The 71,789-nt window shown below is 40.4% G+C and overlaps 3 protein-coding genes across 3 annotated transcripts; 1 reads left to right on the top strand and 2 right to left on the bottom strand.

Annotated features, from left to right (window-relative positions):
* Positions 1-4,745: 4,745 nt before the first annotated feature.
* On the bottom strand, positions 4,746-13,280 carry MRPL15 (mitochondrial ribosomal protein L15). Its single transcript, XM_058699575.1, has 5 exons — positions 13,092-13,280; positions 12,058-12,212; positions 11,300-11,465; positions 6,771-6,894; positions 4,746-6,026 (listed from the first exon to the last, which is right to left on the bottom strand). Exons 1-5 carry the CDS (start codon positions 13,197-13,199, stop codon positions 5,689-5,691), a joined length of 891 nt encoding a protein of 296 aa, XP_058555558.1. The 5' UTR covers positions 13,200-13,280; the 3' UTR covers positions 4,746-5,688.
* LOC131494860 (cytochrome b-c1 complex subunit 10-like) lies at positions 6,901-7,990 on the bottom strand. The gene has a single exon (XM_058699576.1). It carries the CDS (start codon positions 7,716-7,718, stop codon positions 7,548-7,550), a length of 171 nt encoding a protein of 56 aa, XP_058555559.1. The 5' UTR covers positions 7,719-7,990; the 3' UTR covers positions 6,901-7,547.
* A 16,507-nt stretch (positions 13,281-29,787) lies between the features above and the next one.
* LYPLA1 (lysophospholipase 1) lies at positions 29,788-60,194 on the top strand. The gene is made up of 9 exons (XM_058699573.1): positions 29,788-29,986; positions 30,893-30,924; positions 45,980-46,045; positions 48,070-48,117; positions 49,368-49,438; positions 52,410-52,483; positions 54,879-54,980; positions 56,115-56,291; positions 60,029-60,194. Exons 1-9 carry the CDS (start codon positions 29,918-29,920, stop codon positions 60,080-60,082), a joined length of 693 nt encoding a protein of 230 aa, XP_058555556.1. The 5' UTR covers positions 29,788-29,917; the 3' UTR covers positions 60,083-60,194.
* Positions 60,195-71,789: the final 11,595 nt, after the last annotated feature.

The following is a 71,789-nucleotide window of genomic DNA, read 5'->3' as shown; positions in this document are numbered from 1 at the left end:
TTTAGGAATTAGAGAAATCAGTGACTCATTAAAAAGGAACAACATCAGAATCATAGGGGTCCCAGAAGAGGAAGAGAGAGAAATAGGGGTAGAAGGGTTATGTGAGCAAATCATAGCAGAAAACTTTCCTAACCTGGGGAAAGACACAGACATCAAAATCCAGGAAGCACAGAGGACCCCCATTAGATTCAACAAAAACCGACCATCAACAAGGCATATCATAGTCAAATTCACAAAATACTCAGGCAAGGAGAGAATCATGAAAGCAGAAAGGGAGAGAAAGTCCCTAACCTACAAGGAAAGACAGATCAGCTTTGCAGCAGACCTATCCACAGCAACTTGGCAGGCCAGAAAGGAGTGGCGGGATATATTCAATGTGCTGAATCAGAAAAATATGCAGGCAAGAATTCTTTATCCAGCAAGGCTGTCATTCAAAATAGAAGGAGAGATAAAAAGTTTCCCAGACAAACAAAAATTAAAGTTTGTGACCACTAAACTAGCCCGGCAACAAATTTTAAGGGGTACTCTGAGGGGAGAAAAGATGAAAATACATATATATATATAAATAAATAAATACCAGAAGCAACAAAGATTAGAAAGGACCAGAGAACACCACCAGAAACTCCAACTCTACAAGCATCATAATGGCAATAAATTCCTATCTTTCAGTACTCACTCTAAACACCAATGGACTCAATGTGCCAATCAAAAGACATAGGGTAACAGAATGGATAAGAAAACAAGATCCATCTATATGCTGTTTACAAGAGACCCACTTTAGACCTAAAGACACCTTCAAATTCAAAGTAAGGGGGATGGAGAACCATCTATCATGCTAATGGTCAACAAAAGGAAGCCAGAGTAGCCATACTTGTATCAGACAATTTAGACTTTAAAATAAAGACTGTATCAAGAGATGAAGAAGGGCATTATATCATAATCAAGTGGTCTATCCACCAAGAAGACCTAACAATTGTGAACATTTATGCACCAAATGTGGGAAAACCCAAATATATAAATCAATTAATCACAAACATAAAGAAACTCATCGATAGTAATACCATAATAGTAGGAGACTTCAGCACCCCACTCACAGCAATGGACAGATCATCTAATCAAAAAATCAAGAAGGAAACAATGGTTTTGAGTGACACACTGGACCAGACGGCCTTAAGAGATATATTCAGAACATTTCATCCTCAAGCAGCAGAATATACATTCCTCTCCAGTGCACATGGAACGTTCTCCAGAATAGAACATATACTGGGACACAAATCAGCCCTAAGTACAAAAAGATCGAGATCATACCTGTGCATATTTTCAGACCACAACTCTATGAAACTCGAAACCACCCACAAGAAAAAATTTGGAAAGGTAACAAATACTTGGAGACTGAAGAACATCCTACTAAAGAATGAATGGGCTAACCAAGCAGCTAAAGAGGAAATTAAAAAGTATATGGAAGTCAATGAAAATGATAACACCACAACCCAAAACCTCTGGGACGCAGCAAAAGTGGTCATAAAAGTATATAGCAATCCAGGCCTTCCTAAAGAAGGAAGAAAGATCTCAGATACACAACCTAACCTTATGTCTCAAGGAGCTGGAAAAACAACAGCAAATAAAACCGAAAACCAGCAGAAGACAGGAAATAATAAAGATTAGAGCAGAAATTAATGCTATCGAAACCAAAAAAAAAAAAAAAAAAACCCAAAAAACAAACAAACAAACAAACAAAAAACCCAGAACAGATTAGTGAAACCAGAAGTTGGTTCTTTGAAAGAATTAACAAAGTTAATAAACCACTAGCCAGTTTGATCAAAAAGGACCCAAATAAATAAAATCAAGAATGAAAGAGGAGAGATCACAACCAACACAGCAGAACTAAAAACAATAAGAGAATATTATGAGCAATTATATGCCAATAAAATGGGCAAACTGGAAGAAATGTACAAATTCCTAGAAACATACATGACCAAAACTGAAACAGGAAGAAATAGAAAATTTGAACAGACCCATAACCAGTAAGGAAATCGAATTAGTAATCAAAAATCTGCCAAAAAACAAGAGTCCAGGACCAGATGGCTTTCCAGGGGAATTCTACCAAACATTTAAGGAAGACTTAACACCTATTCTCTTGAAACTGTTCCAGAAAATAGAAATGGAAGGAAAACTGCCAAACTCTTTCTAGGAAGCCAGCATTACCTTGATTCCAAAACCAGACAGAGGCCCCACTAAAAAGGAGAACTTTAGACCAATTTCCCTGATGAACATGGATGCAAAAATCCTCAACAAGATATTAGCCAACCGATCCAACAATACATTTTAAAAAAACTATTCACCACAACCAAGTGGGATTTATACCTGGGATGCAGGGCTGGTTCAATATCCACAAAACAATTTGTTAATTGATGTGTCATCACATCAATAAAAGAAAGGACAAGAACCATATGATCCTCTCAATAGATGCAGAGAAAGCATTTGACAATATACAGCATCCTTTCTTGATAAAAACCCTCAAGAAAGTAGGGATAGAAGGAGCATACCTCGAGATCATAAAAGCCATATATGAACGACCCAACTCTAATATCATCCTCAATGGGGAAAAATGGAGGGCTTTCCCCCTAAGGTCAAGAACAAGACAGGGATGTCCACTCTCACCACTGTTATTCAACATAGTATTGGAAGTCTTAGCATCTGAAATCAGACAACACAAAGAAATAAAAGGCATCCAAATTGGCCAGGAGGAGGTCAAACTTTCACTCTTCTCAGATGACATGATACTCTATATGGAAAACCCAAAAGATTCCACCAAAAAAACTGCTAGAAGTGATTCATGAATTCAGCAAAGTTGCAGGATATAAAATCAATGCACAGAAATCGGTTGCATTCCTATACACCAACAATGAAGCAACAGAAAGAGAAATCAAGAATCAATCCCATTTACAGTTACACAAAAAATCAGAAAATACCTAGGAATAAATCTAACCAAAGAGGTGAATAATCTATACACTGAAAACTACAGAAAGCTTATGAAAGAAATTGAAGAGAACACAAAAAACGGAAAAACATTCCATGCTCATGGACTGGAAGAACAAATATTGTTAAAATGTCAATACTACCCAAAAGAATCTACATATTCAATGCAATCCCTCTCAAAATAACACCAGCCTTCTTCACAGAGCTAGAACAAATAATCCTAAAATGTGTATGGAACCAGAAAAGACCCCGAATAGCCAAAGCAATCTTGAAAAAGAAAACCAAAGCTGGAGGCATCACAATCCCGGACTTCAAGATGTATTACAAAGCTGTAATCATCAAGACGGTATGATACTGGCACAAGAACAGACACTCAGATCAATGGAACAGAATAGAGAACCCAGAAATGGACCCACAAACGTATGGCCAACTCATCTTTGACAAAGCAGGAAAGAATATCCAATGGAATAAAGACAGTCTCTTCAGCAAGCGGTGCCGGGAAAACTGGACAGTGACATGCAAAAGAATGAACCTGGACTACTTTCTTACACCATACACAAAAATGAACTCAAAATGGATGAAAGGCCTCAATTTAAGACAGGAAGCCATCAAAATCCTCAAGAAGAAAGCAGGCAAAAACCTCTTTGATCTTGGCCGCAGCAACTTCTTACTCAACACATCTCCAGAGGCAAGGGAAACAAAAGCAAAAATGAACTACTGGGACCTCATCAAAATAAAAAGCTTCTGCACAGCGAAGGAAACAATCAGCAAAACTAAAGGCAACCGACAGAATGGGAGGAGACATTTGCAAACGATTTATCAGATAAAGGGTTAGTATCCAAAATCTACAAAGAAATTGTCAAACTCAACACCCAAAAAAACAAATAATCCAATGAAGAAATGGGCAAAAGACATGAATAGACACTTCTCCAAAGAAGACATCCAGATGGCCAACCGACACATGAAAAAAATGCTCAACATCACTCATCATCAGGGAAATACAAATCGAAACCGCAATGAGACACCACCTCACACCTGTCAGAATGGCTAACATTAACAACACGGGCAACAACAGACGTTGGCGAGGATGCGGAGAAAGAGGATCTCTTTTGCATTGTTGGTGGAATGCAAGCTGGTGCAGCCATTCTGGAAACCGGTATGGAGATTCCTCAAAAAACTAAAAATAGAACTACCCTACGATGCAGCAATTGCACTACTAGGCATTTATCCACGGGATACAGGTGTGCTGTTTCGAAGGGGCACATGCACCCCCATGTTTATAGCAGCGCTACTAACAATACCCAAAGTATGGAAAGAGCCCAAATGTCCATCGATGGATGAATGGAGAAGATGTGGTGTGTATACACACACACACACACACACACACACACACACAAATGGAGTATTACTCAGCAATCAAAAAGAATTTAAGAGACAAAACAGATGAACATAAGGGAAAGGAAACAAAAATAATATAAAAACAGGGAGGGGGACAAAACAGAAAAGACTCATGAAAATGGAGAACAAACGGAGGTTACCGGAGGGGTTGTGGGAGGGGAGATGGGCTAAATGGGTAAGGGGCACTAAGGAACGTACTCCTGAAATCATGTGGCACTATATGCTAACTAATTTGGATGCAAATTTAAAAAAATAAAAAATAAAACAAGTTTAAATAAATAAGTAAATAACATACTCTTGGTACATAAATTACCTTATAAACTGAATCTCAGGTCAGCAATACAGAAGGTAGACAAGTGAACAAAATATTGCATCATTTAGGTTTTTAATTTTTTTATTTTAAGAAAATGGGACAGCCAGGAATCACTTTATTCTCGCTGTGGAAAAATTATCATGAATTATTTAGATTTAATTGCAGCGGGACAAATTGCGTTTCTGTATGGTTTAGATACGACGTAACTTTGGAAAGCTAAATAAGCTTACAGATTGCTGAAACTTTTACATTAACTGAGTTTAATTTTCACAATACCAGCTGTTTTTATGGGTTACATAATTACTGAACAATTTTTCAAAAATCATTTAAAATGAATGAAAAACAAAGGTCTCCACTATCTATGAAATAAGTAAAATATCAGTTAGAACACTTAACCTTGTTCAAGAAAAAGGCTAAGGGCTTAATCATTATTGTCTACTCTTATCAGATGACTTGAGAAAATGAATTCGCTTGGAATTATTTCAATTTTGCTAGCAAATATTGTACTACTTATTCACTAGCCTTAAATCTTAAACTCCTATCCCAAATCTTAATAATCCAGAGTTGAAAGCTTTCCATCTTGACACTGGATAGAGCTTCCTGAGGCCCCTGATTAAGATGGGCAACCAGTAGCAACTGCTTAGCCTTGACAGGCCCACCCATCAATCCCGTCCCAGCTGCACCTTCATTTTGATTTGCAACAATAACACAGACCTGGACAAAAAGATCATGGAAAAAAGAACGCTCCCCTAAGAATTATAATCTTCCTTTGGCAGAAAGAAAACCAGGGGGTTTGTTTCTTTAACTGAGAAAGAACCCGCACAGATTCAGTTCCTCTATACAGCCTTGCTTACTGCATTTTTATTTTAATTTTAGATAAAAATGGACACGGGACTACATGGAAAATTTACAACTAGAGAAAAGATGATGAGAAATACACATGTTTCAGTCTCTTTTCTTCCAGAACTCTTTTACAACTCTGCTTTCTTGGAAGGAATTCATGAGCTGTAATACTTGAGGAGACTCTCATCTGTAGGTTTTAGGATTTTCTTATCTGCCACATTCACCACCCATCCAGGAGCAAGACCAAAGAAAATCTGCCTTGGATCCTTTCGAGTACTAAGCATTTGGAAGAGTTCATCTTTAGTGATATCAGGTAAAACATAGCCATACTTCCTGGCGAGTTCAAGTCTTGCTTCAGGAAATTTGGCAGGATCCGCCAGGTAGCCACGATTCTTTGCATCTGTATAATACGGTACCAGCGCTTCCGGTGGAAGCATTCGTTTGGGAATGGGTTGTCCACGCAGAAAGAATGGAACAGGTTTGCACAGAATGTCTGAAAAGGTTTTAAATAAAAAAGATACAAATAGCGACTATATGTATATGATTTTAATTATTAATGTGCTTAATGTTTATTTTTGATTTTAATTGTTAATGTGCTTAATGTTTATTTTTGAAAGACAGAGAAAGAGGGCAAGTGGGGGAGGGGCAGAGAGAGAGAGGGGAACAGAGGATCCGAAGCAGGCTCTTGTGCTGATAGCAGAGAACCCAATGAGGGGCTTGAACTCACAAACTGTGAGATCATGACCCAAGCAGAACCCAGACACTCAACTGACTGAGCCACCCAGGTGCCCTTCTTTTGATTATTAATTTTTAACTACTACCAAGATGGGAACTTCCAAGAACTTTTTATTATTATTATTATCATTATTATTATTATTATTATTATTATTATTATTATTATTATTAAAAAGACTTGTCTTAAGTAAGCAAATGGAAATACTTCACTTTCCAAAATTTGGATCTTGAAAACCAAAGTTACCTCTGGGTTACCAACAATGAGTGAATTTCTAAACATGGTATATAATATCACATGTAAGTCCCATGTTTAAAAACAAAAAACCTGCTCATGACATAGTGACTGCGGAATACTAGAAGCCACACCACGAACAGGAAACCCTAAAACAGAAGACTGAGGTGTCTGAACCACAAGTCAGAGGGCCATGAGGCCTTTTAAATCCTCACACGGCAGCCAGCAGGAGATGAAGAGGGAGAAAAAAGGGACTGCAGGACATCTTACCCAGGCTTCTTGGATCGTAGAAGGCCGTAGTGACGACACCACCATTTTTTTCTATTGCAGCGATGGCCAGTTCTGAAGCCAACTGTACTTCAATATTAACTTTCGCCTTAAAGGTGTCAGCACCCTGTGACACGGCAAAGCAAAGTCTGTTTGTAGGTAGCTCGGTTAACAGTGGAGTATAAAATTATGGCAAGTTTTTTTACACACTGTTTTCTCCTCCAAAATGCCTACAATGTTACAGTAATTCCAACTCTAAATACCTCTGCTTCCAGGTCCTACCAAACAACATTCATTTCTTTTACGTTTGTTTAGGCTATCTTGTTTTACCAACTTTCATTCTCCGTAAGCAAGGACGACTACGTTTTCATCCTACGTATTTAGTAGACAGCAACACAAGCGTCCATCCCCAGTATTTCATTAATAGTGGACTGTTTAATCCCGACAACCCCATGACAAAATTATTGCTACACCAACTTCACAGATGGGGACACAAAGCACACAGAGGTTAAGCAACTTGTCAAGATCACACAGCTAGGATTCTAACCCAGGGAGTCCAGTCACAGCGTGTGTTTTGTTTTGTTCTTTTTCAGAGCAAGGTTTAATGCTGTGTGTATTCAAACATGAAAGCCATTTTCACAAACATGGAGTCCTAAGTCATGCTGTAGACATCCTTGGGGCCTTTCCTGAGGGCGGGGGCTGTTCCAGGTACAGCAGGAGCTAACATGGAAGGAGACAATACCAGTAGACATCAGAGGGATCCAAGAAGGGTCAGTTTACCTAATCATCCTTCTTAAACTTGCCATTAGTATAGGGCACCCAGTCCAGAATCAGCTGGCAGCCCATGGCCCATGCCAGCCCTACCGTGCCCATAGTGCCCCACATGCCTGCTGTGGGAATCCAGGTTGTGGCCAGCTCGTGGTAGCACAGGCCCAGGAACGTGCCCAGCATCGCAGTGCGGGCCACAGCTCGGGGTGACGCCTGTGTCTGTTCTTACACACAACATTCTACCATACTGAGATGGATAGAAATTTCTCTTCTTTATCTCTAAGTTAGCAAGAGGCCAAGAAATTTTTAATGATGGGATGAGTGGGCTGGAACCAGTGGAAAAATAAAAATCTGACAACAGAGGTGCCTGGCTGGCTCAGTCAGTAGAGCATGCAACTCTTCTTCTTGGGGCTATATCTGAGCCCCTTGTTGTGTCTAGATTAAAAATAAAATCTTAAAAATAAATAAACATTAAAAAAAAAAAAAGTCATTTAACTGACTGAGCCACCCAGGTGCTCCAGATTTTTTTTATTTATTTTTGAGAGAGACAGAGACAGAATGCAAGTGGGTTAGGGGCAGAGAGAGAGAGGGAGACACAGAATCGGAAACAGGCTCCAGGCTCTGAGCTGTCAGCACAGAGCCCGATGTGGGGCTCGAACTCACGAGCCATGAGGTCATGACCTGAGCCGAGGTCAGACGCTCAACCAACTGAGCCACCCAGGAGCCCCTAAATGTCTGACTCTTGATTTTGGCTCAGGTCATGATCTCCCAGTTCATGGGTTCGAGCTCCACGTCGGGCTCTGTGCTAACAACGCAGAGCCTGCTTGGGATTCTCATGCTCTCTGCCCCTCTGCCCTTCTGCCCCCATCTCTCTCTCAATAAATAAATAAACCTAAAAAATTAATTAATTAGTTAATTAATTTTTAAAATTCTGACAATATCTGATCTTGGAGGGATCAGCTGCCTCTTAGACAAAAGATTCACTCTGCTTTTACTACTGATTTTATCACAGCCTCTAAAAGGACAAAAAAAGTTAAGAACTTTTCCCTAGAATAATCAACACTAAAAAAGGTAGACTTGAACTTCCTAAAGTTCTGGTTTTGGTCATTTTAATTAGGCTGTACTACATTTTACTCTAATTTCAAAACAGATTCTGTTAAAAGATGGTAGTATTGCTATTTTGTGGTAATAGAATTTTCTTTTGCTATTTTGGTGTGGTTGAATCAGGCTGGCTCCCAATCAAGTTCCTTTTGTTAATTATGAAGCTTTAATGTACTTCAAAAACACTCCTTTGGGGTGCCTGGGTGGTTCAGTCAGTTAAGTGTCTGACTCTTGGTTTTGGCTCAGGTCATGATCTCACATGGGATCATGGGATCCCAGGGCTCGTTCGTGGGATCGAGCCCTGCTCTGTCAGTGAAGAACCGGTTTGGGATTCTGTCTCGCCCTCTGTGTCCCTTCCCCACTCACACTTGCTCTGCCGCTCTCTCAAAATAAATAAACATTAAAAAAAATAGGTTCCACCCATTCCATCAAGTAAGACACAAATGTTCCACCAAATAAGATGCATATTCTCACATTTTTTTCCATCTATGATACCGGTCTGCATTTTATTAATCAATGGCACCTCTGACTCAGCAAAATAAGGTCTTGGGGCACCTGGGTGGCTCAGTCAGTTAAGTGTCCAACTTCAGCTCAGGTCATGATCTCACAGTTCACGAGTTTAAGTCCCATGTCAGGCTCTGTGCTTACAGCTCAGGGCCTGGAGCCTGCTTCAGATTCTGTCTCTCTCTCAAAAACAAATAAATTTAAATAAATAAATAAATAAATAAATAAATAAAGTCTTGCCATATTATTTGTGAATTTTAATTACTATTCCAAATTGCCCAACTATTTCCTTTTCTTGGGCATTAGAGTTAATTCTGGTGTTTTCAGTATTATAAATACTATTTTTAGGAATGTCTTTATATCAGTTAAGTTTCTTTTTTTGTTATTCCTTGAAAACATATATTCTGAAATTGGTAATTTTGTGCTATGGATTAATTATTACCATTATTTATTGCAAATCTAAAATGCAGAAAAGGTCAACCAATTTACAGCTACAAATGACTGTAACTGTACTTACTCAACTGTTGCCCTGGTGTAGTTTTCAGGATTATTTTCCTCGTTAATATAGATACATGCCTGAAAGCTGCTGGAATGTGCTGTCTATTGGCTAACAAGGTCACAGATTTTTCCATATTAATTTATATGTATATTCCCTTATATACCCAGAATAGAATACTGAGGCTTAACTGAGTATTTTGTATTTTATTTTCAAATCATTTTATTTGGAAAACTTTTATCCACAAGGTTCATTTTTTCAAAGGAACCTAAAAGATTTTTCCATAAGCACATGCCTCCCTCTAGTGGACACTAAGTTACTTACATAGCTGTATTACTGGCCTACAAGAAACAAAAGTATTAATGAAGAAATTTAACTGTTTACGAAACTCTTAGCCAATTCCTATAAATAGAAAAAGGTTTTGCTGCAGTTAGAATTAGATTTGATTCTGGGCGCCTGGGTGGCTCAGTCGACTGAGCATCTGACTTCGGCTCAGGTCATGATCTCACAGTTCGTGAGTTCAAACCCCACATCAGGCTCCCTGCTGTTAGCACCGAGCCTGCTTCAGATCCTCTGTCTCCCTCTCTCTGCCCCTCACCACCCCCCTCAAAAATGAATACATACTGAAAAAATGAGAAATTAAAAAAAAAAAAGAATTGGATTCGATTCATTCCTTGTCTCCATAAAACTAATTATTATGAGCCAGTATTTCCAATACTGAAAATATAGCAATGAACTAAAGTACTTGTCATTACATTTAGACATAGAATTTACATTATAGTGTGAAGAAGAGTATGAAAAAATAAATGCATTACTTGGTAATAAAGGTCAGGTGTTATTATACATTCAAAGAAAAATACTTTGCACAGGGTAAAGCAGACAAGAGTATGGGGGGGTGGGGGAGGGAGGAGTTGTGAGTATTCTTTTATAAAAGGATGTCAGAAAAGATCTCCCAGATATGACATTTTGAGCAGAGAATCAAAGGGAGAGAGCCAGCTGAATCAATACACAGCAGAGCACCCCAGAACCAAGGACAAAGGCCATGCCAACTTCCTCAAACTACAACTGAGTATAACACAGTGTAATGGTTATATGGTAACTCAAAAGAAATAAAAATTGGCCGGGGGGGGGGGGGGTGCCTGGGTGGCTCAGCCAGTTAAGTGTCCAACTCTTGATTTCAGCTCAGGTCGTGATCTCGAGGTTCATGGGTTCAAGAGCCCAGCATTGGGCTCTTCGTTGACAGTGGGGGGCCTGCTTGGGATTCCATCTCCCCCTCTCTCTGCCCCTCTCCTGCCCTCTCTCTCTCAAAATAAATAACCATTTAAAAAAAAAGAAAGAAAGAAAAATTGGGGCACCTGGGCTGACTTCAGCTCAGGTCATGATCTCACTGTTCCTGAGTCTGAGCCTGGCTTCAGGTGACCTCAAGCCCCACTCCAGGTAAGTTTGAGCCCTGCTCCAGGCTCTGCACACACTCACTCACTCACTCTCACTCTCTCTGTTTCTCTCTCTCTCCCTCTCCCTCTCTCTCTGCCCCTCGCTCACTTGGTCTCTCAAAAAAATTTAAATTAATTAAAGAAATAAAAATTAAAAAGGCAGAGTGTTGATTATATGGTAATCAGAAATAGCCTTCTATGTGACACCAACAAATCTCATCCAGACTTACCTCCTCCACCAGCTGGACACCATAATCCCTTTTAAGTGGCTGGATGGTCACACCTCTCCCATTGACAAGCTGAGTTAAGTCAATAGGTTGAGTAGGATCCACTCGACCCAAATCAATAAGATATTGCAATCTATTCAGACTCAAAGGCTGATACTGGCGTCTGAAGCTACAAAACAAAGTAACAATTGGAACACTCAAACGGCTCTTCCCCGTAAGTTCTTCTTCCCATCAACTCAAAGCTTTGTCCTCTATTTTCCTCCCTCGATTTACACGATTTAACAAAAATAAAACCATCCTGAGTGCAACAAAATCACATAATATCGCTTGCTTTTTGGCAATGAAACAGAACCAGAACTTCATTTCACTAAAAATAATTTGCCTCTCTAAGCATTTACTTCACTCATTTAAACAAATTTGTCAAATGTGACTTATGCATTAACGGAGCTCAAAGTAACAAGAGGAGTTGTCATTTATTGGGTGACTACCCAGGTTTTTATATACATTATTGCTAAGCCTCTAACCAACCACAAGAGCTGGTATTACCATCTCCTTTGCCAGGTCTGAGCATCAAGTCCGGGCTTTTTTTCCCTCCTAATCCAGGCCAAATTTCATTACCAAAAATGATTCAGAGAAACAGCAACAAAAGTTTACCTCAAAGTGAATTTAAATTTCTACCAAGCAATTGTTTTTTTTTTTGGGGGGGGGGGACTGTCAGTGAAAATTAGGGATTTTTACTTTAAAAAGCAAAGCAACCTTACCTATGACCTTCATTAAACCCATATTTTGGGATTCGAATGTAAAATGGAGTCTGGCCTCCCTCAAAACCCAGTCTGGGCCGGGTTCCTCTCTGCCGCTCTCCCTTATGGCCTCTGCCACATTTTCGACCTCTTCTCTGACCTCTTCGCCGTCTTTCCTACAAGAAAAAGAAACGCCATTCATTTCTCCAATCAACCAGTAGTAACAGCTAACGCTATGTGCCAAGCTCTGTTCTAACCTCCGCTTTTAAGTTAGCATCCTTGCCTCTGTAAATGTAGTGAATTCTTGTAACCAAAGTCCAAATTGTGTTTCAAAGGAAAAGTTCCAAGGACGGAATGGAGGTAAGGACTCTAGGATAGGCTGGAAATGAAAAAAATCCTAGAATCAAACATCCACAACAAACAAGGTTTACACGATATTTAAGAACACGTATTTTGTAATTAATTGTAAACACATAATCGTTACCCATGTGTATTATTTAAACCTTAATTTGTAAAGAAAGGATTTTTTTCCCCAAATTAACTTCCTGTCACTTCGTGAAAACGAACCGATTCTTTAAATAATAGTGTGTTGGCGCTCAGTCCCGGGTTGTGAGTTCCAACCCCACGCTGGGTGGAAACAAAATATTTTTAAAGTTAAATAAATGACAGTATGTCAACTGACAGCTTTTCTAGCTGTATTCAGTGATTTGCAGAAAAGACAACTACCGTAATCAATTCAAATCTTTCCCACGAAAATAAAGTTAACGGGAAAGTAGCTCATCTTAAATCCAACTCTGAACGAGGCCATCATTTTGTGGCTCCTGCGACTTCACGCCTGCGCCCTAATTACAGAATCACGCTTTACCATATGAACCTTATTACGAATTGGGACCGTGTTACGAATTGGGTTCTCCGTGCAGTTGAGAGCAAGGGCTCGGCAACCCTACGTTTATCCCAACACCCTCCGCAAAGAGTGCGGGAGAACGATGGCGAGGGACAGGCCGCTTCCATCGCCCCTTCCCCCGCGCGTCCTCGCACCGCCACCAGCCATTTACCGGTTTCCTGGAGCCTGGATTCGGCTTTAGGTTTGCCAAGCTCACACGTGGAAGGGCCCGGAGCAGGTCCAGAGCCCCTGTCCCACCGCCCTGCAGGGGACCGGCCATGACCCGCACAGCCAAGGCCCTCCAAGGGCGCCCGGGGTCGCCTCCGAGCCCACGTGGTCTCCGGTCGCTGCTTTACGGCCGCGGCCCCGCCCCTGTCGTACCGCAGGAACTGCTGCGCTCTCGGCCGCTGGGCTCGCCGGTGTCCGGGAGAGCCCTGGTAGCGTCCGAAGTTTTGCAGCTTAGTCTCTGCGGCTCTACGTCGTTTTCTGGGTTTTAGTTCGCTGGGGGTGCGAGCGTAGTTTGGGAGACCGTGCCTTGACCTGGCCCCTGAGCCTACGACGTTTTCCCCGGCTTTAGAAAAGCGCGCATTGAAAACGCCATGCGTTAGGGAATCTTGAGAGTCCGTGTTTGGCCTGGCACGTTTTGTCGTGTCTTGTCCTCTAGGAGACAGTGTGTTCCCCGTGCTCCGCGTGGAGCCCAGACCAAAGTAACGGGAGCGCTAAGCCTTTAGCTTTGAGCTTCGCCTGGCTACACGCGGTGAGAGACAAAAATAATACCCGGGGTCCAGCTATTAAAATGCCTGGCTCGTACCGACCTGTGAGTAAGACTCAAACTATGCGTTCTCATCCCGGTGTATCTACACTACATTGCTGTGCCTGAGCTGCTGAGATAACTAATTTCGCTCATTGTTTAATGATGTTAGCGCTTGGTTATGTGTCCGGCGCGTGTTAAGTCAGCCTTACTCGGTTTATCTAAACCAGTCGTAGAGATGTTTTTATTTGTTACAGACCAAGAAGGTAAGGCTTGGCAAGGTCGAGTAGCTGGACCAAGGTCTCACGATAAAAAGCAGAGCCAGGATTCAAACTTCTACCTCCTTACAAAGTAGTATTTTTTATCAGATAAAACTGAGTATCTGCAGCACGAAATACATAAGGTTATTTTCATTCAAAAAATAGCAACTTCCCTATTTTTGCCTTGAGGGGATGTAATGTGAAAGACCATGTTCCCTCCTTTTGTTTTATTCTTTTTACATTTCGCTGTCTTGCTGTGGAGTTGTTCTTCCTGGTTGCTATTAGTTATACAATAGTGAAGTTGAGAAATTTGGGGAGGCGAACTACTTCTATGTTTGACAAAACCTTTCTGAAGTTATTTTGAATGAAATATAAAAGAAGGAAGATGCATCCATTTCTTTAAGCATATTTATGAGCACGTCACTAACTTGTTACTGAGAAATATACAAAGATGAAATCAAATAGGATCTTGCTCCCAGGTTTTTTGAAATCTACAACAGGAAATTTGTCAAAACTGAGGGTTTTTTTTTTTTTAAGATTTTATTTCTTTTTTAAGATTTCCTTTTAAGATCATCTTTTTTTTCTTATGTTTATTTACTTCTTTTGAGAGAGAGAGAGCGAGCAAGCACACGAGCCGGTGAAGGAGAGGCTGAGAGAGGTGAGAGAGAATCCCAAGCAGGCTGCACACTGTCAACATAGAGCCTACTGCAGGGCTCCAACTCAACCCTGAGATGACCTGAGAGGAAATCGAGTTTGATGGTCAGCTGACTGAACCCCCCCCCAGGCACCCCTGAAGTCTTTAAGTAATCTCTACACCCAGTGGGGCTCAAATCCACGCCCTGGAGATCAAGAATCGCTTGTTCCACCAACTGAGCCAGTCAGGAGCCCCAAAATTGAGTGTTTTTTAAAAAGTCAAAAAAAAAAAAAAAAGTAGGTCTCTTGTAGACCTAACAGCACAAATAGAAGAAAAATACAAATATGAGCTCTCTAAAACAATATAAAATACTCTATTTGGAAGTACAAAAGAAAATACAGGAAACAATAGAAAGTAGTTCCTGACTTTAAGGGTTTCAATTCGATATATTTCATCATCTTTTTGTTAGAAATTTCATACGTCTGGGGGGGCGCCTGGGTGGCGCAGTCGGTTAAGCGTCCGACTTCAGCCAGGTCACGATCTCGCGGTCTGTGAGTTTGAGCCCCGCGTCAGGCTCTGGGCTGATGGCTCGGAGCCTGGAGCCTGTTTCCGATTCTGTGTCTCCCTCTCTCTCTGCCCCTCCCCCGTTCATGCTCTGTCTCTCTCTGTCCCAAAAATAAAAAAAATAAAAAAAAAAGAAATTTCATACGTCTGGGAAGAAAATTGCAAAATATACTGCAGAAAGATTCACAACTTTTTTTTTTCTCTACCTAGAAAATCATTGCTTGAATTAAGTGGTGAATTTCTGGGTGTTAATACTAATAACATTTTTAAACATATAATTTTTATTGAATAAATGAGATACAGGAAATATAAATACAGTACAGTGTGCTGTACTTCCTGGAAGTAGATGTTTTTATTTGTGTAGGTTATATAATGTTATTGGGGGACATTAGTTAATAACAGTGGAAGTAATTGTCGTAAATTGTAGGCTATATGTTTGTTTATCCCATATCCAACTTGTTGAGGAAGCATATAAAACTCTCAATTTGATGAGTATCATCGTGTTGTGAAAATGTAAATTAAGGTTGTGTAATAAATAGGTCATTAATCCTTATCTTAAGCCTGTGTAAGGTTTACATCATCATTATTGTATAATATTTATTCAGCACCCACATGATTGGGGTATTGCAGTAATATATATTAAACACCCACAAGATCGAGGTGTTGCACTATACCCTGTTTAAATCATTGAGAAGACTTTGTAATAAAATATTGCAGGGGGGTGTGGGTGGCTCAGTCAGTCAAGCCTCCGACTCTTGATTTTGGCTCAGGTCCTGATCTCATGGTTCATGAGTTCAAGCCCCATGTTAGCCCCTGTGCTGGCAGTGAGGAGCCTGCTTGGGATTCTCTCTCCCTTTGCTCCTCCCCTGCTTGCGCACTCTCTCTCAAAATAAATAAATAAACTTTAAAAAAAAAAAAAAAGTCTTCATAAAAAGAAAACATTTCAGTGACTGTTTAAGGTCCATCCTGATTCCAGTCCCAGTTAATAATGACTACTGCATCATTATATAAAAAGAATGAAATGAATCCTGTAAAGGTGGTATAATTTGAAATTCCTTGGGAAGTCCTCTTTCTCACACACTCCTAAATAATCTTTTGCCACTTATCCAAGGACCCTAATGGTCCATCAACATAGATTAATTCCTTTGAACTCATTTAAAATGAAAATTCTCAGGGTGCGGGGTAGCTCAGTCGGTTAAGCATCTGACTTCAGCTCAGGTCATGATCTCGCAGTTAGTGAGTTACAGCCCCGTGTCAGACTCTGTGCTGACAGCTCAGAGTGTGGAGCCTGCTTCAAATTCTGTGTCTCCCTCTCTCTGCTCCTCCCTTGCTCGTTCTCTGTCTCTCTCAAAAACAAACATTAAAAAAAAATTTTTTTTAATGAAAATTCTCGAAGTGGGTAGAGAATGAGAGTTGGGGATGTGAAAATAAAGGGATAATTTTATCATATAAGGCAGTTTACATGAACCATAATAAAATACACTAGGAAGAGGCTAATCAACTTACCCCTCTGTTTCTGAGATTAAAAAGCAACAAAACAAAAACATGCACATAAACTTTCCTCCTAAATGAGATCACACGTTAAAGAATATTTTGGCAGGGATGGGAACAAGAGGAAAAGAATTTCAGTTATTAGATTATTACTGACTTTTTCTATGACCCAAGAACAAGTCATTTTTAGAGTGCAACCAAGAACAGGCTTATTTTGTGTTTATCAAAGTTGAGAATTGGGGCGCCTGGGTGGCGCAGTCGGTTAAGCGTCTGACTTCAGCCAGGTCATGATCTCGCGGTCCGTGAGTTCGAGCCCCGCGTCGGGCTCTGGGCTGATGGCTCAGAGCCTGGAGCCTGCTTCCGATTCTGTGTCTCCCTCTCTCTCTGCCCCTCCCCCGTTCATGCTCTGTCTCTCTCTCTGTCCCAAAAATAAATAAAAAACGTTGAAAAAATTAAAAAAAAAAAAAAGTTGAGAATTGGAAAACAACTAGAGATGAGAGTTTCCTTAGTGAAAAGAGGAGGAACCCAGGTGCAGGAGAGCAGTAAATCCCTTTGATACTGGGAAAAAACAATACCAAGAGGGCATGGGAAGGGGATGGAAATAAATGTCACCCTGATAAAACCTACCTAGTTTTATCAAAGGTTGGCCCTGACTTACAGGTCTTCATGTATACTTGAATAGTTTTTGTTTTAATTTTATTAAAGTATAGTAATGCATTCATTTGTTTGGAGAAAAATCAAATAGTACAGAAGAGTCTCATGAGAAACAGGAGTTTTCTGTAGGCAATCAACTTTTAACTTTCGTTTTTATTTCATCAGGTGAGTACCTCTGTATTTATAAATTAAACTATCTCTACCACTAATTGTTTTATTAATTTTTGACATTGTATATTCACTTGTCTTAAGATAGATGAAGAATTAGATAATTTAAACTATTTCCTAGTATTTTAGTTTTCTCTATGGTAACTGTAATTCAAATAATGTGAATACTTTAAATATCTATCTCTTGAATTGTCAATTGTCAAAAGCATACAGAAGCTCCTCACTCTGTGTAAGATGAAGGCATTGACTCATCTAACCTCTCACACTTTTTGGCCCCTTCTACTTACAACATGTTTTAGCTACATATATATATATATATATATATTTTTTTTTTTTTTTAACATTGTCATGGATATAAATAAGAAGCTACAAAAATTATTGTATCTGCTCTCTCTCTCTAGAGCAATTTTCAGTGTTTCTCTTTCCTGCCCATAAAGAACTAGCTTTCAGGCTAACAAGCTTTCTTTAAATTCAAGATCACAGGGGCGCCTGGGAGGCTCAGTCGGTTGAGCATCTGACTTCGGCTCAGGTCATGATCTCATAGTCTGTGAGTTCGAGCCCCACATCAGGCTCCGTGCTGACAGCTCAGAGCCTGGAGCCTGTTTCCGATTCTGTGTCTCCCTCCCTCTCTCTCTGACCTTCCCCCGTTCATGCTCTGTCTCTCTCTGTCTCAAAAATAAATAAACATTAATAAAAAAACAAAAAAAAATTTAAATTCAAGATCACAGACCCCAAATTGGTCATCCTATTCTAGTGTCCCAGAATACTTACTTTTTCACTCTCCACAATGACTACTTTGTATCTTCTTTCTCAGCCAATGATTTTCCTTTCTACTTTACAAAAAGAACTCATGAGCTCAGGCATTTTCCCACATCCCACCATTAAATGTACAATCCTTCCCATCATTGCATGTGTTCTCTATATCCTGTTAAAGACAAGGAAGTGGCTTCCTCCTGCTAATGGTCAGTCTTTCCAGCTGTGATCTGGACTTCCATGCCTCCTACATGCTTAAGGATTTTGTTGTTTTGAATATCCCCTATCTTTCCCACATCAGCAGCATCAATCTCTCCTCATGCCAGGTGGTCTCATGAGCGTATAAAAATGCACTACTAGCATTGATTAAAAAAAAACTATACCACTTTTCTTTATCCCATCATCCCTCCACATGCCTTCAGCTGTATCCATCTCTCTGCTTGCTCTCATAGCAAAACTCCTCAAAAGAGTTCTATGTAGACTATCTCTATTTCCTCTTCTTTAATCCTATGTTTTCCTACGAATAACCTCCATATTGCCAATTCTGATAAGAAATGCAAATCAAGGGGCGCCTGGGTGGCTCAGTCGGTTAAGCGTCCGACTTCGGCTCAGGTCACGATCTTGCAGTCCGTGAGTTCGAGCCCCGCGTCGGGCTCTGGGCTGATGGCTGGGAGCCTGGAGCCTGCTTCCGGTTCTGTGTCTCCCTCTCTCTCTGCCCCTCCCCCATTCATGCTCTGTCTCTCTCTGTCTCAAAATAAATAAACGTTAAAAAAAAAAAATTAAAAAAAAAAAAAAGAAATGCAAATCAAAACCACAGTGAGGTATTGCCTCACAAATGTTAGAATTACTATTGCCAAAACAAAACAAAACAAAACAAAAGATGATAAGTATCGGTAGGGATGTGACGAAATTGGAACCCTGTATGCTGTTCCTGTTCGTGGGAGTGTAAAATGGCACAGGCACTTTGGAAGACAGTATATAGGTTCTTCAAAAAATTAAAAACAGAACTACCATATGATCCAGCAATTCCACTTTTGGGTATATACCCAAAAGAATTGGAATCAGGATCTCGAAGAGATATCTCCTATGTTTATTGCAACACTATTCACAATAGCCAAGATCTGGAAACTGCCCAAATATCCAATGTAAGACAAATGGATATAGAAAATGTGGGATATTAAAACTAATGTAACATTGTGTATCAATTATATTCAAAATTTTTAGAATGTGTGGGCTATACATATAATTAGATATTATTCAAACTTAAAAATTAAGGAAATGTTATCATTTTTGACAAGATGGATGGACTCGGAAGACATTATGTTAAGTGAAATAAATCAGTCACAGAAGGACAAATACTGCATGATTCCTCCTCTATAATGTATCTAAAATAGTCAAATAAGCAGAAAATAGATTGATGGTTGCCAGGAGATCGGAGTGAGTTTCATAGGAGTTGAGATGGGAGAGTTGTTTGATGGGTATAAAGTCTCAGTTTTCCAGGATGAGTATGTTCTGGAGATCTACAACATTCAACACTCTGTTGTTAACAGTGTGGTATTACGCACTTAAGAGGGTACATCTTATGTTAAATATTCTTACCACAAACAAAAAACCAGGGGACAAAGGAAATTTTTTGGATGTGATGGATATTCTTTTCTTTTTAAGTTTACTTATTTATTCAAGTAATCTCTACACCCAACATGGGGCTCAAATTCACAACCGCAAGATCAAGAGTCACAATGCTCCTCCAACCGAGCCAGCCAGGCACCCTGGTGATGGATTTTCTTATTACCATGATCGTGGTGGTAGTATCACAGGTCTAAGCTTATATCCGAACTCATTAAAATGTATACATTACATGTGTACAATTTTTGTATATTATACCTCAGTAAAGCTGAAAAAAATGGAAATTCTCTGTTCTTTTAAAGGAGTGCTTTGCATCATTCAAGGTAGTTGATCACTTTGTCCTTGAAATACTTTGTGTAGTTTCTGGACCACCCACATTTCTGGTTTTCTTCTTCCATCCTGGTTGATCTCGCTCACTTTTACCGAGTTGTCTTAAACTATCTGCTCTCTAAATGTTGAAATTTATTTTTTCTATTCAGATATTCTCTCAAGGTGATCTTAAATGGTTTATAGATTCTCAGATTTATGTCTGTATCCCAAATTGGAGTTCAACTTGTATGTATCCAGCTCCTTAATTGATATCTTGACAAAGATGTCTTAACATCATCAAAAGGGGATTCTAGATTTCCAATACTCTACCACAATCTTCCCCAAATTCCTTTTCCCTCATATTCTCCTTGTCAATAAATGGCACCTCTGTTTCCCTAGTTATTAAAGCCAAAACCTAAGAGTCATTCTTAATGCCCCTCTTTCCCTATTTCATCCATCAACAACACCTATCACTTTTACCCGTAAGCATAATGCTGGTTCAAACCACCACCATCTTGCCTAGAACAATGCTGCAGTCTACTGATGACTATTTTCACTTCCACTCCTGTGCCCTTCCAATCCATTTTCCAAAAAGTCAGAATGGTATTACCCTTCAGTGACTTCACATTGCTCCTGAGTAAAATGCAAACTTCTTACTATGGCCTATGAGAATCAGGCTGATCTGATTCAATTTCATTCAGTGAATGAAATAAGTCTTTTTTTTTTTTTAAGTTTATGTATTTAAGTGGGGGAGGGGCAGAGAGAGCCCCGAGCAAGCTCCACACTCTGTGAAGCCTGACGCAAGGCTTGATCTCATGACTGTGAGATCATGACCTGATGCAAAATCGAGAGTTGGGTGCTTAACCAACTGAACCACCCAAGCACTCTAGGCAAGTCTTCTTATGGAATTTTCTGGGTTATTTCTTTTGCGGGGGGGTGGGGGGGTGGAATACAATAAATAAGTACAAATAAAACTATTTCTCAGAATAAGGAGTACCATGGAGACAATTAGGGGATTTTGTTAGGGAATAACTGATATTTGTGTTGTCTTTTAGACTGAATGGTCAAATATTGCCTCTCTGAAGGGACATTTGAACCAAAGCACACAAAAGATTTTTTTAGCCTTTTCCAAGAAAAGGTTTATTTCTTGGTTACATTATAAGCCCACTGAAGATGAGCTGGGAACTCTATTCCTTATCTTTCTAATCCTAGGACCCAGGATGAGAAAGCAGCCATATCATGAAACCTGCAGGTTGCTATGACAGATGGAAAGAGGATTCTGGGGGGCTCTCACACCAGGAATGGAAATCTCTAGTCTGAAAGTGACACTTACATGTCTCTTCTACCTACAGTTTATTGACCGGACCTACTGACATGACCTCACTTAAAACAAAATCTGGGAAGTGCAATCCTACCATGTCCTGGAGGACAGAGAATCAGAAATATTTGGAAAAAAAAAAAAAAAACCCACCACCTACAGAGTCCTTCATGTTCACAAAGGAAAGTTTATAAAAGGGAAAGGTATAGACGCATAGTAGCAAGAGTTCTCCTACAACTATACAGTGCCATAGTGTTGCTAGGTGTGGTCCCTCTGGTAGGTGTAAAATAGAAACAAGATGGTTTGGTGAGCCTTTCCAAGTCTTGCTGGTATCCAATCCTAAGACTCAGGAAATGATTTCCTACTATTATACAGAGCTGGAAGAATGAGCCCACAGAATACTACCTAATTCTCCCTACTCAGGATTGCAATTTGCTCAGCTTCAGTCTCACTGCCTTAAACTATTCTAGAAGTCAAGAACAGTCTGGAAGTATGTATATTCTCCACATCAGCATTATAGAGCAAAAATCAAATAAATGGGCACAAGACTGGCTCGGTGTTTTTTTTTATGGCAGATTATTTAATTTCAAGACTATTTCTTATATATTACACATACATTTGCAGAAAGAGTAAAATGTTCAGTTAAGGTTATAAATGCCACTAAGACATATATGTTCTTTCTTCTAGCATTTTTATGGTTTCTTTGTCAAAAAAACAACAACAACAACGACAACAACCCACTTAACCCTTTGTCCTATTTGAAATCTTTCTATGGTGAGATATTTCAAGACCAATGTTAAATATAACTAACAATAAGCTGTACACCTATGTGCCCACCACCTACCTTGTGAAATAAAATAGTGTATTTATAGTTGTCTCTTTTTATACCTAACCATATTCCTATTTCTCCCAACTTCCCCAGAAGTAGTCACTATTCTGAACTTAGAATTTATCCTTCCTATGCATTTCTTTGTACTTTTCTATCTCTATATATCCATTATCAACATATAATATTTTGAGATTTTTGGCTTCTGGCAATGATGGGGCAAGAACTGAATAATAATATTTAAAAAGAACAAGATTTATCCTCCCACCACACACAACTAAGCAACCAGACAAAATATATAGCATAATGGCTGGTGGATATTAGACAACAGGCACTTCTCTGAGAGAAATGAAACAAAAATTTTGAGTTATATTATTGTTCCAACTGATGGCGTGGAGCGAATTTCCAGGCTACATCCAGGGAGGAAGTACCCAAACAGAGCCCTCTAGTCTCCCAGAGGTGAAGAGACAGTCTGTACCGGGAAAGCCTACTAGCATTTATGGGATCAAGTACAAGAGAAGAGAAAGCTGCACAGGAAAAGCTCCAAATGTGTGTATTAGTCAGCACATGTGTGTGAAGAAACCACTCAAGGCCAGTGAACGGCCATGAGAAAAATGCAAGCAGAAGCTTTACCAGAGTTCACACAGGGCTAGGAATACTTTATCTTACCACTAGCCAAAAAAAAAAAAAAAAAAAAAAATTCCTAACACAAGGACATTCTCAAAATGTTACTGCATAAGGGCTAGGACCAAATTAGCCCTTCAGTAAAGGCTGTAGTGGACCCGCCTCGCAAAGCAAAAATGCGAGCCTCAAATAGACCAACTTAACAAGTGACTTAACTGCATTCCCAAACAAAGGCTGAAAATATTTTAGGAAAAAAATTCAGAAACTCCAACAACTAACAAAATAACGAAAATAAAATCCATAATATTTAGCATATTGTAAAAGAAAAAATTACCTATATGCAAAGAGGCAAGGAAGAAATGAAATAAAAAATCAAAGTAGATCCAGGGGCGCCTGGGTGGCTCAGTCTGTTGAGAGTCTGACTTCGGCTCAGGTCATGATCTCACAGCTCGTGAATTCAAGCCCCCAATCGGGCTCTGTGCCAACAGCTCAGAGCCTGGATCCTGCTTCGGATTCTGGGTTTCCCTCTCTCTCCCCCTCTTCCGCTCATGCTCTCTCTCTGTCTCAAAAATAAATAAACATTAAAAAAAATTTTTTTAAGTAGATCCAGAAATGACAGAGATGATAGAAACAATTGGCAAGAGTGTTTAAACAGAATAAATATAGTTCATATGTTCAAGATAGAGGACCGATGAGCATTTTAAGGAGACACAGATGTTAAAAAAATCTCTATTGCCCAGCAATGTAAATATACTCAACCCTACTGAACTGTACACTTATAAATGGTTAAGATGGTAAATTTTACGTTATGTGTTTCACCACAGTTAAAAATTTTGCTAGTCCAAAAGATAACAAACAAACAAAACTACAAATAAATGTCTAGAGGTGAAAAATATAATGTCTGAGAAGAAAATGGTATGGGTAAAATTACCAGCAAGTTATACACTGTAGAAAAAGAGCAACAAACAAAGACTTAATAGAAATCATTTAAAATGAAACGGAGGAAATACTGGGGAAAATAAAGAGGAAATTATAATCTTTTCGATGGATGATAATGGACAATCAGATAGCCATATGCAAAAAAAATTTCAATCGTTATTTCATACCTTATGAAAATATAGTTCAAGATGGATCATAATAAATCTCCTAAATATAATAGCTAAAAGTATAAATCTTCTGGAAGAAAACATACGAGAAAATGTTAGTGATGTTGGGTTAGGCAAACATTTCTTAAAGCATAAACTAAACTAAAAGGCATAAACTATAAAAGAAAAATTGATAAATTTGACTTCATGAAAACTAAAAATTTTAGTCTTTAAAAGGCATATAAGAAAATGAGAAGTTCAGCCACAGATTGGGAGAAAGTATTTTTTTAATGTTTATTTATTTTGAGAGAGAGAGACCAAGGGAGGGGCAGAGAAAGAGAGGGAAAGAGAGAATCCCAAGGAGGCTCCACACTGTCAGTGAACCAGTTTCATGAACCGTGAAATCATGACCTGAGCCAAAATCAAGTGTCAGATGCTTAACTGACCGACCCATCCAGGCGCCCCTGGGAGAAGTGTTTTTAAAACGTGTCTCTGACACAGTATTTGTCCCTAAGTATTTGTGTAATTCTTACAGAATAATAATATTGAGACAACCCAGTTAAAACATGAACAAAAGATGTGATCAGATATATAAAATAACTATTTTAGAGAATATTTTACCAGGTTTTTAAAGAGTTAAGGCTTCACCTTCTACATGATTGAGCAGTCCCACTCCTAGAGAAATGGGCACACATGTTCACAAGAAAACTTGTACACAGTTGGTAATAGCAGCTTCTTTGTAATAGCCCCAAACTTGAAACAACTCAAATGTTCTTCAGCAGGTGAACAGATAAACAACCGTGTGTCGTGGGATGCTACTTAGCAATTTAAAAAGTGAACAGTTGATACAATACGGATGGATCTCTAGTGATGCTGAGCGAAAGAAGTGCTAGAAAATGATCAGATCTCTTGAAAGAAACAATATATGGTATCTTAATGTGCTTTGAAACTTCTTATACAATTTTATTTTTTTTTGTTTGTAGTTTGTTTTCAAAAAATTCAGCATTGTTTTTGGGGCACCTGTGTAGCTCAGTTGGTTAACCGCCCAACTCTTGATTTCAGCTCAGGTCGTGATCTCATGGTTCATGGAATCGAGCCCCACATCAGGCTCTGTGCAGACAGAGCTTGGGATTTCTCTCTCTCTCTGCCCCTCCCCGCTCCCCCCAAATAAATAAATAAACATTTTAAAAATTCAGCATTATTTTTGAAATCTGCTCATGTTGCTGTATTTATCCACCATCCATACATTGTCACCTTTGTATAATATCATATGAATGTAACCATGAATTCATCCATTTCCTGTCAATGAGTGTTTAGGTAACTCTTGGTTTTTCACCTTACAAAGTGATGCTTTTAACATTCCTATAAGTCTCTCTGTGCACATATATGTGAGGGTTTCCAAGGTATGCCCCAGAGCAGAGTTGTCGGGTCATAGTTGCTGTTAACCTTAAAAAGTAAAAACAGCTGGTTATTTTACCAGCAAAAGATGGGTTTGTTCAGGAATAAAAGCGAATTATAATCTGGGACAAAGACACTGTGGCAAAACCACAGGTAAGTCCAGGGAACAAAGGAGAGGTAATATTATTCTTTTTTTCTTTTAAGGAGAAAAGGGGTACGTTGGGAAGTTTGCTATAAACTGAAAGTCCATTTGAGTACATTGGGAATTTGACATCTGGTGCCTTCTCATCGGTTGAGCTGTCTGGGGGGTGGAGGGGCAGAGGGAGGAAAGTGGCTCTTGCTCAAGCTGAAGTAGCAGAGTAGTATCCAACAGCAAAATGAAGCCCAAGTAAGGTCAAGTCTATCTCTTCCTGTTGGGTCTGCAATTGACTAGGCATGGTAGGGCAGAGCTCCCCCTGCCCAAACCTCCCCATTCTGTTTTTTGTTTTTTTTTTTTTAACATTTATTTATTTTTGAGACAGAGACAGAGCACGAACAGGGGAGGGTCAGAGAGAGAGGGAGACACAGAATCCGAAACAGGCTCCAGGCCCTGAGCTGTCAGCACAGAGCCCAACGCGGGGCTCAAACCCATGGACCCGCGAGATCATGACCTGAGCCGAAGTCAGACGCTCAACTGACTGATCCACCCAGGCGCCCCCTCCCCACTCTGTTTTAGTGAGGTTTCATGTTACTGATTTTCTCACATTGCACATCTGCAACTTCACTAGATCTTTCCCAACTGTTCTGCAGCTTTATTCCATTTTTTCTTTAGCAGTGTGTGCGATTTAACATGGTTCTGTTCTTTCCAGTAACACAGGTCTAAAGTAGTAAACTGTTTTAATTTGTCTTTCTTTAATAATTTGAAAAGTGGGGCACTTCCTTGTGTTAGTCATTTGGATTTTCTCTTCTGGATATTGCCTACAATTTGGTGGGAGGAATAATGGAGAAACCATCTGAATTTTCTCTCAAAGGCAGCCAGTTATTCTGCTATCATTTACCGAAAAACTCATTTTTCTATTGATTTGAAATGTCACCCTTAACATATACCTATTTCTCTTATGTTTCTTTTTTTTCTTGCAGTTTTCATTCCATTTTACAACTAAATCAACTCAACTAAGGGAATTCAGTAAAGGATCTGATCTACTTGTACTTTCTTACATTGGTAATTTACTCTTGTAGCCAATGTAATTCTAGGTGATATTGACGGGCAGGGAAAACACTTTTTCTTCTACTCTCTTAGGTTCAGTAACTGCAGGCTGGCAAGCTGAATTGACAAAAAATGGATTAATAGGAGAAAAAGGGTTATTTCATATGCCTATGTTGGGGACCTCACAGAAATGACACAAAAACTCTAAAGCGTTGGAGCACCTTGCTGGCTCAGTCCGTGGAACCTGTGATCTTGATCTTAGGGTCATGATTTTGAGCCCTACGTTGGTCCTTGAGATTACTTAAGGAGAAAAAAAATAACACACAACTCTAAAGAGGTAGTCAGACATAGAGGCTTATGTACCATTTGAAGAAAGGGAAATAAATTTATGGAGCAATGATAAGACAAAGAAAAAGGGTTTTGAGCTTCTAGGGTTTGTAAATTATGGGAAGGTAAATTTGTGGGGGAACTAATGAAAGATAAAAGTTATTTAGCAGAGTTTGTGAAATAGCACTTTGGTGCCAGCTTTGTGTCTTCTTTGTGGCCATAAACCTCCCCCCAGGAGAGATTTATGACCGTCCTGTTCTTTTTTTTCTTAATGTTTATTTATTCTTGAGACAGAGACAGAGTGTGAACAGGGGAGGGGCAGAGAGAGAGGGAGACACAGGATCCGAAACGGGCTCCAGGCTCCGAGCTGTCGGCAGAGTCTGACGTGGGGCTTGAACCCACGAACTGTGAGATCATGACCTCAGCCGCAGGTAACTGACTGAGCCACCCAGGCGCCCCTTAGAGTTTTTGTTCTTTTTTTTTTTTTTTTTTAATTTTTTTTTTTCAACGTTTATTTATTTATTTCTGGGACAGAGAGAGACAGAGCATGAATGGGGGAGGGGCAGAGAGAGAGGGAGACACAGAATCGGAAACAGGCTCCAGGCTCCGAGCCATCAGCCCAGAGCCTGACGCGGGGCTCGAACCCACAGACGGCGAGATCGTGACCTGGCTGAAGTCGGACGCTTAACCGACTGCGCCACCCAGGCGCCCCTAGAGTTTTTGTTCTTAAAGGAAACCCCAAAATGGCTTCTTTCTCCATCTATTGTTTCTCAGTGGCCTTAAGGCAAAATGATCAATATTGCCAAATGGCAGAATTTGGGGCACGAATTCCGACCCCCTTCAATGTCACATGTACGGGAGGGTTGGTACCTCAAATTGCCATATTTCTTTTATGTTCCTGGATTTTCCTGCATGTCTATTCTCCCACGCGCATGAATTTTGGAATTATTTTATGAAATTAGAAAATTTGATTGGGATATTCAAAAATAATTGTTATCAAAGTATAAACTATTGGGATTTTATTTTTTTTTCAACATTTTTTATTTATTTTTGGGACAGAGAGAGACAGAGCATGAACGGGGGAGGGGCAGAGAGAGAGGGAGACACAGAATCGGAAACAGGCTCCAGGCTCCGAGCCATCAGCCCAGAGCCCGACGCGGGGCTCGAACTCACGGACCGAGAGATCGTGACCTGGCTGAAGTCGGACGCTTAACCGACTGCGCCACCCAGGCGCCCCTAAACTATTGGGATTTTAATTGGAAGTACATTGTGTTAGTAACTCTGAGCAAATTAATAACCTTATAACAGTGCATCTTCCTATCCAATTATTTGCTCTTGTACCCTGGTGCCTTCATGCTTTTTCTGATATAGGTCTGATACATTCTTGTTAAATTTTGCTTGAATACATTTTTTTAAACTTCTATCGCAAATATTTTCTCTTCCATTAGATATTCTAACCAGGTATTGTTTGTAGACGGAAAAACCACTCATTTTTGTATATTGATTTAGTAATTAGCTATATTGCTAAATTTTCTTGTAACTACTCTTAAGTTTTCCCTATTTTCTGTTAATTCTGAAAATAACTATAATTTTGTCTTTTTTCCATTATAATTCTTTCATTCCCTTACGGGAGGAAAAGAGAGATCAATTAATTAGAACATTAAGGTTCTTTAGAGGATGTGTGACTTGGGAGAATCTCGCAGGAATAGTAGCATTTGGATAGGGAGGGAGGGGCAGGTGACTGAAATACAGGAAATTGAGCAGTTCAACTCCCCATTGTTGGAAGTTAATCGTTAGAACGGATTGGTGCCCCGGGGAACTATACATATTACATCATAGAAAAAGTCACATACTAGGGAATATGTCGTGGTCACAGTAAGAGCTAAAGTTTTTCTCTAGATCACAGCCAAATGCTTAAAAGCCTGACATAAACACGTATACTCTTATGTGAAATGAGTCACATTATCATTTTCAGTAAGTCAGCACCAGCAACATTTTTGAATTCTCAGCACTCCAATCCAAGATACGAGTCATAAAAACAGTACCAGTAAGATTCCCCAACCCTTCAGCATTCTGGTTACCATGTGAATTAAAGTGCAGTGGGTTTTTGAGACTCTTTTGTTCACCAGCTTCCTTCCCTACCTTAGGCGCTACTCTCTAAAGATTGTATAGATCCTTTAAGTTTCTCCACTGAATTGCTAACTTCTGAAGGTCAAGGCATTTTGGTTTTAAGCGTTTCTGCCTCTTGTCGCCTCCCGGATACACAAAGTGATATAATTTGAGCCACCGTGCAGAAAAGGGCCATCCAATCTTGTGCTTAAATCGGTACAGTGTTAATAGTCGTCAGTCATAAATTGTGGATCCACAATCGAGTGCTTTCCTTTTCAGGTGAAGTTTAAAGGAGGAGGGGAGTCCACCCCCAAACTGCACACTAGCAGAGCCCCGAATGGAAATACGGCACAAGCTCCACCGGCCTCTCCCAGTCCAGTCCTTCTTGACTCTTACGAACTGAGTACAGCCCTGGCTTCAGGAGACAAAGGAATATCCGCGACTGGGTACGACGACTGGCTTCGGGGATAATTATTTTCATTACGGGGCCCCAGGAGCGGAGGATAAAGCTGGGCTCCGGGGACCACGCGGCTGGCCTGGGCCTCCGAGCCTTCCCCGGGGTGCCCGGGACGCCTCACGGGCAGGAGCGCCGCGTGGCCACCCGCACCGAGCGCTCGCGGGCCGCGGGGCACCAGAAGGTCCGCTTCGGTCGCAGCCAACCGCGCGCACGGAGAAGCCGGGCATTGTGACACGCCGGCCGAGCGGGCGGCGGGGGAGGGGCGGGCCGACCGGCGTCTCGCAGCGCGGGGGCGCGCGGAGCCGGCGCAGGGCGGCCGGGCGCCTCGTTGGCGCGCACGCGCCTGAGCGCGCGCCCGGAGGGGCGGGCCGGGACTCGCCGCTCGCACGCCCTTGGGCCGGCGCCGGGCGCCCGCTCTCCGTTCCGCCGCCGACGCGCGCCGTCAGTCGAGCCGGTGTATGTGCGGCAATAACATGTCTGCCCCGCTTCCCGCCATCGTGCCCGCCGCCCGGAAAGCCACCGCTGCGGTGAGTGGCGGCGGCCAGGGTTCGGAGGGGCCCGCTCGGCCCGCCGCCGGCTGCCGCCTCTCGCGCGGGGTCGGCGTCGCAGGCCGGTGGGCGACCGGTGGGTGGGCGCGCTCCGCCCTGCCCCTCGTGGGGGTGGGGGTGGGGTGGGGAAGAGCGGCTCGGCGCGTGCGGAGCGCGCCGGGGTCGCGGCCGGCCCGGAGGATTCGCCTCCCTCCCGCTCAACGGCCCCCGAACCCGAGTCCTCCGCATTGCGGAGCGAGTGCGGCCCGCCGGACCCCCGGAACCCTCCCCCCCCCCCCCCCCGTCCCAGCTTGGGGACAGTGGCGTTAGCGGACAAGCGCCTTAACACGAGGTGGCTTTCTAACATGCTTCTGTCTCATTTGTGATGAGGGAATGCTTTATTTTCTTACCTCGCACTCTTGTTCTAAATTAAAGAAGTTTGAAGATTTCGTGTCTCCCAAAACCAGAGGTGCTGTTTTTTGGTTTTTGGGTGTTTTTTTTTTTTTTTTTTTTTTTTAGGAAACTTGGGTATGAGGATCTCAAACTTTTTATCCCCGCCCGGAAGTTCCTTTTTGCGATGGAAAAATTCGGCACCCTATGCGAAGCTTGCATGGTTTGATTGGAAAGAGACAAAGTCTTTTTCTTAACATGGGTCGACATTTGCACCTAGGAATGTCTACTTGGGACCTCTTTTAAGTGCTAAAACGCCACCTTGATTATCTTAGGAACTCGGGGAGAGAAGTTAAAGATTTTCGTCACTTAAGAGGTCTGTAGAGATTGATGAACTTGCTGAAGGCAGTGCTCTGTAATTGGGGCATCATCCACCGTAACCGAGGCCTCAGTGTCTAACGCTTCTCTGTGGGTTTGTTTAGGCATTGCTTATTAATTTTCCCTCTTCTCTTTTAGGTGATTTTCCTTCACGGCTTGGGAGATACAGGGTAGGTACCGCTGGTAGTAAGAGTAATGAAATGGGGTTATGCAACCCTACTTACACCATCAAAGGTTTGTTTAAGGCCTCGGGGATTGTATGAAAAGAAGATTGCTGTTAGTCCTACTTCTTACAGCCCAGGAATAAGATACAACCTTTTCATTTTTGAATTTTTCTCTCATCATCTTAAATTTGTCATGTTTCGTCTCCTGTTTCCGGAACATATTAAAGTTGCAAACTCTTCTCCCGAGTTGCTGGGGGTATTGGATGCAAGAGGTAGGCGGAATGTTTGTAGAGACAGTGTGCAATTGAGAACTTTCTCCAGGAGTTAAAATTGCAGGATGGGCTGAGAAGTAGTTGGTTTTGGTAAGACACGTAATAGCAACGTGAGGTCTACGGTGTTCTGATTGAGAGCTTAGATAGTCCCTTAAAAGAAGAAATCAGTTGAAGTGCAGGGGAGACCACTCAAAGATTTATTTGGAGGCTGATGAGCCAAATTTTGTTGTGCTAACTTTAGTCACATGATTTATCTTTCCCTTAGGCTTTTTCTGTATTGAGAGGTGTGTGTTTTGGAAAGGTTTTTGTTTTTTTTTTTTACTGTTTTATTTTTGAGACAGAGAGAGAGAGAGTGCGAGCGGGGGAGAGGCAGAGAGAGAGGGAGACACAGAATCTGAAGCAGGCTCCAGGCTCTGAGCTGTCAGCACAGAGCCCGAGGCAGGGCTCGAGCTCATGAACTGGGAGATCATGACCTGAGCTGAAGTTGGACGACTGCATCAGCGAGGTGCCCTGAGAGGTTTTTGTTTTTAATGTAAAACAGTGATTATCAGGGGCACGTGTCTGGCTCAGTCAGTAGAGCCTGTGGCTCTCTCTCGGTCTCAAGAGTGGTGAGTTCAAGCCCCACATTGGGTATGGAGGGATAAACCAGTGATTACCAATTTGAAACTTGGGCAAAATTACAGAACTGGAGGAAAACTGAAGATAGATAAATTTTGGATAAAGTAGCCAAAAACCATTAAATGTTCTTTCCAAGGAGGTGTTGGGCTAGATGAATTGTTAAAAGTGACTCCTGGGGCGCCTGGGTGGCGCAGTCAGTTGAGCGTCCGACTTCAGCCAGGTCACGATCTCGCGGTCCGTGAGATCGAGCCCCGCGTCAGGCTCTGGGCTGATGGCTCAGAGCCTGGAGCCTGCTTCCGATTCTGTGTCTCCCTCTCTCTCTGCCCCTCCCCCGTTCATGCTCTGTCTCTCTCTCTGTCCCAAAAATAAATTAAAAACGTTGGAAAAAAAAAAAAGTGACTCCTAATATTCTTTTATGTCTACTAAGTAGAGGTGCATGACACATACCTTGTATGGAGCTGGGGAACAGGTTGCAGGACTCTTTCTGCACGTTTCACAATCACGTTGTCTTGTGAAAATGACAGACTTTTTTTTTTTTTTTAACTATTATTTAACTGAAGAGAGTCTCACAGCTCTTTTACAACCAATCCCTGACAAGTCAAGGAGGAACTTGCTACCCTGTAACTTTCTCTTTAAGGAGACCCAGGCCTAAAGAATCAGTCCAAGAGAAGAAAAAGCTTCAGTGTAGGAAGATTCTCTGTAGACCCCAATTTAGCCAGATTCCATCCATGAGCTGACGTTAGACTGAAAATGATGAAGGAAATGTGAGATTAAAATTACCAAGAGCATCCAGGCATCTTGACCAAGAATTAAGTTTATGTAAAAAATTAAAGGTCTCCAATTCTAAACATACTTCATGAGATAAAAGCTGACTCTAAATTGGTCCCATGAATACATGGTGAAATTCAGAAGCAATCAATCTGACAAGTGGCAATTTAATGTTTAAAATATGGGTTAAATTGGCGGGTGATGGGGATTAAGTGATTTTGTTCGTTGCTATAAAATTGGGCAGGTTTTGCCTTTTTTTTTTTTCTTTTTGGTTAAGACTTTTGTAGAACCAGCCAAGGTATACTGTCTGGTAACATAGGTCTCCAGGTCTGTGTCTTTTAGATTCCTCTTGAAAAAAATGGTGACCAAATATGATTGGAAGACCCATGTAATTCTATATTTTGACAATTCTAATATATAATTTCCCCCACATTTTTGTTTCTGAGATTGGTGCTCATTTTACTACACGTGTGTTTATTGTGGTGGTGATTTTTTTTTTCCCCTTAAAAAGCTGTTTTTTTCAGTGGTGTCTCTTATTTAGATTATGTCTTACTGTCCAGGAAATACGAAGTGGCATATTGTCCTCTTGAAAAATTTTATAGCATATGCACTAGCATGTTTAAAATTCTGAAAAGTTTTGGGGCGCCTGGGTGGCGCAGTCGGTTAAGCGTCCGACTTCAGCCAGGTCACGATCTCGTGGTCCGTGAGTTCGAGCCCCGCGTCAGGCTCTGGGCTGATGGCTCGGAGCCTGGAGCCTGTTTCCGATTCTGTGTCTCCCTCTCTCTCTGCCCCTCCCCCGTTCATGCTCTGTCTCTCTCTGTCCCAAAAATAAATAAAAAACGTTGAAAAAAATAAAATAAAATAAAATTCTGAAAAGTTCTGCTGTAAAGAAACACTTATGATAAAATGTTGCTAATAACATGTATAATAAACTGTGAAACTAGTATTCAAAGAAATATGTTTTAGACTATACTGTATGGTGTGAGATCACAGATTTCCTTCTAAAATAAGAGTAGCTGTTAGGATTATGAAAATGTTATATTAGTATTGTAAACAAATTCAAACTGTAAATATGAGAGGAGAATGAAAATTAGTTGAAATCCAAAAACCCAGAAGTACTTATTTTTGATAGCAATTTAAAAAATGTTGCATTTTGAAGTATTTTCAAATTTGTGGAAGAGTTGCAAGAATAGAGATTGCTCAATACCTTTTACCCAGATTCACTAATCTCTGTCTATTGAATAGGTTACTATGTTTGCTGAACCCCCTGAGAGTAAATTGCAGTTATCCTGATTCTTTATTTCCAAACCCTTTAGCATGTATTTCCTAAGAACAAGGAGAGTCTTTTACGTAACCCCAGAACAGTTCATCACGTTTGGGAAATTGAACACTTAATATCATTGTCTAATACAAGAGTTATTCAGACTTTACCTGGTGATACATCCTGTTCATTGCATCATGTCAGTATGCAAGTGATAGCATTTGTCCCCTTGTTGTTTACTTGGATCACTTGAGCAAGATGGCATTTTCCGGGTTTCTCTACTGCAGTTATTGTCCCTTTGTAGTTTAAAAAGCAACTTGTAGGGAGATACTTTGAGACTTTGCAAATTGTACGTTAAGCTTTCACCCAATGTTTTTAGCATCCATTGATGATTCTTGCTTGACTCAGTTGTTAATATAACGATTTTCTAAGTCTGTCACTCTTTATGTTTATTAATTTGCCCCTACCCATTTTTTTGTATGGACTATAAATTTAGGGAACGGCATTTCATCATTGTTACTGTGTTTTAAAATTTTTAGCTCTTTGAAAACAACTGTAAATTTACATAAATGTTTAACAGAAGTAGTATTTAGAGCTCCTGATGCTCTTCCTCTCAGATTACCCAGTTGTTAACATCTCTGGAACAATTGGGACATACTGAAGAAGTATTGCCTCATTACTCTATAAAATTTCAGTGTGTATCTTGTAAGTACAGGAACATTCCCACATCACCACAGTTAACCATCAATCAGGAAGTTAACATTGATCATCAAATATCTTGCTTTTGTCATCACATTTTCTTGATTTGACCCAATCATGCCTCTTACGGGCCCAGGATCCGATTCAGGATCCCATGTTGCGTTATCATGTGCCCTTAGTCTCCTTCAGTCTAGAGCAGTCTTTCCTTGTCTTTCATGACTTGACACTTTTTGAGAATACGGGCCAATGACTTTGTGGACTGTCCTCAGTTTGGGTTTATGTAATGTCTCCTTCTGACTTAAGCCTTTTTTGACAAAAATAACACAGGTGTTGCTGTGTTCCTCTCTATGGATTGTATCAGACACATACTGTGTTGGTTTTTGTTCACTGGTGATGCTACATTTTCTCACCTGGTTAAGATAGTGTTTGCTCCATTTCTCCACAGTAAAATTAATAAGTGTGTTTACTTAAGAATATTTTGTGGGGGAGATGTAGCAGACCATGAGTCTGGAGTTCTTTCTTGTCCGGCAAGAGAGCAGATGCAGAATTGAAAGGCTAGTGTTCGGGAGGAGACAAGAGCCCTGAACAGGGGTTTTGTCTCCGGATTTATTGAGCTCATAAGATATTACTCACGTGGTGAATGTGAAGAAAACAAGATCTTACACACGTGAACGTGGAGAAAATAGACAGTAATCATTAACTTGTGTGGAAGAAGCAAAGGGTCTGGAGGGCAAGTGGAGTTTGTAATCAAAGAACAGTAGTATGTTGGCGTCAGATGGACAGTAGTTTCCTGCAGGTGATGTAATAAGCTGCTGCTGATCCCATTATAATGTCCTGCTAGCTATCCTCGGGTGCTTTCTCCCCCATGGTGGCAGCTTTCCACTCTAAGCTTTTTTCTAACCCATTTATGTAAGTAGAACCTATTTCCCCACAGGGAGATGCTTCGATATTATGAAAACATGTTTCTCGCCAAATTTTCACCTATGGATTTAGTGTCCATTAATGATTCTTGTCCATACCTATTATTGTGAAAGTTCCAAATGATGATCTTTTCAAAAAATCCTTCATTCTAGATTTATTCATTGGCAACTCTCCCTTCTCCCTTACTTATTATGTATTCATTTATTCATTTTAAAGTGTCAAATCAGGACAGACTCTTGGATTGCTGTTTTACTCTGAGGGTTACAAACTTAAATCTATCGTATTTTTGAGGTCAAATCGTCTTGTAGTTGGCTAGCGGGAGCCCCTTCAAGCTGCTCTTATGGGACACGTCTCCATCATTCCTTGAGCACTTCCCTGCTTTCTGATACAGCAAGATTTGTTCCAGGATCATCTTATATTTTTCCTACTTCAGTCCTGGGACTCAGACATTTTTTTCAAGAGCTCTGGTTCCTTTTCATAGAGTATTATTTAGGAACCTAGATCTGAGTGCCGGATGTGCTTGTTGAAGGAATCGTTACTTCTAGATCCTTTCCGTAGACAAAACTGGAAGTGTAGCTACATAACATAGGTGTGTAGACACACATCTATATCAGTTTTGAAATTTACATATATTAAAATTTGGGGCTTTATACTGATTTCCTCCAGTTCCAGTCAGCCCCACTGGGATTATGCTAGCCTTCCCTCTTTCCGTATTTGTAACTCCATAAGAAACCTGGCTTCTGTTCTGCAATTTTGGCCAGTAGTGCATTTTGGCATTGCCTCATCACCCCTCCAGGTGCCCCCCGCCCACAGCTTTGCTTCATACATGGGAACCACCTCCACACCTGACCGCCCTCCTGCCCCCACACAGCTGAATGTGACACTTGAAAGCTCAGTTCCAGTTAAGGGGAGCAGGGAAGGAGAAAAGGCCAGGTGGAAAACTTGGCCCTCTTCATGTAAACTTCCCTCCATATGTTCCAGGAGTTACTGGTCTGTATTACCAATCTACATGAGAATTTTCTAGGCTGTGGAGATTTTAAAGCTTAGAAAAGAAAGTTTCAAAAGAAAAAAAAAAAAAGACCGGGGCGCCTGAGAAGCTCAGTCGATTAAGCAGCTGACTCGATTTCGGCTCGGGTCAGGATCTCATGATTCGGGAGATCAAACCCTGCATCGGGCTCTGCACTGGTAGTGCGGAGCCTACTTGGGATTCTCTCTCTCTCCCTCTCTCTCTCTGCCCCTCCCCTGCTTGCACGTGCGCTCTCTCTCTCTCTCTCTCTCTCTCTCTCTCTAAAAATAAATAAACATTAAAAAGACAAAAATAAAGTTTCAAAGACAAATGTTTAAGTAGATTAAGTCTTAACTGAGAGATCAAGTAAGATCAAAAATAATATTGAATTGGCAACATGGGTATATTTTGTGACCGTTCATTTGCAGGTCTTTCTGTAATCAAGAACTAAGAGAATTGTAGAGTGGGATTTGGGGATCATTTAGTTACAAGGACTAGAAAACTGTTCAACTAGTTTATACAAAATTTATGGAAGGATACAAGATAGCTCATTAGCATATAAGCTCCAAGAAGGCAAAGATTTTTTTTAATTTCATTGAAATAAAAGTCACCTGAGAACACAGGTTTTTTGTATTTAACTTAATGCTTACCATACCATAAAAGTCACCTGAGAACACAGGTATTTTCTATTTAACTTAATACTGCATCCTCAGGGCCTGGACACTGCTGGATAAGTAGAAGAACTAAGTGTTGAGTAGATAAATGAATGAATGAGGAATTAAGGCGCAAGACCTATGATGGGAATTGGTCACCAAGTATATTAAGTTTCCTAGGGCTGCCATAGTAAAACACTACGAACTAGATGGCTTAAAGCCACAGAAATTTATTCTCACAGTTAAAGAAGTTAGGAGTCCAGTGTCAGGGTGTCAAAAGGACTACAAATGCTCCCTGCAAAAGCTGTTGGGGAGAACCCTGTGCCTCTTCCAGGTTGTGACAGTTCCTTGGCTTGTGATAGTTACTTCCAGTCTCTGCCTCCCTCCTCACATGACCATTTTGCTGTTAATCTGTGTACTTTCCTCATTTTTTTTTTTCTCTCATTTCTAATAAGGACACCAGTTGCTAGATTTAGGGCCCACCCTAATCCTAATAAATCCCATCTTGATCCTTAACAGATGACATCCGCAAAGAGCCTATTTCCAAATAAGGTCACATTCTGATGTTCCAGGTGAACATGAATTTTGGTGGGTACTATTCAGTCAACTGCATGCACCAAAGCGCCTTTCATCTCTCTGCTTTTCATCCCCTTGTGGTCTCTTACTTTTGCTTCTTTCTGTGTATTTGCACAATTTCCTCAGCTGACACATTTTTCTGATCAAAATGGACCACCCCAGCTCTGACTTTATATCAACCCTAATTCTGGTGTTCAGTTAAGAATCTGACCCCATCTTGGGGTACCTGGTAGCTCGGTCAGTTAAGCGTCTGACTTTGGTTCAGGTCATGATCTCATGGCTCATGAGTTCGAGCCCTGCGTTGGGCTCTGTGCTAACAGCTTGGAGCCTGGAGCCTGCTTCAGGTTCTGACTCCCTCTCTCTCTCTGCCCCTCCCTGGCTCGAGCTCTGTCCCTCTGTCTTTGTCTCTCTCTCAAATAGAAACAAACATTTTAAAAAACTAAAAAAAAAAAAAGTCTGACCTAATCTTGGGGCGCTTGGGTGGCTCAGTCGGTTGAGCGTCTGACTTCGGCTCAGGTCATGATCTCATATCTTGTGGGTTCAAGCCCCGCATCGGGCTCTGTGCTGACAGCTCAGAGCCTGGAGCCTGCTTCAGATTCTGTGTCTCCCTACTCTCCCCATCCCCCACTCATGCTGTGTCTCTCAAAAATAAGTAGACATAAAAAAAAAAAAAAAAAAAACGAATCTGACCCACCTTGGGTCATTTTGCTCTTAGCCAGATAGTTGGTAAGACTCATTAGGACACATAGGAGAGATTCTGTAACTGTGATGTGCTACTGGGACAGGGATGGTAATAAGTAGTGCTTCTTGTACAAACCTGGAATCTTTGTTTTTAGTTCCACACCATATTACTATGGTGTAGTGAGCATAATGGAAATGGACTTCAGTTACTTTGTTGTAGTCTTTTCTAAAAGCACAATTGAGAAATAAAATAGTGTGAATTTGTGATATTTCTTGGGATATGCCTGGAAATTTTTTTTGGACTCAGAAAACCTTTGTATGTATATGTGTATGTGCATGTTTTGTTTTCTTTTTCTGTTTCAAATAAGTGAAATATATTCTGATTGATCTAGGTTTCTGAACAGTAGATTGTTCATTTAACTGAAGCTTTGTGTCGACTTCTTGAATCTTGAGGTTTCCACTGACTTTGAAAATTAACAAAAGGACTGGAAACAAGTTGGCCATACTTTTGTATAATTCAGTTACAGTCAAAGATCTTTAGAGGTACCTGGGTGGCTCAGTCGGTTGAGCATCTGACTTCGGCTCACGTCATGATCTCACAGCTCATGAGTTTGAGCCCTGTGTCTGGCTCTGTGCTAACAGCTCAGGGCCTGGAGCCTGCTTCAGACTCTCTGTCTCTCTCTCTGGTCCTCCCCTTCTCGTTGCTCTCTCTTTCTCTCTCTCTCTCTCAAAATAAATAAACGGTAAATTTAAAAAAAATTTTTTTTTAAAGAAAAATAATAAAAATAAACATTCAAAGAAGATTTTTTATAAGCGATGGGGAGATTATGGATGGGAAAACTAAGGACTGGAAAAGCATTGATTCTCATACTTTAATATGCATAAAAATCACCTGGAAGGCTCAATGTGGTCCCCACCACCAGAGTTTCTGATTCACTGGGTCTGGGATGGGGCCCGGCAATTTGCATTTCTGACAAGTTCCCAGATATTATTACTGATCTGGAGAGAACACTTTGAAAGCCACTAGTCTGAGCTGTCTGTATCCACACTTCTACATAGAGGCAGAGTTGGGACTAGAACTCAAGATTTCTGTTCTTTTTCTCATAAGAGTTCTTAAGTATTTCTTTTTTTTTTTTTTTTTTTGGGACAGAGAGAGACAGAGCATGAACGGGGGAGGGCAGAGAGAGGGAGACACAGAATCAGAAACAGGCTCCAGGCTCTGAGCCATCAGCCCAGAGCCCGACGCGGGGCTCGAACTCACGGACCGCGAGATCGTGACCTGGCTGAAGTCGGACGCTTAACCGACTGCGCCACCCAGGCGCCCCAGTTAGTATTTCTTGTGTAGAAGAGTGGTTGGCAAACAGTGGGCCACAGTTCAGTTCTGGCCTGCCCCTTTTTAAAAACGTCTTCAGTTGTTAATGTTATTTATTGAAATATGATTTGCATATCATAAAAGCAACTCTTTTAAAGTGTACAATTCCATAGTTTTTAGTATATTTACAAAGTTGTGGAACCATCACTAAGGTGTTAATTGCAGGATATTTTCAACATCCCCCAAAGAAATGGCACACCTGTTAGCAGATATTCTTTATTCCCTTCCCTGGCAACCGCTAATCTCCTTGTGGTTCCTATGGATTTACCTCTTCTGGATATCTCATATAAATGGAATTGGATAATATTTGACCTTTTTGGTATGCATTCTTTCACATAGCATGTTTTTCAGGTTAATTCATGTTGTGACATGTATCAGTACTTTATTCCTTTTATTCTCAAATAATATTCCATGGAGTGATAGCCATGTATTGATCTTATGAATATACCATAGTTTTTAAATTTATCAGTTGATGAACATTTGAATTGTTTCGTCCTCTTGGCTGTTATGATTAGTGCTACTCAGAACATCCATGTGCAAGATTTTACATGAATATAGGTTTTCCGTTCACTTGAACAGTTGCTGAGTCAGTGGTAACTGTTTAGCCCTTTGAGGAGCTCTCAGACCGTTTGTTGTCCACAGTGACTGTACCATTTTCCTGTTCTAACAGTGTAAGAAGGTTCTGATTTTTCCACATTCTCACCAGTATTTGTTATTCTCTTTCTTTTGGATTATAGCCATCCTATCGAGTGTGAAGTGTTTGGGTTTTTAATTGCATTTCCTAGTAACTGATGAAGTTGATCATCTTTTCATGTGTTTATTTGGCCATTTATATATCTTCATTAGGGAAATATCCGTGCAAGCCCTTTGCCCATTTTTAAAACCAAGTTGTCTTTTTTCTTGTTGATTTTTAAGACTTTAAAAATATATGCTAGGGTCTCCTGTGCAGCTCAGTCAGTTAAGTGTCCAACTTCGGCTCAGGCATGATCTTGCAGTTTGTGAGTTCAAGCCCTCCATTGGGCTCACTGCTGTCAGCTCAGAGCCTGCTTGGAATCCTCTTTCCCCCTTTCTCTCTGCCCCTTCCCCACACTCACTTGTACTCTCTCTCTCTCTCTCTCAAAACTGAAAATAATAATAATTAAAAAATAAAAATACATTCTAGGAGAGCCTGGCTGGCTTAGTTGGAAGAGCATGTGATTCTTGATCTCAGGGTCGTGAGTTCGAGCCGCACATTGAGTGTAGAGATTACTAAAAATAATAAATAAACTTAAAAAATAAAAATGAAAATATATTTTAGATACTGGAAACCTCATATATGTGATTTTCAAATATTATCCCCCAATCTAAGGGTTATCTTTTCACTTTCTTGATAGTGTACGTTAAAGCACAACAGTTTTAATCCTGACGAATTCTAGTTTATCTTTTTCTGTCTTTGGTCACTTGTGCTAATCATTCCATATCTTTGTTGCCAAGCTTCCCCAATTGTTAATCTTTTACTACATTGTGCAACTGTGCATGCATTCAAGCTCTTTCTCTGTCTCCATATGTATATGCTCATTATCTAGTAATCAGAAGTCTTTTTTTTTTTTTTCTTTTTTTTTGAGGGAGAGAGAGATACATGGCCCAACTGAGGGACAGAGAGAGAGAGAATCCCAGGGGAGCGGGGAGAGACAGAGAGAGAGAATCTGAAGCAGGCTCCAGGCTCTTAGCTGTCAGCACAGAGCCTCATGCAGGGCTTAAGCTCATGAACCGTGAGATCATGACCTGAGCCCAAGTCCGATGCACAACCAACTGAGCCATCCAGGCATCCCCTAATCCATTCAGGTTTTGCCAACTTTCCCAACTATGTGTTTCCTTCCTGGTCTAAGATCCTTTCCAGTAATTTGTGTTACTTTTAGCTATCATGTCTGTTATGAAACAGTTTATTAGTCTATCTCTCATTTCCTTTATATATAGATGTATATATATTTTTTTAATTTTTTTAATTTACCTCCCAGTTAGTTAGCATGTAGTGCAACAGTGATTTCAGGGGTAGATTCCTTAATGCTCCTTACCCATTTAGCCCATCTCCCCTCCCACAACCTCTCCAGAAACCCTCTGTTTGTTCTCCATGTTTACGAATGTCTTATGTTTCCCCCCCCTCCCTGTTTTTATATTATTTTTGCTTCCTTTCCCTTGTGTTCATCTGTTCTGTGTCTTAAAGTCCTCATATGAGTGAAGCCATATGATCTTTGTCTTTCTCTGACTAATTTCACTTAGCATAATACCCTCCAGTTCCATCCACGTAGTTGCAAATGGCAAGATTTCATTCTTTTTGATTGCCAGGTAATACTCCATTGTGCATATATACCACATCTTCTTTATCCATTCATTCATCAGTGGACATGTGGGCTCTTTCCATACTTCGGCTGTTGTTGATAGTGCTGCTATAAACATGGGGGTGTATGTGCCCCTTCGAAACAGCATACCTGTATCCCTTGGATAAATACCTAGTAGTGCAATTGCTGGGTCATGGGGTAGTTGTATTTTTAGTTGTTTGAGGAACCTCCATACTGGTTTCCAGAGTGGCTGCACTAGCTTGCATTGCCACCAACAATGCAAAAGAGATCCTCTTTCTCCGCATCTTTGCCAACATCTGTTGTTGCCTGAGTTGTTAATGTGAGCCATTCTGACAGGTGTGAGGTGGTGTCTGATTGTGGTTTCGATTTGTATTTCCCTGATGATGTGTGATGTTGAGCATTTTTTCATGTGTCGGTTGGCCATCTGGATGTCTTCTTTGGAGAAGTGTCTGTTCATGTCTTTTGCCTATTTCTTCACTGGATTATTTGTTTTTTGGGTGTTGAGTTTGACAAGTTCTTTATAGATTTTGGATACTAACCCTTTATCTGATATGCCATTTGCAAATATCTTCTCCCATCGGTTGCCTTTTAGTTTTGCCAATTGTTTCCTTCGCTGTGCAGAAGCTTTTTATTTTGATGAGGTCCCAATAGTTCATTTTTGCTTTTGTTTCCTTTGCCTCTGGAGATGTGTTTAGTAAGAAGTTGCTGCGACCAAGATCAGAGAGGTTTTTACCTGCTTTCTCCTTGAGGATTTTGATGGCTTCCTGTCTTACACTGAGGTCTTTAATCCATTTTGAGTTTATTTTTGTGTATGGTGTAAAAAAGTGGTCCAGGTTCATTTTCATAGCCTTTATATTTTTAAAATACAGAGCCTTACCTTTGTATATTCTGTAGAATGACCCTCAACTTAGTTTTAATGTTTTCTCATGACTGGGCTCGCGTCATGTATTTCTTTTGGCAACAGTTTGAGATATACCACACAATTCACCCACTTGATGAATTCTGCAGTTCACCCTTTAATATATTCACAAAACTGTGCAGCCATTTTTATTCCAAAAAGAAACCCTATACTCGTTATCACCCTGAAACCCGCCCCCCTATATTCTCAGCCCTAGGTAACCACTATTATCTGTACCTATAGATTCACCTATTCTGGACATTTCGTATAAATGGAATCATATAACATGGTCTTTTGTAACGGCTTCCTTTACTTAACCTAATGTTTATAAGGTTCATCCATGTTGTAGCATATGTTAGTACTTCATTCCTTTTTCTTGTTGATCATATTTCTTTGAGTAGAATTGCTTGTTCATATGGTAACTTCATGTTACCAGCAGTACATGAAAATTCTGATTTCTCCCCGTCCTCATTAACACTTGTTTCTGTCTTTTTTTTTTTTTTTTAAGATTTTATTTTTAAGTACATCCAACATGGGACTCAAAACTTACTACAACCTTGAGATCAGAGTTTGCATGCCCTGCCGACTGAGCTAGCAAGGCACCCCTTGTCTTTTGATTATAGCCATCCTAGAGGGTGTGAAGTGGTATTGTGATTTTATTTGCATGTACCTAATGACTAATAATGCTGAGCATCTTTTCCTATCCATGTTGGCCATTTGTATATCTTTGGAAAAATGTCTTTTCAGGTCCTTTACCTGTTTATGTTTAGGTTGTCTTTCTGTTTGTGGGTTTTTAAGAGTTCTTTATATGTTATGGATCCTAGACCCTTACTGAATGTATGTTTTGCAAATATTTCTCCCATTCTTAGGTTGTCTTTTCACTTTCTTTGTAATGTTCTTTGAAGCATAATGGTTTTTAATTTTGATGATTTTTCTTGAAAATTTTGTTGTTGCTTGTGCTTTTGGTATCTAAGAAATCATTACCCAATCTAAGGTTACAAGATTTCCATGTATTTTCTTCTGGGAGTTTTATAGTTTTATCTCTTAGGTTTAAGTCTTTTGAAATTGGGAAGTGTGAGGCCTCCAACCTCACTCATTAAATTTTTTTTTAATGTTTATTTATTTTTGAGAGAGAGACAGAGACAGAGCACGAGTCGGGGAGGAGCAGAGAGAGAGGGAGACACAGAATTCGAAGCAGGCTCCAGGCTCTGAGCTGTCAGCACAGAGGCTGATGCAGGGTGTGAACCCATGAACCGTGAGATATGACCTGAGATGAAGTCAGATACTTAACCGAATGAGCCATCCAGGTGCCCCCAACCTTACTCATTTTTAAGATTGTTTTGGCTCTTCTGGGTCTCTTGTATGTCCAAATGAATTTTGGAATTGGCTTGTCAATTTCTGCAAAGCCAGCAATGATTCTGATAGAGATTGCATTGACTCTGTAGATCAGTTTGTGTGTACTGTCACCTAAAGAATATTAAGTTTTCTGGTCCATGAACATGAGATGTCCATTTACATAGATCTTTCATTTCTTTCAACATTTTTGTAGTTTTCAGAGTGAAGTCTCATATATGTACACACACACATGAACTCACATATAAACACACATTTAGGGGCGCCTGGGTGGCTCAGTCAGTTAAGTGTCCAACTTCGGCTCAGGTCATGATCGCGCAGTTTGTGGGTTCAAGCCCCACATCAGGCTCTGTGCTGACAGCTCAGAGCCTAGAGCCTGCTTTGGATTCTGTGTCTCCCTTTCTCTCTGTTCCTCCCCTGCTCACACTCTCTCTCTCAAAAGTAAATAAAGATTTGAAAAAAATTAAACACACATTTACACATGCAAGCACTCCTACAACTCTAGAATAGTGCCTGACTTAGTGTTGTTATATAAGTGTAAAAATTACTACAGTTGTTACTGATTTTTCTATATGCCTTTAACACTTTTGGGAGAGGTGTACTAAAATAGAAGAATAGTTAATACAAAAGCATTCAACATTTTTGTATTTGTTTATTTAATTTTAAATTGTTTTTTTAATTTTAAGTAGCCTCCTTACCCAACATGGGGCTTGAACTCATGACACAGAGTCGCATCCTCTACCACCTAAGCCAACCACGTGCCCTGCATTTAACATTTATATCTGGACTATTTCACACAAAAAATGTCCTAAGTTACTTTTTAAAAAATTTTTTTAATTTCTTTTTTTTTTTAAATAAGCTCTGTGCCCAGCATGGGGCTTGAACTCATGACCTAGGGATCAAGAGTCCGTGCTCTACCAAATGAGCCCAATAGGCGCCCCTTAGGTTACTTTTCCTTTGTGCTTTAATAGAAGTAACATGTAGGAAGTATCAGTTACGATGTCAAGTGTAAACAAGTAGGTACTGTATGTATGTATAGTATGATCCCATTTTTGTAAAATCTGTATCTGTTGCTTAGGTGTTATGCGTGAAAAAAATCAGAAGGAAGTGCACCAAAAGATTAACTGCTTATTTGCAGCTAGAAGGATTGTGATTTACTGTTTTATTTTTTTTAGTTTTTCTCGTATTCCATTTTGAACACGTATAATACACACAAGGAAAGAATGTTAATTAAAGTTATTTTCATTAGAGTAGAAGCAGGTAGAGATATTAGACAACTGATTTACTTCTGAGGCTTCTTCCATCATATAAAATATGATTTATATTATCTGTCTTGTCTACTTTGTTGTGAGGTTATAGAGAGATAAATATACCTGTATTTTGTAAATAGTAAAGCCCTGTGGAAATCTGTGAAAGAAAACACACTGCTCTTCAGCAATCAGGAGAGCTCATCTTTATTTGTAGACAAAGCTTAGTAGCCTTTGGGTTGTTGTGGCGTTTTAATAGCATTGAAGGCCCATACTTTTATGGTATTATAAAGAGCTACATTTATCCTTGCAAGTTTTTTAAAGTACTATTCCGTTACTAATTTATTGGGATTTAAAACAGTATCTAATGGCATTATTCACATAATTTCCCTACCAGGCATGGATGGGCAGAAGCCTTCGCGGGTATCAGAAGTTCACATATCAAATATATCTGCCCGCATGCGTAAGTATTTTAATCTTTACATTTGTGAGTCAGAATCTGGAGAGGAGTCATTGTGATAGCTTTACTTTTCTAGAAAAGCATTTAAATATAATTTGTTTTTGTCCTTTTAAATATTTGGTTTAAAAGTAAAGATTAGGGGGCACCTGGGTGGCTCGGTCAGTTAAGCGTCCGACTTCGGCTCAGGTCATGATCTCACGGTCCGTGAGTTCGAGCCCCGCGTCGGGCTCCGTGCTGACAGCTCGGAGCCTGGAGCCTGTTTCAGAGTCTGTGTCTCCCTCTCTCTCTGCCCCTCCCCTGTTCATTGTCTCTCTCTGTCTCAAAAATAAATAAACGTTAAACGAAAAAAGACAATTAAAAAAAAAAAAGATTAGTAAATTCTTTAAAACTAAACTGGTGACTTGGCTACATAGAATTTTTTTCCTGTTATGTTGGGAAATTTAAAATAATGTTCTCTTGAAGGTCAGTTGAACTGAGAACCAGAAAAATTCCTTTAGATAATACAAACATCTGAGATCTAAGGATATCCACAAGGGGATTTATTTACTTGTCAAGTTTGTCTTTACTATGTTGGAAGCACTCCTACTAAAGTTTATCAGCTAAAGGCATCGTGATACACCGTGGGGGAAAAAAACCACAGGTTTTGAAGTCTCATAGGTTTGGTTTTAAATTCTGGAAATGTTTGTGGATGTCAAGAAGAAACTATAAAGTTTTCAGGAAACAGAAAATTGCTGAGATTGGCAACGTTTTAGGTCAGAATGTTGCCGAGAAACAGTAGCCATGGAGAAGACAACTGTGATTCGAGTTCATGCTAGTAGCTTAGTTCATCCTCAGAAGTGGTGGTAGCAGTAGAGCTGATAGATGTGAAAGAAGAAATGGAAGGAGGAAACGTATCTGAGTAGGTAAGAACACATTCTGTCCCCTTTTTAGCCTTAAACAGGTGGTTCATCTTACCTCTGTAGACTACCAAATACTCTGGCCAGGGTTACTGTGTCCTCTATTCTGACTCATGTAACAGACAATTCTTTTTTTTTTTTTTTTTTTTTTTTTAGTGTTTATTTATTTTTGAGACAGAGAGAAACAGAGCATGAGCGGGGGAGGGGCAGAGAGAGAGGGAGACACAGAATCGGAAACAGGCTCCAGGCTCCGAGCTGTCAGCACAGAGCCCGACGCGGGGCTTGAACTCACGGACCGTGAGATCATGACCTGAGCCGAAGTCGGACGCTTAACCGACTGAGCCACCCAGGCACCCCAGAGACAATTCTTGATTAATTAGAATGTTCTCATGTGTTGTGATTGGCCCCAAGATTGAATTTGATTTAAGGCCATTTCCCAACCTAGGGAAATTCATGTTCTCAAAGAAATTGTGATAAGATTCTGTAACTTCTAACTAAGGTAGATTTGTTTTATGAATCAGGAGGATAGTGATGAGATGTAGTTATAGTGTATTTATTTTTCTTTCCTTTTTTATCTAGCTACATTCAAGTTATCCAACAGATTGTTCATCAAAGACTTGAACTGAGTGTAGTGGACACTTTGGCAAAACGTCTATTTCCCATATTTATTTAGAGGTCCCTTAAGCAACTACATAGCCGAAACTTAGAAAATAAGCAAAAATATAATCTGAGCATATGGGAATTGATGTACCATATCTGTGTGGTAAATTGCTCGTTTCCTTAGACTTAGCCAGAGTCTTATATTTTATGCATTTCCAACTGTCTTGGTTACACGTTTTTGTAAGAAAATGTCTGGCTTGAAAGTATTAAATAAGAGTGTTGAGAAAGGAAAATGTTTTTATTTGCCAAGCGTGGTCCTGAACACCTGCTGCTCTGTCTTCAGAACACATTTGGAGGATGTGTAGAGAAAATGATGCAATGTGGATGCGGTGACACAGCTCAGTGTTGAAATTGTAGCGTGCAATTTTGTGGAAGCCTGAAGTAATTCTCTATCCTTCAGTGATGGAATGTATCAGGTTTTATGCCTCGTTACATTACTCTCACTTTGCGGTTTTTTTCTTTCCTACGTAGACCAGTTATGCCTGTGACATTGAACATGAACATGGCTATGCCTTCCTGGTAAGTAAGAATTATTCAATAAGACCTTTTTATTTACACTTAGTTTTTTTGTTTTTTATTAGAAGTGCTTTTGCATATAGCAGTTTTTAATTAGCTACTTTTAAGTTGCAGAGTTACATAATTAACTTTACGTTTAACCTTTAATTATTTAAGTTTGGTAATTTAGATCCAGGGGTAAACTTGAGGAGCTGTGCCAAGAGGTAGAGGAATGGGAGAGAATAGGTAGATAGAAATAGTGTAGAAAATATCTCCTACTGCCTGATAAACCTTGGTTGGTTTGAGTGACCCCATGCGGCATAACTCTGATTAAGCCACAACCTTACGCCCTTCCAACTTCTTGCTTTTCTGGAGAGTTGACAGGTTTTTAAGGAGACCACTTCCTCTTCCGCACTCTCAAGATGTTTTCACATTCCCTGTATGTTTTATAGTCAGGGAGTAGAGTCAGTTCTTCGTTCCTCTAAGCTACTTCCAGTCTGTTGTCCTCTTGTCCTCTCTACTCGTTGCCACCCATTTCTTACCCACCCCTTCACTTCCTTTCTGTCTACCCTGGATTTCTTGGCAGTTTTCACAGGTTCCTGCCTATTTTGCCCTTTGGTTCTTTCATCTTCCTTCTCTGGCAAAACTCCCATCCAGAACCACAATTTCTAGCGAACGTAGCCAGAGACCACAATGAGAGGATATAACCCGGTAGGGAAATGGAAAGGGCCTGACAGCGAAGAGGAAAGCTTCCTTTGGGGCTCTGGTTTGAGGTACCTACAATGTACGATGAAAACGTTTTGAAGCACGTGGCTAGAGATCAGTATAATCCCTCTGCTTAATAGCTATGAGGTAGTGCATGAGACAGTGACAGCGTAAAGTAGTTCTGTCCCATTGGACTGACCTATGGTGCAGTAGAAGGGGAAGGGAGTGGCTGGAACTCATTGCAGACTTTTTAGGGGAGTGTGCATCGCAGTTCCTGCTTGGGTGTAGGACTGGATTAGGTATTTTCTTAGATGTTCTTACTCTAGGATTATGTGGCAGTGTGATTTTTTAACATTAGAATCTGTATCTAGTTGGTGAAAGGAACGTGTAGAATGTCAGATTCACACATTTAAGTTCTATTTTGGCCTCTGTAGACATTTTAATTTGAGTTTCATGTTCATGGTTTGCCCTTTTAATCCAGACTACCATGAGTTTAGTGAAATGTACTTACCGTAAATACATATTTTTAGAATCAAATAGCTCTTTTAAGATTTTGCCTTGTTTTCCAGGTTCGATATTATTGGGCTTTCACCAGAATCACAGGAGGATGAACCTGGAATTAAACAGGCGGCAGAAAATGGTAAGTACAGAAAGATTTTACGAAGACAAAAGAATTCTTATTTTAGTGGCTTCAGTAGTTTTATTGATATTGAGGAAATCCGGTGTACAATTATCTGAACTTAGTAGGTGATGCTATTTCCTTTCTTTCTGATCACACTCTAAGTTGTTTGCCAAATAGACTCCCTTAACTGTAGGCAACGAAGGTGAGGTGAATAGGGAAGAATGGTCTTTATCAAACTTAGTATCTGTTGGATACATACTTTTGCTTTTATTTACATCAGCTAATAGAGAAAATGGCAACTTAATCGTTGTGGCCAGTTCTCTTCATTAAGGAGACTTGAATTAAGGATGGATGTAATGATATAATCATGTGTGATGCAAATTATGTTAGTGATTAGTTTTCATGTGGTAATAATAATAGATGCCGCTGATTGAACACTTAGCTGTTTAAAAAGACAGGTAATTCTTGGGGCGCCTGGGTGGCGCAGTCGGTTAAGCGTCCGACTTCAGCCAGGTCACGATCTCGCGGTGCGTGAGTTTGAGCCCCGCGTCAGGCTCTGGGCTGATGGCTCGGAGCCTGGAGCCTGTTTCCGATTCTGTGTCTCCCTCTCTCTCTGCCCCTCCCCCGTTCATGCTCTGTCTCTCTCTGTCCCAAAAATAAATTAAAAAAAAAAAAAAAAATGTTGAAAAAAAATAAAAAGACAGGTAATTCTTGTACGACTTAGCAGTTGGGGTGACCTTGAGGAGTAAAGCTTTGCGAAATTCAGGGGAAGTGGTCCCAGCACTGCTTGCCGGTGGGCAAGCAGCTACCAGTCGCCAGGCCCCCACAAGCCTTCTCTCCTCCCAACTGGGCCTTTTCTGCCACTTCTGCTTCCTCCATGCCACTGTAAATAAATCCCTCAGGTTTCCCAGCACTTCTTTTATTTCTTAACCCCCTGTTCCTATTTTCTAGCCCATTCTTCCATGCCATAGTCAGGGTGTTGCTTGCTTTTCATGCTCAGTCTAAGAACTAAACTTTATATAAAAAAGAAAATAATTTTTCATTCGGGCGTTTGTTTTTTGCAGTGTTTTAGAAAAAGATTTTTATTTTTTGATAGAAAGGAAGTATGACATTGGAAATTCTGATCTTAAAAAATGAAACTCTTGGGGCACCTGGGTGGCTCAGGAAGTTGAGCACCCGACTCTTGATCTTGGCTCAGGTCATAATCTCATGTTTCGTGAGTTCAGGCACTATGTCAGGCTCTGTGCTGACAGTGTGGAGCCTGCCTAGGATTCTCTCTTTCCCTCTCTCTCTGCCCCTCCCCTGCTCGCACTCTCTCTCCCAAAATGAATACATAAACTTAAAAAAATAAATAAAATGTCACATTGTTGTAAAAAAATTAAACTCTTGCACATATGTAAAAAAATGAAAGGACAGGGGCGCCTGGGTGGCTCAGTGGGTTAAGCATCTGACTTCAGCTCAGGTCATGATCTCGCGGTTCGAGAGTTCAGGCCCCGTGTCGGGCTCTGTGCTGGCGGCTCAGAGCCTGGAGCCTGCTTCGGATTCTGTGCCTCCCTCTCTCTCTCTGCCCCTCTCCTGCTTGTGCTCTTTCTACCTCTCAAAAATAAACAAACACTAAAAAAAAAAAAAACACATAGCACTGATTATAAAGAAAAATTTGAGGAGTCAGCAGTTTTATAGTTAATGATTTGTGTCAAAGTGTTCTGCAAAACAAAAGAACCCTTTGATTTTTTTTGTACATCATTTAGTGGCTATAAGAAAAATTAGAGTTTTAAAATAATAGAAATGAACTTTTTTTTTTTAATGTTTATTTCTTTTGAGAGAGAGAGCGAGCAGGGAAGGGGCAAAGAGAGAGAATCCCCAGCAGGCTCCGCTGAGAGCACGGAGCCCAACACGGGGCTCAAACCTGAGAACCGTGAGATCGTGACCTGAGCCGAAATCAAAAGGTAGACACTTAACTGACTGAACCACCCAGGTGCCCCTAGTAGAATGAACGTTTTATTTATTTATTTATTTGTTTGTTTATTTATTTATTAAAAACTTTTTTTTTTTAAACATTTTATTTATTTTTGAGACAGGGAGAGACAGAGCATGAACGGGGGAGGGTCAGAGAGAGAGGGAGACTCAGAATCTGAAACAGGCTCCAGGTTCTGAGCAGTCAGCACAGAGCCCGACGTGGGGCTGGAACTCACGGACAGTGAGATCGTGACCTGAGCCCAAGTCGGACGCTTAACCGACTGAGCCACCCAGGCTCCCCAAAAATGTTTATTTTTGAGAGAGAGTGCGAGCAGGGGAGGGGCAGAGAGAGAGGGGGACAGAGGATCTGAAGCAAGCTCCATGCCGACAGCAGACCGCCTGATGTGGGGCTCAAACTCATGCACCACGAGATCATGACCTGAGCTGAAGTCAGATGCTTAACTGACTGACCCACCCAGGTACCCCTAGAATGAACTTCATAAACACTGTAAATCACAAGCCATGTAAGCTACATTTCTTAGGATTTAAAATGGCAACTTGAGGTACAAATTCCTATGATTCATTGAAGAGAGAGAAATATAGAATGAATATGGGCAGAATTGACACAGGTAAAAGAATATCCATTGATTGGTAAGAGAAAGAACTTTTGTTTACAAATGACATAAATAATTGGACAGGGGTGTCTCACTGACTCAGTTGAAAGAGCGGAGTATGCGACTCTTGATCTCAGGGTTGAGTTCAAGCCCCACATTGGGTGTAGAGATTACTTAAGAATAAAATCTTAAAAAAAGAAAAAAAGAAATAATTGAACTATTTAAGCAACACCTGCCAAATATGAGTTTTATAATGAAAATACATCCTCCTTTTATATTTTAATAGAGTGCTTCAAGTTTTTCACGTATTATTCACCTTTAACATACCTTGTGCTTTTCTGTAATTAATGTCTCCTGTTTAAAATGGTATCAGGCTTAACTTTTAAAGTGTTGGTGATTTAATTTTATGTTGTTTTTAGTAAAAGCTTTGATAGAGCAAGAGATGAAGAATGGCATTCCTTCTAACAGAATTATTTTGGGAGGATTTTCTCAGGTAAGGTAAAGTTTGGGTGATATGTCATTGGTATATTTATCTAGAAAATCTGTGGTTTCCATCCTTTTCTATGGAGGAGTCTTTTTTTTTTTTTTTTAGTAGACGTTGTAGAATCTGTTACACTATTGTTAATGCTGAATTAAGTTCAAATAGATTACATATAGTTAATTATAAGAGTGTCCTCTTTTGCTTTTCTAGTTTTCTCTCTTCAGCTGTTGCCTTTCCCTTCTAAATTATATCTTTAAAATAAATTTATTTGGCAAATTGATAGGAACTTGGAATGTATTTTCTTAAAATACTAATACACACGTAGCTAGGTTTCTAAGTTGATGCTATGTACCCCTTTATTTTTTTTTTTGTTTTTTTTTTTTTTCAACGTTTTTTTATTTATTTTTGGGACAGAGAGAGACAGAGCATGAACGGGGGAGGGGCAGAGAGAGAGGGAGACACAGAATCGGAAACAGGCTCCAGGCTCCGAGCCATCGGCCCAGAGCCTGACGCGGGGCTCGAACTCACGGACGGCGAGATCGTGACCTGGATGAAGTCGGACGCTTAACCGACTGCGCCACCCAGGCGCCCCATCTATGTACCCCTTTAAACAAAACTCTAATTTAAACACAGGTATAACTCCCCTCTCCTAGGAGGAGACTACTGATAGGAACAATACATTAGAAGACAGGAGAATTTCTTCTTTCTTTCTGTCACAGATTCCCGGTGGTTGAGCCCCATAGACTCCCCCTGCAATCCCCTTGAGACAAGATCTAATTAGGGGCTCCCACAAAGTGACCCACAATGCTGGGGGATGCTGGTTGTCCCTGTTGTGTTCCTTCTTCCCACTGGAGGAACTGGAGGCTCCGGGGAGACTCTGGGTGGCGCTGCACTGGTCAGCGTGTAACCACTTCTCTTCCCTTCCAGTGTGGTCTGTCTTTGTCTCTGTGGGACAGGGGTGCCTCCGCCTCCCTTCCGTGTGCTAGGATTCTCTCAGTGGTGCCCTGTCCATGATTAGATGTTAGTTCTTGTAAGAGGGAGCAAAGTTAGGAATGACCTGTGTCCCATCTTGGTGACGTCACTCTGTCATCTTTCTTCTTTTCATCTTGTAAAATAGATTTTAGATTTAAATACGTGATGTTTATTTTTGGTATCTTCTTCTTTCTATACTTTTTCTCCTACCTTCTATACTTTTTCTGCAGACGTAGTTACCTCATATTGACCTTATGTCTTTATTTCACCTATCCCCACATTGCTGTCGCTTCTAATCTGTGAATCTTCTAAATCAACAACTTAGTGTTCAGACTGAATACCTGAATTTGGGCAATGTTAGAATTATGGAATTAATTACGGAATTATTTAGAAGTTAAAATCTAGTAGACAGTTTGTTGATTCAATATGGTAAAAAAGATGTTACTGATTTGGTATTTATTGAACTTCAAGATAATGTCTATTGTAATACACGTTGTGCCATAAATATAGGTATAGAAATGAATGCTTTATTCGAGTAGGAAGCTAACATAGGAGGCTATGTGGTTGGGATTCATTGATTACAGAAAGCAACTCCTAGCACCGTAAGCCAGAAAGAGCAAGTTATGAGTCCGTGGGGTCACGTCAAGGAAACCAAGGATGAGAATGAAGCAAGGCCTCAGGAAATATCTAAGACTCGGAGAGCCGTCATGACTTTCTCTCCATCTTCCTTGTTTCTCTGCCCATCTGCTTCCTTTGCCTGTTCATCTAGAGTTGGCTTTTTCTGCCGTCGCAGCCTGTAACTTTGCCAGTTCTTGAGTTTACGTGTTACCATCCCAGCTGCACAGAGACAGACTCACAGTCACTGAGTTCCAGTTTCAAAATCTGGAGAAAAAGAACTTGACTGTCTCGGATGAGCTGGAATCTCATGTTCTCATGGGCCCCGGTGACCCGTGGGGATGGTCAGAGTGACATGGCATCCAGGCGACTAACGGGAATACGGTTCCCAGAGTGCAGGGTATTTAAGCTGGGGTGGATACTCTAAAGGTGTCTGCTACAGGGTCCTTATTGTCTTGAATTTTTTAGAAAAGAGTACCAAGTTACGACTAGATTTGATTTTATACCTAAGACTTTTCAGAGGAGAAAATAAGTAACTAAGTTTAGAATATTCCTAAGGCATCTGTAAGTGCAAATATACTGTTAACTCTTTCTCAACTGATTGGGTGGTCCCTGTGTTCTCAGTGATCTTCAATGTAGAGAATCTTATCCTTTAGGACATGGTGGAGTGGGGTGTTTGTGTTTCTAGTAGCTTGTCTGAGCTGACTTGACATCAGTCACCCAGGTTGATTTTTTCTTTAATGGACATTATTAATAACAAGAAATCAAGTTGCTGTTAGCAGAGCATGTGTTCCATTGACTTTCTCTGTTGTCTTTCCAGGGAGGAGCTTTATCTTTATACACTGCTCTTACCACACAGCAGAAACTGGCAGGAGTCACTGCCCTCAGTTGCTGGCTTCCACTACGGGCTTCATTTCCACAGGTAGCCTGATTGAAACTTGCAGCATGAGATTACTGAGTTAAGGCAGATAATGTTGTGAGAGGGTCATTTTTTTTTTTTAATTAATAAACTGTATATTTTTAGAGCAGCTAAGGTTCACAGCAAAACTGAGCAGAAAGCACACAGAGTTCCCACATGTCCCCTGTCCCCATACGTGCACAGCTTGTGAACACCCCGCAGCGTGGTGGTGCGTCTTTGATAATCAGCAAACCTACACTGACACATAATATTATTACCTAAAGCCCGTAGTTTACATCAATCATCCTTTTTTAAAAAGGATTTTCCTAGACTTTTGTGATCTGTATACTATATACTGTCTTTACTGTAGATTGCATAGAATGGGGTAAAAAAGAAGTCCTTTTGTCATAAATCTTCTATTTGAAGTATTTGATACATTTTAAGATACTTATAAAAGGGGAATTTTTTACACATAGAAATAACATTTTTAGGTGTTCAATATTTTTATTGCTTGCTAGCAGAATTTTACCATAGAATATAATTTCTAAGTACTCTACAGTGTAAAGCAGTATATAACACACATGGGAGGTGTGGACATTTATTTTCAGATTCATCTTTAAATCTAGGATTTTTTTTATCATTATATAGCGTTTGTTTTGTGTCTTACACGTAGTAAGTGCTGCTGATCAACCGTCTTATTTAAATCAATTAAATAAGATCCAGCTAAAGCGTACCTCTCCTGTCAAGACACTGAACATAATAAAGAATAATTAAGATACAGTCTGCTTCAAGGAACCAGTTCGTTGGCAAAATAATAATACAAGACAGGATAATCGTGTGTCCTGTAAAAGTTTATTTTTTTTAATTTATTTTTTATATGAAATTTATTGTCAAATTGGTTTCCATACAACACCCAGTGCTCGTCCCAACAGGTGCCCTCCTCAGTGCCCATCACCCACTTGCCCTGTCCTGTAAAAGTTTAAATAAAGAGTTGTGGGGAGCATAGGGATGGAAGGAATTTTATTCCCGTGGCCGAATAGAACCTGTGATGTAAGTAATAACATATGTACGTGCATATCTATCTGCAGTTGTAAATGCCTGGCGTAATGCTCTATACATTTGAATAAATGATACTGGTTTTTTTGGTTTTTTTTGCAGGGTCCTATCAGTGGCGTTAATAGAGATATTGCTATTCTTCAGTGCCATGGAGATTGCGACCCTTTAGTTCCCCTAATGATTGCTTCTCTTACTTCTGAAAAGCTAAAAATGTTAGTAAACCCAGCCAATGTAACCTTCAAAACCTACCAAGGCATGATGCACAGCTCATGTCAGCAGGTAACTGTTTGGAAGCAGAGACATATTTACCACTTTTCCGTGTGATGTTTTTAACTTAAGTAGCATTTGATTCCTTGGGTATTTAAAGGAGTTAATTAATGAATTCACATTGAATCATAGGTGAGGACTTAGAGTTTCTTCAGTTTGATTCAGCAGATATTCACTGTTTTTCCCATTACATGCAAGTTTTGTGCATAATTCAAAGACAAATAAAAAACAGTCCTTTTTATTGCAATTTAAGCTAAATTAATTAAAATTTAGTAGGGGAGAAGGGTATATATCCAAATGTGTAGAAAGCAGAATGTGATACGTGTTATATTAGAAGTTTTTAAAAGCTTTCTAGAAAACTGAGAAAAGCTGAGATTCCTTTTGTTTTGGGAAGTACAGAGATCATGAAGGAAAAGCTGGATTTGAAAGAATGGGTAGGATTTGGATAGCAGGTGTACAGAGAAAGGACTGTGGGGTAGGGAAAGCAAGCTGACCAGTTGGGCCATAGTCTTATGAAAAGCTGGGTGTCCTCATAAAGTAGGTATAAGGAAGAGTTTTAGGGTAACGGAGGGGACGATAATAATGATTGAGTTTAGTGAACGTACTGAGATTGATGTACCCCCATCATAGCAAAATGGGATGTTGGAAATACTTGTCTGGAGCTCAGGCCCGTAATAGAGATTTAGAATAATGGCCAGTATTATTGATCACTGAAGAATTACCATGGGGAAATATCAGGAAAAAAGCTGAGGGGTAGAACTTGTTTGAGGGGGGTAGGATTAGAAAGGAGTTAGGTGTTGAATGAGAGTACGAGAGGAGAGAGTTTCAGAGCGGTTGGGTGCCTGGCTGGCTCAGTCAGAAGAGTGTGTTGCGACTCTTGATACTGGTTTTGAGCTTGAGCCCCAAGCTGCGTGTAGAGATTGCATACATGTATACGTACATACGTGCGCAAACTTTTTTTTTTAATTGGTTAAATTATTTAAGGAAAAAAAGAATTTCAGAGTGGAAGGGAAGAGTGTCCCATGATTCAGAGAACAATTAAGGAAAAACAGGCCAGGAAGAAACTATCCCATAGTAAGCCATCTGTGACCTTGGATGCTTGGAAATGGAGCCTGCAGTGGATTGAGTGAACTAGATAGGGATAAGGACCTTTATTAAAAAGGTTTTTGTGAAAGGGGGAAAGAGTAGGAAGGCTCTTTAGTGAATGGGAGAAAAAGACTCCCATGGGTGGGGAAGAAGGAGGGAGAAAATGAAGTGAAGAGAAGATAATAATCTAATGGGAGAATCTTAGGGAGATCAAATAATAATAATGTAGTTTAAAGTCCTAAAATGGGTAGTGCTTGCCTTCAAAGAGGAGAACCTCACTTAAGAATCTAGAATAGGATGGATGAATATAAACAAGGATTGTTGAGGTGGGTAATAGTTGAGAGCTCACTTGAGATCTTCTTTGTCTTTTCAGTAAAGTGGGAGATATGGTCACTTGGTAAGAGTGAAGGAGGCCTGCATTGGTTTGGAGGCTTGAAAAGGTCTAGAATAAAAACTGATTACCAAGCGTTAAGGTAGTCCAACTTAACTTAGCTTTGCAACCACTGAGTGGGTCTGAATCATTTGCTTTAGGGGCAGAGAAAACAGATATTAATATGATTTATCCAGAAAGACAAGGGGGCCTAGGATTCTAGGGTGTTACTGAGAACATAGTTGAAACTGTCAGCAAGTTTTGAATCCAGAAAGCAGGTGGGCTGACACTCAGGATCCAGGAGGGACTGAGGGTCTAGAGCAGTGGTTTTCTTTCTTTTTTCTTTTTTTTTTTTTTTTCAATATGAAATTTATTGGCAAATTGGTTTCCATACAACACATCCCAACAGGTGCCCTCCTCGATGCCCATCACCCACTTTCCCCTCCCTCCACCCCCACCCCCCACTTTCCCCTCCCTCCACCCCCCTTCAACTCTCAGTTTATTCTCAGTTTTTAAGGGTCTCTTATGGTTTGCCTCCCTCCCTCTCTCTTTTTTCCCCTTCCCCTCCCCCATGGTCTTCTGTTAAGTTTCTCAGGATCCACATAAGAGTGAAAACATATGGTATCTGTCTTTCTCTGCCTGACTTATTTCACTTAGCATCACACTTTCCAGTTCCATCCACATTTAGAGCAGTGTTTTTCAAAGTAGGCTTTACATTACAAATACCCTGGAGCCTAATAGAAATGCAGACACCAGGGGCGCCTGGGTGGCGCAGTCGGTTAAGCGTCCGACTTCAGCCAGGTCACGATCTCGCGGTCCGTGAGTTCGAGCCCCGCGTCAGGCTCTGGGCTGATGGCTCGGAGCCTGGAGCCTGTTTCCGATTCTGTGTCTCCCTCTCTCTCTGCCCCTCCCCCGTTCATGCTCTGTCTCTCTCTGTCCCAAAAATAAATAAAAAACGTTGAAAAAAAAAAAAAATTTAAAAAAAGAAATGCAGACACCAGAACTTCAAACTCCGCATTTCTTTTTTTTTTTTTTTTACCTTTATTTATTTTTGAGAGAGCGCAAACAGGGGAGGGGCAGAGAGAGGGGAAGACACCAAATCCCAAGCAGTCTCCAGGCAGGCTCTGAGCTGTCAGCACAGAGCCCAGCACGGGGCTCCAACCCACAGACCATGAGATCATGACCTGAGCCGAAGTCGGATGCCTGACCGACTGAGCCACCAATCAAATTCGGCATTTCTGATTCAGCACATTGGGGGTTAGCAAGTAAACTCAGGTATCTGTGTTTGTATAGATGTGTTTTTAAAATAAAAGCTCTAGGGGCGCCTGGGTGGCTCAGTCGGTTGGGCGTCCGACTTCGGCTCAGGTCATGATCTCGTGGTCCGTGGGTTCGAGCCCTGCATCGGGCTCTGTGCTGACAGCTCAGAGCCTGGAGCCTGTTTCAGATTCTGTGTCTCCCTCTCTCTCTGACCCTCTCCTGTTCATGCTCTGTCTCTCTCTGTCTCAAAAATAAATAAACGTTTAAAAAAAAAGCTCTATTGGGGCACCTGGCTGGTTCAGTTGGTAGAGCATGTGACTCTTCTAAGATTTTATTTAAGTAATCTCTACACCCAGTGAGGAGCTTGAACTCAAAACCGCAAGATTAAGAGTCTCATGCTCTACCGACTAGCCAGCCAGGTGCCCCAAGCATGTGACTCTTGATCTTGGAGTTGTGAGTTCAAGGCTCATGTCAGGCATAGAGCTTACATACAAAGGGAAAAAAAAGTAAAATAAAAGCTGATGATTCTTTGCAATCACATTGGAAAACACTGGACTGAATGATTAGGAGCAGACAGTGAGAAGAGATAAAAGGCACAAAATATTTTATGCTATGGATTTAGCATTTCATTCTAATGAGGGAAGGCTAAAAGCTAGGTTTTTCCACCCAAGCTTAGTTGACAGTAATTGTATCCTTACTGATACTTCTCGGGATAGGTGTTGTCACTCCTAAGGCCCTTTGTCCACACTCAGCCCCAGTGTTTTGTTCAAGTAGAGCAAAGTGCAGACCATTTTCATGGGACCTCAAAATAGTTGGGAACTATCATTTGAACGTACAATAATAATCATAGTCACAGGAAATGTTCTGAAATTTCTATCGTAGCCTCATTTCTCTGTTACAACTTTTCATTTAATAGAAGTAGTGAAAATGTGGTTTCGCCTTACGTAGGCACACTGCAGATTTATTTGGTGGTATTTTAGTGGGGATTTAATTTCTGATTTTGTAACAGCTTGTTAAATCACTTTATTCCGAACAGGAAATGATGGATATCAAGCAATTCATTGATAAACTTCTACCTCCAATTGATTGACGTCACTAAGAGGCCTTGTGTCGAAGTACACACCAGCATCGTTGTAGTAGTGTAGAAACCTTTTCCTGTGCCCAATCTTGAAACTTCGGAAGTTTGCAGTGTTAAAATGTTTCTATACGTGTATTTGTATGATTCAGAATATACTAGTATTAAAATAGGTGAAGCAGCTGACTTTTTCCCAAATGTAATTCAGCAAAATAATAAAATACTGTAACCAGATTTTTTATTACATCATTTGAAAATTATCAGTATGCTTAATGAGAATTTGTTCAGGTATAAAGGAACAGTTAGGATATGAATTACTTGTGCATCTTGTGACTTAGTCTACGGACTTACTCCAAAATGTAGACACCATGCATTATCTGTATTTTTATATATGTGTTCCTTACATACTTAATGATTGCACTACATAATGAGAGCGAGGTGTTACTGCATTATTCCCAATAACGGGAGTAATGCTTCTAAGTGTCAGTAAAGAGTAATATTGCTCTCTCCAGTTAATGGCCCTTTTATTTTGGGGACCAGGCTTTACTTTCCCTGATACCATTTCTATTTAAGGTTTTTTTTTCCTCTCCAGAAAGGTGTTTTCTTTTTTATCCTTCATAAAAGACCAAATATTGGCTCCTTGCTGTAGACCTCTCCTGCCAATACATGCTGTAATTTGACATTCTGGATCACAGATTTGATGGTATTTTAAATGTATTTACACTTACATAGAGACACCTGACATCACTTTAAATTTCCTACACTACTTACTTCTTAAACTATACCTTACTTAGTCCAAAGTTAGACCGATATAGTTATTAGAATCTTCAGTCTAGATAATTGGAATAATTCTGTGGTTGTATTTTTCTGTAATTAATGGAAGGGTAATTATGTCATATTCTAGTATGTTCTCGAATATTTAAGACAGATTTTAAAAACTGTAATTTCTAAGATGATTTGCTCTAAGATGATTCTCTTCGTAGCATAGTTTTAGTTTGTTTTGTACATATGTTTGAAACCAACTACTGTAGGAAATGAACAATCCATTAGAAAAATTTGCTTTAGTTTTATCTGCCAATGGACTTATTTGAAGAATTCACTTTAGTCAGATTTTTTTTTTAATTTGATTTTACATAGTTGAATTTTTCAGATTATTGGTAAAAATTATTTGAAAACATGTATGGGTGACAACAATGAATCACAACTCAATACATATGGTGTAGTTACCACAGTTTAATATGTAGCAAAAATGTACACTTGGTATTTCTGATCTGTTAATTTTTCTGCTGTATTCCAACTGACTAAAACAGTGTTAGGGATGCATCTTTATAAATGGGTGCTAATTGATAATGGAAATAATTTAGTAATGGATTGTACAGAATGTTAATAATGAAGCCATATGTTTATGTCTGCATTTAAAATTTTTAAACAATCATTTACTAAGTCATTTTGCTTTACCTTGAAGAATATAAATTGTTGTTTCAGTTACATAAATCAACAAGATCTAATTTATGGCAAGAAATATTCTGTTGAAATGTGCTGTTATGTGGGACAATGTAAATCTTTTTCATGGTTTCTACCAATGTGAAATAAAATTTAATTCTGACTTTTCTGTGACTCCTTTTTCAAATACTGTGTTTAATATTTGGATTTACCTTCAAGTGGCCGTCTGTACTGAAGAGGGGGAAAATGACAATGTAATCATAAGAACATATATTCAGAAGAGAATTTTTTTTTTTTTTAATTTTTTTTCAACATTTTTTATTTATTTTTGGGACAGAGAGAGACAGAGCATGAATGGGGGAGGGGCAGAGAGAGAGGGAGACACAGAATCGGAAACAGGCTCCAGGCTCCGAGCCGTCAGCCCAGAGCCTGACGCGGGGCTCGAACTCACGGACCGCGAGATCGTGACCTGGCTGAAGTCGGACGCTTAACCGACTGCGCCACCCAGGCGCCCCTCAGAAGAGAATTTTTAATGATGGTATGGTTAGCCTGGAATGGAATTAGGCATGAGAAAAGCTTCTCTTGTTACTCAGTTTTTTTTTTAAGACTTTTGTTGATTGTCGAGAGAGAGAGCAAAGGAGAGAGAAAATCTCAAGCAGGTTCCTTGCTCAATCTCACAACCTGAGATTGTGAGCTGAGCCGAAATTAAGAGCCAAATGTTTTTAATCGACCAAACCATCCAGGCATCCCTCAATTTTAATGACCTAAAAAAAATTCTGAAGTTTGGTTTTCAGTGTTTTTAACCTACTTAAGAAGTTCGGTTTGGGGTTTGCCAGTCTCTTCCTTATTTGCAGTATGCATGGTATTTTTAAATTAGTGTCATGAGACGGTTATCCAAATAGTTTTTTCTCCTTTTATTTCACCATTAACTTCTAGCATGTCCCAATAAAGGAATCCTTTCTGTTGTGGCTCTTAAGCGGTCCTTCATTTTCTGCTTTTGAATACTTAAAATGACCAGTACCCTTTTTGTGAAGCAGCTTGTTCTATTTTTGGACAACCCCGATGGGTAGGTGGGTTCTGGACCAAAACATTGTGTGCAACCTCAACTCTTTGAGACTTCACAGCTGTGCCTTATTTCATGTGATAATCTTTATTTCATCATCCTTTTTAAACTATTGTGCTCACAGATGTGGTCAGAGTGTGGTATAATTACTCTCTATTGACAGATAATAGTGGTGCCTTATGTATATATAAATAATTGGGAAATTTGTCTACTGTTGGAATCAGTCTTATTGCTACTTTTATTTTTTTAATTAAAAAAAATTTTTTTTTTTTTTTGAGAGAGCAAGCACGAGCAGGGAAGGGGCAGAGAGAGAGGGAGAGACAGAATCTGAAGCAAGCTCCAGGCTCTGAGCTATCAGCACAGAGCCTGATGCAGGGCTCGAACTCACGAAACCATGAGATCATGAACTGAGCTGAAGTCCGATGCTTAACCCACTCTGCCACCCAGGTGCCCCAAGTTTAATTTTTAAAAAAAGGTAAAAGTAGAAACATGACCTACATCTGCACTCCTAACAACATACCATTTTATTTTGTAAAAATTACTAAAAAGTGAAGATGTAGGGGCGCCTGGGCGGCTCAGTCGGTTAAGTGTCCTACTTCAGCTCAGGTCATGATTTCACAGTTCATGGGTTCGAGCCCCGCATCAGGCTCTGCTGACAGCTTGGAGCCTGCTTCGGTTTCTGTGTCTCCCTCTCTGTGTCCTTCCCCTGCTTGCTCTCTCTCTCTCTCTCTCTCTCTCTCTCTCAAAAACATTAAAAAAAATTTTTTAGGTGAAAATGTAATTTGTTAAGTACTTGAGATAGTCTAGACACTATAATAGTGTTTTATAGCCTTTATTAATATAATCCTCACATCAACCTTATCTTTATAGGAGAAACTGATAGCTAGAAGGATGAACTGTTTGCCTATAGTTACAGAGCTATTATGTGTAACAAGCAGGATTCAGAATGCTGTGCCTGACTCCATGGTCTGCTACGTTGCTGTATGCCCCCAGGATTTCATTTAAACGCTGTAAACAGGGGCACCTGGGTGTCTTGTTCGATTAAGTGTCCAACTCTTTTTTTTTTTTAATTTTTTTTTTCAACGTTTTTTATTTATTTTTGGGACAGAGAGAGACAGAGCATGAACGGGCGAGGGGCAGAGAGAGAGGGAGACACAGAATCGGAAGTAGGCTCCAGGCTCTGAGCCGTCAGTCCAGAGCCTGACGCGGGGCTTGAACTCACGGACCGCGAGATCGTGACCTGGCTGAAGTCGGACGCTTAACTGACTGCGCCACCCAGGCGCCCCTAAGTGTCCAACTCTTGATCTCAGCTCAGGTCTTGATCTCGGTCGTGAGTTCAAGCCCCATGTTAGGCTCTACGCTGGGTGTAAAGCCTACCTAAAAAAATGCTGTAAACAAAACAACTTCTTCCATACAATTCAGAACACCTAGAATTGCCAAAGAACACAAAAAACAAAATGATGGTAAACCCCAGCCTACCATAAAGAAATTACAATCTCCAGTGCCCAGGGAGAACTGAAAAGGAAACGGAAAACCCACATGGTACACCTGACTTTGGGGCTCAGAAAATAACTCACCATTACACAGCCAGGACCCTTTTAAGAGCTACAATCTTCGCCACAAAGTAGACTGGAAAAACAATCTGACCCCTCAGGAAGGGACGGGGGAAGCTTGTCTTATTTTGGCCTGGGCTCTGGACTGGGAGAGGAGGGAGCTCTTCCCTTGAAATTGTTTAGCTGGAAGCTTGTATTCATATATATTTGGATCTTGAATTAATACTATTTATGTGGCCTGGAAACACATAAGCTCATAAGTTAATGCGTCAAGCATCTCCTTGGATTGACTGCCCCTCAAGCACCTGGAAGAAACATTTTTTTTTTTAATTTTTTTTTTTAACATTTATTTTCAAGAGGCAGAGAGAGAGAGACAGAGTGTGAGTGGGGGAGGAGCAGAGAGAGAGGGAGACACACAGACTCCGAAGCAGGCTCCAGGCTTTGAGCTGTCAGCACAGAGCCAGACGCAGTGTTCGAACCCACCAACCGTGAGATCATGACCCGAGCTGAAGTCAGACGCTCAACCGACTGAGCCACCCAGGTGCCCCTGGAAGAAACAAATTCTTTATGGAGAGTGACGTCCTCAATGTAGGCTGCATAAATTGTCTGCCAAAAGTGAGCTCAACTTTCTTCCCCAAAGTACAAACCATAGGAGGGAACAGTCTACCTGCCACAAATGAATACAAGTGGCACAAAAGAGAAAAAGATCATTAGACTCTTCAAGAAATAGAATAGAGAGTGTTGAGAGTGTTAATCAGAATAAACAAGTGTAAAGACAGTACCAGAAAATTTATAGAAACAAAAAACAGCCACTCGAGTGAAAAATATATCAAGTGAGAAGCATTTATGACAATAAAATATTTGAAACAACCCAATATGGAATTAAAAAGCCCAGCTAGGGGCGCCTGGTTGGCTCAGTCGATTACACCTCTGCCTTTGGCTCAGGTCATGATCTCACGGTTAGTGAGTTCGAGCCCCGTGTCAGGCTTTGCACTGACAGCTCGGAGCCTGGAGCCTGCTCCAGATTCTCCCTCTCTCTCTGCTCCTCCCTCACTAACGCTCTGTCTCTCTCTTTCAAAAATAAACATTAAAGACAAATTTTAGAAAGCAAAATGAGTTACCAACAGGTTTAAACTAAATCCCTAATGAGACATTTCATGGTGGAAACACAACTGACCACCAAAGAGAAAGATCATCGTGGCAATTAGGAAGAGCCTATTCAGACTGTCCATATACAGTACACTTAAGAAAAACAATGCTAGAGGTCAGAATAATGGAATAATATCAAAGTTGGAGAGAAAATGGCGGTTTGGAACTTTCTACATAAGTAAACTCACTTAAGAGCAAGGGCAAAAGGAAACCATCTTAAAATACGTAGAAAGTTTAGAAGGAAGAGCTTAGTGACAGAACCTTTAAAAGATGTTCTTTCAGAGGAAGGAAAACGGATGAAGAGGAAAGGAGAGCTACAAGCAACGGGGAACAAAGTATAAACTTTTGAACTGATTGCAGAAAACTAATCCTAATTTGGGAGCTGAAACACGAGATAAAAAGTATATGCAAAAGTATTATAAAATGGTACCTTATACACCAGCAATATTTCCAATTCCTCAGAAGAAAAAAGGAATACTTCAGCGTCAATTTAACAAATCATGTACAGGATTTGGAAGCTGAAAACTACAGCAGGCTGATGAAAGACCTCAAAGCAGATCTAAAGAAATGGGAATCTATATCACGTTACGGATCAGGGGATTCAACATAGTGACGATGTTAATTCTCTCCAAATTGATAGAAAGTTCAATGCAATTTCTATCAGAAACTCAGCAAGATTGTTGTTGCTATACACAAGATTATTCTCCAACGTTTTGTTTTTTTTTAATTTATTTTTGGGACAGAGAGAGACAGAGCATGAACGGGGGAGGGGCAAAGAGAGAGGGAGACACAGAATCGGAAACAGGCTCCAGGCTCCGAGCCATCGGCCCAGAGCCCGACGCGGGGCTCGAACTCACGGACCGCGAGATCGTGACCTGGCTGAAGTCGGACGCTTAACCGACTGCGCCACCCAGGCGCCCCAAGATTATTCTAAGATGTATACGGAGGGGCGCCTGGGTGGCTCAGTCGGTTGAGCGGCTGACTTCCGCTCAGGTCATGATCTCGCGGTCTGTGAGTTCCAGCCCCCCGACGGGCTCTGTGCTGACAGCTCAGAACCTGGATCCTGCTTCAGATTCTGTGTCTCCCTCTCTCTCTGACCCTCCCCTGCTCACGCTCTGTCTCTCTCTGTCTCAAAAATAAATAAAACATTAAAAAAATTTTTTAGTGTGGATGGAAAGGCAAAGGAACTAGAATAGCTTAAACAATATTGAAAAACTGGGAGAAATCCACCAGATTTTGAGACTTATTATATAGTAACAGATCGAAACGGGTGGTATTGGCAGAGAGATAGACACAAGATGAACTGAACAAAATAAAGCAGAAATAGCCCCCCGCAAGAGCAGCCAAGTGAATTTTGACAAAGGTACAAAAGTAATGCAATAGAGGGATGGTGGTCTTTTAACAAATGGTGCGGGAGCAGTTGGATATCAACTAGCCAGAAAAGTGAACCTTATACAGAAGTGAGCTCTGTATAATGAATCATGGATTTAAATGTCAAATATGGGGGCGCCTGGGTGGCGCAGTCGGTTAAGCGTCCGACTTCAGCCAGGTCACGATCTCGCGGTCCGTGAGTTCGAGCCCCGCGTCAGGCTCCGGGCTGATGGCTCGGAGCCTGGAGCCTGTTTCCGATTCTGTGTCTCCCCCTCTCTCTGCCCCTCGCCCGTTCATGCTCTGTCTCTCTCTGTCCCAAAAATAAATAAAAAAACGTTGAAAAAAAAAAAAAAAAAAAAAAAGGAAAAAAAATAAATAAAAATAAATGTCAAATATGGGGGCGCCTGAGTGCCTCAGTGGGCTCAGGTCATGGTCTCGTGGTTCGGGAGTTCGAGTCCCGCGTTGGGCTCTGTGCTGACAGCTCAGAGCCTGGAGCCTGTTTCCGATTCTGTGTCTCCTTCTCTCTCTGCCCCTCCCCAACTCATGCTCTGTCTCTGTCTCAAAAATAAATAAACATTTTAAAAAATGTCAAATATGAAACTAAAAATTATAGAAAAAAACACAGGAGAAAATCTTGGGACGTAGGGCTTGAAGCATTTCTAAATAAGACATCAAAGTAAAATCCTTAAAAGAAAAAAATTTAATTGGACTTCATCAAAATTTAAAACGTTTTTGCTCTTTCGAAGCTCCTGTTAAGAAGATAAAAAGACAAGCTAAGACTGGGAGAAAATATCTCGAAACCACATGTCCACATGCCCAGTTTCTAGAATATATAAAGAATTCTCAAAACACAACAGTAAAGAAGAAGAAGAAGAAGAAGAAGAAGAAGAAGAAGAAGAAGAAGAAGAAGAAAATAAGCAAAATTCACAAAGACATATTTTATTGAAGGGGCTGCATGGATGTCAAATAGGCTCATGAAAATATATTCAATATTTTATTAAACCATTAAGGAAATGGAAAATTAAAACCACAATAAGATTATGTTCATATACCTATTAGAACTGCTAAAATAAAAAATGACAATGCCCAGGGCGCCTGGGTGTCTCTGTCGGTTAAGCATCCAACTCTTGGTTTCAGCTCAGGTAATAAACTCAGTTTGTGAGTTCAAGACCCACATTGGGCTCTGCACTGACAGTGCGGAGCCTGCTTGGGATTCTCTCTCTCTCTCTCTCTCTCTCTCTCTCTCTCTCTCTGCCACTCCTGCACTCTCTATCAAAATAAATAAACTGAAAAGAAATAATGACGATGCCAAGTGCCAAAGAGGATGCAGAGAACTCAGATCTCTCATATGTGGCTGGTTGGAATATAAAATATCATAGCCACTTTGAAAGTTAGGTAGTTTCTTTAAAATCCAAATAAAACAGACCGAGCAATTATAATCTTGGGCATTTATTTTTTTTTTTTTTTTTTTTTTATTATTATTTATTTTTGGGACAGAGAGAGACAGAGCATGAACGGGGGAGGGGCAGAGAGAGGGAGACACAGAATCAGAAACAGGGTCCAGGCTCCGAGCCATCAGCCCAGAGCCTGACGCGGGGCTCGAACTCACGGACCGCGAGATCGTGACCTGGCTGAAGTCGGACGCTTAACCGACTGCGCCACCCAGGCGCCCCAATCTTGGGCATTTATGCCAGAGAAAGGAAAGCTTATGTCCACACAAAAACCTGTACATGATGATTTATAGAAATTTTATTCAAGTCAAAAAGTAGAAACAAACAAAATTATGGTACATCCATACCATTGAATACTGCTTGCCAATAAAAAGGAATGAAATACTGATGTACACAACAACTCTGATTGATCTGAATGGCAAAAAACAGCTAATCTCCAAAGGTCATATCTGGTAGGATTTTATATAACTTTGTCAAAATGACAAAAGTGTAGAAATGGAAAACAGATTAGTGGCTGCTGGGGGTTAGAGATGTTTGGGGGAAAGTAATGGGTATGACTAAAGAGGGATATCATGAATGAGATCTTGGTGGTGATGGAATACTCTGTATCTTGATTGTGGTGGTAGTTACAGGAATGAATACATGTGATAAACGACTGTGCACATAAGTGTCAATTTCTGGGTTTTGATATTGTATTATAATTATGAAAGATTAACCATTGGGGAAATTTGGTGAAGCGTACATAGGACCTCTCTGTACTATCTTTACAATTTCTTTTCAATCTGTGAATGTTTCGAAAGTTTTTTTTAATTTAAAAAAAATGTTAATGTTTATTTATTTTGAGAGAGAGACAGAGCAAGCAGGGGAAGGGCACAGAGAGAGAGAGAGAGAGAGAGAGAGAGAGAGGGAGAGAGAGAGAGAATCCCAAGCAAGCTCCACACTGTTTATGCAGAGCCGGATACAGGGCTGGAACTCATGAACAATACGATCGCTTAACCGACTGAGCCAATTAGGCGCCCCTAATTTTATTTTATTTTAGAGAGTGAGGGAGAGGGGCAGAGGGAGAGAGAGAGAGAGAGAGAGAAAGAGAGAGAGAGAGAGAGAGAGAGAGAGAGAGAGAGAATCTCAAGCAGGCTCCACACTCAGTGTGGAGCAGACATGAGACTCTATCCCACAACCCTGGGATCATGACCTGAGCCAAAATCAAGAGTCGGATGCTCAACTGACTGAGCCACCCAGATGCCCAAAGTAAGTTTGTTTTTTTAATGTATAATGGGAGAGATGATAGAAGTTGAAATATTCTATGGTTCCTTTATTTTCTGAGAATAGATAAGAAATATTCATTCCCTTTAGATTAAATATTCACAATGTAAAGCAACTAAAGCAAACAAACAAACAAACAAACAAATGTATGTAAGTTCCAAACTAGTGGAACTAGAAGTAAAGATAAGAAAGGAGGAAAGACAAAATGTAGAACAGGAAGTTTCATGATATGATAGATACAAATCCAAAAATAATAGTAACTACGATTGTGAATAGACTAAATTTGCCAGTAAAATGACAGAAGTTATGAGATTGGGCAAAAGAATGAGATGAAGCTATATTTTAATTACAAACGATTCTATTTAATTACAGAAAGATTGAAAGTAAAGGGATGGGAAAATGTAAGAAGCAAATATTACCAAAAACTAGGTGGGCTTATCCTAAATTAGTGTGATGGAAAATACATTTTAAGGCAACGAACACATGTTCCACGAATACTTGTACATGGATATTCACAGCATTATTATTCATAATAGCCAAAATGTGGAAAGAACCTAAATGTCCATAACAGATGAATGGATAAAGAAAATGGGGCATCCTTACAATAGAATAGTATTCAGCAATAAAGAGGAATGTTATGACATGGATGAATCCTGAAACCATAATGCTGAGTGAAAGACACCCATTACAAATGACTTCATCTTATTTGATTTCTTTTATGTGAAAGACCAGAATAAACGAAGCTGTTTTTATTTTTGTTTATTTGCTTGACCAAGCTGTTTTTAAAAACAGACATTAATGCAAAGGGTATTATTGGGGATAAAAATGATTACTACGTCAGGATAAGAGCGGTAATTCTCCAGGAAATATGCTAATCTTTAGCATGTATGTACCCAATATGGTCTTAAAGTAGGCAAAACAAAAATGATGGTGACATCAGTGAAAGAGGTGGGCAGAGAATTCCTAAGTCCTGTGCCTCCACAGAAATACCAAAAAAAGTGGCAAAAATTGTCAGAATAAGCTTTATGGAACTCTGGAAAATAGTCAAAGGTTTATAATAACCAAGTGAATACTTTTTTTAATGTTTATTTGTTTGTTTATTTATTTAAAGTTTACTTATTTTTGTGAGAGACAGAGAGAGAGAGCAGGGGAAGGGCAGAGAGAGAGGGAGAGAGAAAGGATCCCAGGCAGGCTCCACACTGTTGGTATAAAGCCATATGTGGGGCTCGAACTCACAACAGTGATATCATGATCCGAGCTGAAATCAAGAGTTGGATACTTAACAAACTGAGCCACCTAGGTGCCCCAACGTTTATTTATTTTTGAGAGACAGAGAGAAACAAAGTACAAATGGGGAGGGGCAGAGAGAGGGGAGACACAAAATCTGAAGCAGGCTCCAGATTCTGAGCTGTCAGCGCAGAGCCTGACGTGCAGCTCGAACACATGAACTGTGAGATCATGACCTGAGTCAAAGTTAGAAGCTTAACTGACTGAGCCACCTAGGTTCTCCCAACCAAGTGAATACTTAAGAAAAAGTTGGGGTGCCTGAGTGGCTAAGTCGGTTAAAGAACCGACTCTTCGTTTCAGCTCAGGTCATGATTTAGCAGTTTGTGGGTTTGAGCCCTGCATCGGGCTCTGTGCTGACAGCTCGGAGCCTGGAGCCTGCTTCGGATTCTCTGTCTCCCTCTCTCTCTGTGCCCCTCCCCCACATGTGCTCTTTCTCTCTCTCACTCTCAAAAATAAACATTAAAAAAAATTAGAAAAGAAAAAAAAAGTTGGCTGAAACCAGTAAGAAAGTTTTGCATCATTTTAACTTACCCTTGCTTAATCCCCCACTCCCAGGTCTTGAAGATGGAAGTCCACACTCCCAATGTGAATTCCAGATTTCGGAGAAAGCAAACCAGATTTTGTTTCCAAAAAATTGTGATTGACTCTTAGGTGACTCCTTGAGGGACTAACATAAAGGCCTTTTCCCTTCCTTCCTTCCTTCCTTCCTTCCTTCCTTCCTTCCTTCCTTCCTTCCCTAAGTCAGAACTCTCTCAGATTGGGGAAATAGCTATGTGGAGGATGTTGCTCAAAAAATATTTAAATGCAAATGAACCAGCCGCTAACACCTGGGGAAAAGGATATAAGTTGGGGCAAAAAATAGATACACTGAAAAGCCTGGGAAGAAAAAGCTAGGGAATGAATGAGATGTCCTGGGGAATAAAAGCTTGGAAAGCTTCCACGATTCTTGGAAATGTAGGAGGCCATGTGCACATATGGGTAGATGCATGCTTAAAAATAACTGAGAATGCTCTAAGCTCTCATCTCTGGCTGATCTTGATGCCCTGGGAAAGCAAGATGTGAAAATAAAGGCAAAGTTGTAAGTTGCCCAACTGAATGTTAAAAGCATGCCCAACACACACAGAGTCCAGATGCAAACACTG

Source organism: Neofelis nebulosa, chromosome 14 (assembly GCF_028018385.1).
Source record: "Neofelis nebulosa isolate mNeoNeb1 chromosome 14, mNeoNeb1.pri, whole genome shotgun sequence".
NCBI classification, from domain to species: domain Eukaryota; kingdom Metazoa; phylum Chordata; class Mammalia; order Carnivora; family Felidae; genus Neofelis; species Neofelis nebulosa.
The sequence above is the reverse complement of the archived record's forward strand: the minus strand, read 5'-3'. Positions and strand labels throughout refer to the sequence as shown.

Excerpts from the sequence above, each read along its gene's own strand:
- MRPL15 (XM_058699575.1), bottom strand. The coding sequence starts at position 13,199 with ATGGCCGGTCCCCTGCAGGGCGGTGGGACAGGGGCTCTGGACCTGCTC. Across the intron at positions 12,213-13,091 it reads ATCCAGGCTCCAGGAAACCG|GAAAGACGGCGAAGAGGTCA; the intron begins GTAAATGGCTGG and ends TTTTTCTTGTAG. Across the intron at positions 6,027-6,770 it reads CTACGATCCAAGAAGCCTGG|ACATTCTGTGCAAACCTGTT; the intron begins GTAAGATGTCCT and ends AAACCTTTTCAG.
- LOC131494860 (XM_058699576.1), bottom strand. The coding sequence starts at position 7,718 with ATGCTGGGCACGTTCCTGGGCCTGTGCTACCACGAGCTGGCCACAACC.
- LYPLA1 (XM_058699573.1), top strand. The coding sequence starts at position 29,918 with ATGTGCGGCAATAACATGTCTGCCCCGCTTCCCGCCATCGTGCCCGCC. Across the intron at positions 52,484-54,878 it reads TTTTGGGAGGATTTTCTCAG|GGAGGAGCTTTATCTTTATA; the intron begins GTAAGGTAAAGT and ends TTGTCTTTCCAG. Across the intron at positions 56,292-60,028 it reads TGCACAGCTCATGTCAGCAG|GAAATGATGGATATCAAGCA; the intron begins GTAACTGTTTGG and ends TATTCCGAACAG.